The sequence below is a fragment of the Pinus tabuliformis genome, chromosome 6 (genome assembly GCF_031772625.1).
Source record: "Pinus tabuliformis cultivar Carrire ecotype Pingquan chromosome 6, CPIR1, whole genome shotgun sequence".
NCBI lineage: Eukaryota > Viridiplantae > Streptophyta > Pinopsida > Pinales > Pinaceae > Pinus > Pinus tabuliformis.
The window spans coordinates 2,036,431,196-2,036,503,284 of NC_142292.1; positions in this window are offsets into that span (position 1 = coordinate 2,036,431,196).

Here is a 72,089-nt window from a genome sequence, read left to right on the forward strand (position 1 = left end):
TGCCATATGACCCAACAGAGTCCTAAAAGGGACACAAAACAAACATTTCTTCAGATTGAACGTAATTTGGTACCTTTGACAAGTATCTAGCATTAAGTGCAAACTTGCCACATGGAATTTTACCAACCCAAACACAGTCCAGTCATCAAAGTATACCTCAAGAAACTTGTGAATGCAGTCTTTGAATGCAACAATGACTACGCGTGAAAAGATCGCAGGTGCATTCCTTAATCTGAAAGGCATTATGGTGTACTAAAAACATCCCCACTTAGTCACGAAGGTCATCTTTCTCCTATCTTCAGGTGCAATTTTGATCTGATGGTACCCAGAGAACTCATCAGTGAAGGAGTACATTTCCTGTCCACCTACATTATCCAATACCTCATTAGTGAACGAAGTCGCAAAGGATCATGCACGCAAGGGTCATTCAACTTCTTGAGATCTACGCATATCCTTATTTCATCCTTCTACTTATTTTCCAGTACCACCATTGGGCTCACCCAATTAGATTCTTCTATGGGCTCAATGATGCCTATCATGAGCATATTATTTAACTCTAAGTGGACCTTCTCCTTATACTTCGAATTGAGACGGTAAGGTCTTTTCTTAACCAGTTTCATGTCGGGTTTTAACATGATCTTCATAACACCCAAGTCTCCTATTATCCCTTTTAACTCTGTAAACATGTTAGGGAACAAATCCTAGTATTCATGGAACAATTCAACGACCTTATCTACCATTGCATCATCCCAGTAATCTCCAATCTTCACGAATTTGGGCTCTATCTCCATGCCAATATTTATCTGTTTAGTCTTCAGTGACGCGGTTATATGAGGACTCTCAATCGGTGGTCCCTCGACCTCGCGGTGACCCTTGGTTTTAGGGATGTTAATCTTGCGGGGGTCCTCATCTTCTTCTTCAACAGCCAAATTATAGCTTTCCATGGCATGGCTCAGCTGAGTAGTCCAATCGAGTTGAATCAAATCTAAAGGATCCTGCAATATCCTGAAGATCGCTGCTTTAACTTCTTGTAGCACTTCGTCAATACAATCAAACCTATCTTCTAAGCTAAATATCATTATGAACCCTTCACACAAATTATCCCATTCTCTTGTGCCATGGCAGAGATCTGTCTCCAAGTACCAGTTCATTGCAATGACATCCAAGGTGTGACAAAACAAGTGCACCCATTCAGGTTGGGGCTTCACTCCATAGGCCTTAGCCCATTTGGCCAAGTGTTCATACGGATCATCCTTCCCATCATATTTTTCCATCACTTGTACCTTCAACTTCCCAAAGTGTGTTCTTATCATCATCCTATACTCGCGCTAATCATCAAAACTACCTTTGTGAGTACCCCACCATCTCGCGGGCATAGTGCCTAGTGCCTAGTCCAAATCCTGGAAGCACTGCTTCTCTGGTACCTCCCTCTCAAGTGCATCCAAAAACACATCCACATCATTCAAGCCATCATAAGTTGGCAGATTTCTTACCTCTGACGACACACAGCACAACGACTGGGTCATCATGTTACAACTCAGCGTAGTTACTTCATGTAGTTGATTTTACCAGCACTCTAATTCTTCGTTTGAGTCTGAGGTGCAGGAACTCTTGTGATCCAATGTAATTCACCTATCCGCAATCGGATTCACCCAATCTTGGTTTCACTCTGTTATCTTATATATGTAGTCCAAATTGTCATCGCTTTCATAATCGGAGACTGGTTCAGTATAGCGCGATCCTTCTGCAGGATTGAGGGGTCTATTATGCGAAGTGATTTATTTTAAAATGTCATATTTCGCTTCTTTAGGCTGATTACCTCATTCATGTTAGTAGCCCAATCAATGCTAAGGAGCACAGGGTAGGGGTTGTTGTCATCCACTATTTCTATTACTTCAAAATTAGCCAATGCACTTACCCCTTCAATATCGACAGTTACTCGCTGTAACCGTCCCATGGGGATGATCTTCTACTGATTTTCATCCTTAACTGAATCAGAGACTACTGCAGTGCAGGTCTCCCCATTTGCTCCCAAGTCTGCTTTAACAAAACGTTCACGTCTGACCCTAGATCTAGAATAACCTGACCCATTTCATATTCTTTTATCTGTGCGGTGAGTCTCATCTCACATCCTATCCTTGCCTTATGCTTACCGATCTTCCATACCACGCATAGTTCACCTGGAGTGGTTCCGGTGCATCTATTTATAGGTTTGTGTAACCCCTTCATAGCCTTGCTATCGTGCTGCAACTTCATGTAGGTCTCTAAAAAGGTTGTAATATGTAAGGGTCTATTTCCTGAACATGTTTATCCCGGCTCCCTAAGGTAGAGGCCTCAGCGAAGCTTTTCTTTACTTCCATGAATGTTTTGTGTGTGTGCTCCAAGTCAAATTCAGCCTCCTTCTCTAGAGCTTTGCGAACCCACACGTTGTCTTCAAGTTGTTTTCCCTTATCGTCACCCGTTGCAATTCCACTTCAGAGCACTATATTCACATTCGGATCTTCTTTGTGAGGCTCAGCCCTCATCATTTGTAGGTTCTGAATCGGTTGCGGGGGTAGCACCCCTTTGTCGCGTATCATTGTTATCAGTGTAGGACAGTCCTCAGTCTCATGATCAAACTGAGTGCAACATTTGCACGACGGACACGTTGGGTTAGTGCATTCACAGGCATAGGGTCCTGGTCCTCCACAATTATAACAGATCAACAGTCCCCAACCTCTGCCAGGTCCTCCTCCACCTCCGCCTCATCCATGCCCCTGAAAGCCTATCCACACCATCCTAGTGCCTTGGTCAGGAGGCCGCGTTTATGCTTGAACTCTATAGGCAGGTGTTCTATCCATATCAATTCATAACTTCAAAAGTTGTGCTCATCATGCCCTACTGACCTACAGAAGTTGCAGAATAGTTGTTGTGGTGTTTGTACAAACTTCTACAACAAATGACAATTATCAGTCGTATGTTTCCCTTCTACCTGACATATAGCACACCACAATGCAGGCCCCACACTTAGCCCTACTTGGGCTTATGGCCTCAAAGGTATCGGTCCTCCTCCTACAATATAGTTTGCAAATACCAGGTAATGGTCTTTTTCAGGCCCCTGACCTTTACATTTTATGCACCATACCTCTTCACGTGCCTCTAGCTAAACTTCCATGTCCTACTTTAGACTTTGCATTTTGAGGAAAATATTTTGCAACTGTGCATGGATCTATTGAACTGCCATATTCGGATCTTACATCGGTATTTCATGTAGTCTTATTGCAATCTCCAAGGCCTCTTCCTGAGTCGTAATCTTATATTTTGACAACACAACCTTTAAGCGAGGTAGGAGCGAAGCCACGAACCACTCGCGCTGCTGCCCATCTGTTAAATTCATATTAGCTTCGCAGATTTTACACTTCAATCTCTGATCCAACTCCCAAGGGGTCTCACCTAGTTTCATCGTGATTTCCTTAAATCCCACAATAGACTACACCTCAGATTTAGGCCTACTGAACTCTTTATTCAACACAGTTTGGATTTCTACCAATGTAGCGCTTGGGTTATCATTAGAGTACTTGATGTACCAAGTTAGTGAGTGATCCTACAAATAACTAACCAACATTTCCTTCTTCATGTGATTGTCTATGTCACCCTGAGCTTCCCATACAACTTTTACGATGAACCAAAACTGGTTTGGGTCCTCATTTCCCAAGCCCTTAAGCAATGGAAGCTTCACTGAATTTTCCATGTTGAACTATGGTGGAGGTGGTGGTGGTGTGGGTGAAGTCACAGGTGATGGTGGTGAAGGTGGACATGGTGTTGGTGGAGGTGGTAGTCGCGAGAACCCTTGTTTTATTTACTAAACTATGCTTCGCAGAGAAGCCTGCGCTACTCCCTCTTCGTCACTCAAAGGAGGTGAAGTCAGTGGGCTATATTTAGGACCCTTTCTTCCTTCGTTCCTATAAGTCTTTCCACTTCACGTAGCTCCGAACATCAAGGTAGCTATATAACCTGTTTTTCACACAATAACATCTTAATCCAAGTATAAAGACTTCAAGTACTTACCTTGTAGGTCTTTGAAAAAGACGCCACTCCGCCTCACTATCACTGACTGAGGTATCGACCATGAATTCAGTCACAAATCCTCCTATGATTCGATCGAGCCAATGATCGACAGCGCGGTCAACCTTCTCCGTAGAGGCTTCTAGTCTCTGCACTAACTCTGGGGTCTAGATAATAGGACCGTCAAGCCTCCACCTTCCTTGGCTATCCACTAGCTTTGCAATCCACTCGTATAACTCAACGGGAAAGGAAAATAAAAATATCTCGTGGATTCCGATATATAGGTACCTTTCTAGCCATTATTCCTTTGTCTATCGCAGATTTCTATTCTCCTGTGCTGCCAATTCCTAGATCTTTCTATCCAACCTGTCTTCAATCTCTTTCTTAGTTGGATTCCAGTGATATGACATCACACATCTCTCATTCAGATTCCTATCCCAGTAACGGAACCATCTTTTGGCTTAGCAGGCCCTGACCCAGGTTCAGCGTTACTCAGCCAAACAAATCCCTACACTACTGGCCCTTCGGCATCAGCCCGCGAAGTGCGGATCGAAGTCTCACCCGAAGCAATATGTGGGGATGTTGGAACCAAGTTTCTACACCCTGAGATAGTCTTGATGTCGGTTTATACCTCCTTCTCTTGCCTTCACGCGGGTGGCTAAGCCTTAGGGCTTATCCTTCTACCTTTTATCCCGCCATTCAATACCTCCGCGAATGTGTACGGTTGACCTTCGCGCAGCCCTAACCAGTGAGTTAGGTACTTTCGTGCTACTATGACGATGTATCGTTAGGTTCCCTAGTTATCTCAACTATTCTACTTATTCTACCAATCAATGGCAGTTATCGTCGTGTAAATTGATATTCTTACTTGCATTCAATTAACAGATATAGTCACATATATTCGCGCATCAAATAAATATTGTAAAATAAACCTAGATCACAATATAATCAAATGCATTAACAGAGACTAAATACATGGTAATTGCAGAATACTTCTCTTTATTGATATCTTCCAGTTTATTACAGACTTTATCTGCGCCCCATATAGCTGCAGGGGTCTGCATACTTAGTTGCGGACTTCCACCCTAGGCCTCTGTGCACTCAACTGCAGAGCCTCTACCTATGCTAAGACCCAAGAACACTTAGAACTCGCTACCAAAAAATTCCAAAGCTTAATTAATTCTCACTTCCTAGAGCTTACTTACTTAGCTCCTTTTTATACAATCCCATGGTCTGCGAACCATGGGTAGGTATTTACAGTCGGCTTGACACTTTACAAAATAAGGGTGGACAACCCTTTATGAATCTTGACACCTTCACACTCTGTGACCACAAAATTTGGAGACTTTACAACTTTACTACAAAATTGTCCCAAAACGTGGGCTTTTAGCCCAAAAACAGCTCTTGGGGGAACCCATTCCCAACATGTCTCATGTAAACTCATCGCAATATGTAGGGCCTGTGCCTGGGTCCTAATCTTTTTCTATGATAAAGCAACCCTTAGATGAGGCAAGAGTGAAGCCACAAACCATTTGTGGTGCTCCCCATCCGTAAGATTCATGTTAGCTTCATGGATCTTGCATTTTAGTCTCTGATCCAACTCTGAGGGTGTCTCTCCTGGCTTCATCATGATCTCCTTGAATCCTATGATCGATTGAGCTTCAGACTTAGGCCTACTGAATTCCTTATTCAACATAGTCTGAATATCTGCCTACGCAGCTGTCGGGTTATCAGTGCATTACTTAATGTACCATGTTAGTGCGCGTTCCTGTAAAGCAATAGTTGTGGAGTACTAAAGAAGGTATGTTTTTGATGATTATTTTAGTATCTTTTCATTACAACTTGCAAATCTTTTGCATCATGAACTCAAAAAATGATAAAGAATTATAATAAAACATGTGAGATTAATATGCAAGACTAAAATGCTGACAATTGTCATTTCCTTATGTAAGGAGGAGGGAAGAAGAGAAGTTGTCGTTCCAAAGGAAAGGAAAAGGATGGGTTAACCGCTGCCCTTTGACGGGAGACCGAATGCAAACAAGGCAAAGCAAATCAAAGCGAATCAGCCCGGAAAAGGAGGCGGAGATATCAACTCGGCGCAGGAGAGAAAAGAAATGACTGAGGACTAACGGTTCGACGAATCCCTCAAGATCCTTGACCCTGAGGGATCACTATTTTATCTATTTTTGCACTTAGACATCTCCGCTGACCCTTATAAAAGGGGCAGCACTGTTAGCTTGGGAGGGAGTTAGACACGGTTATGCTTTTATGTAATTTCTTTTAAGATCAAAACTTTGATCATCGAGTCTCACTAAGAACTGGTTTATTGTAATTCTGCTTTATGCATTAATACAAGCTTGGTTATTACTTCATCTCTGAGTCTGGATTAACTTCAAGCGGTGTACCCCTGGAGGTTAAGGGCCCGACTCTGGAGGACACTTGCTCTTGTATCATTACGTTTGGTTTATGTGTGGTTTTCCTATCGACGTTATTTGGTAATCTGATGTGTTCTATAAGTTTACATCACATGCTCTGTTATGTTTAATTCATTAAGGTTTTTACAGATAGAACTATTGTATTGACTCTGCATCATATTACTGTTCTTTTAAGAGTTGATCTAATATTGCTAGTCTTGATAGAATACTATTACTATTCCATTACAGAGCTTTTGTGTTGTGCACCTGTTCATTAACGTTACAAAATTCATCTTGGGAGTTATGTTCTTTACGATTGTTGGATTTATGAACAATGTTGTTCTATTTTGAAACACAGTCATATTCCTTCTAACTGAGATTGATACTTGGATCAGATTACTATTTAAGTGTGTTGTGTGTGTATATGGCTTTCAAGCGCCGTTCCATAATTTATCAGTAACCAGTGTTGTTCCATTGGTGTGTGCTATTCGATTCGCCCTTAAGAGTGAAAGATTGTCGTTTGATTACGATTAATGCATTTGATCTGATAGATTAATATTGTTACTGCTTGTGAGATTTAGTTGTTGTTCTATCTCTTAGCCACTGCCCTATTTCAAAATTGTTGTTCCATTTCGGATTTGTTGTTCCATTGCAGACTTGCTGTTTGATTTCTTAATTGTTGTTCCATTTCTTATTTGCCGTTCCATTTCCTGTCATTTGTTATTTTGGTGTGAAGAATGATCTAAGGCTGTAGTGAGCATTGACATTTAATGTCTGGCTCCCAGATCCATGATCTATTCTCTGATTTCCTTTTCCATTAGTTTCCAAAGGGATGGGTTATTGCTACCAAACCCTTGACTAATAAGTTTCTTATTCTTTTGAATGTGTGATTTAATCTTTTGAAGAAGTTAAGTTGTAGACAAGCATTTACTCTTGTATTTCTGAACACTATACTACTAGCATTACTCTAGCAAATGATAGCCTCAAACTGAGACACTCTTTGAAACAACAAAACGTTCCCGGATTGACATATTAATGTGAGGTAATTAGAGGTGAAAGAGACCCTTTTTATAGCTCTACATTTTGGTGCCATTGCCGGGGAAAGAGTGTAGCCATTTGTTATTTTTTCAAAGTAGTGTACGAACCTGCTAGGGAATAATTGGATTTTAAAAACGGAAGGTAAGAACCTACGTGTGGAGCATGTAAAAGCCTTGCTCCTCTGTCCGCTTTCCTACAGATTTGTTGTTGTTTTGTTTGAATAGAATTTAGTAGTTAATTTGAGGGCATGACTAAGCAGAAAAAACCAGAAAAAAATACCAAACCTCTATCCAAGCCAGAAAAAGCTAAGGGGCCGGCGACCCTTGGCCGACCGACCTTCATAGACAAAATCTACAAGAGAGCAGAATCTCAACCCTCAGTAGGACCCAAGTGAGTCATTTCTAAACAACCTACTAGTTCCCTTCAGGCCACAGGATCACCATCTGTAGCCTTGGCTGAGGTGCATAGTCAAACTGAAGAGAAGGACTTTCAAGAAATTGAAAATTCTACTCCAGAACTATTGCAGGAAGGGAATTTCAGCAATCTTTGTGAAGGAGAAGGAGAGACAGGCAAAACTGAGGAACCAAGGTCTCCTATTGGAACAACTTAGTCATTAAATAGCCCAGACAAGGGAAGTGCTACAAAAATCATTGTTGAGGAAACTCAATCTCCTCAGACATCAGGCATTCTCATTATCCCAGATAGAGGAAGTGCTATTAAAAATATTCCTTTCAAAGCCATTCCCTCTCAACCTAGGAATACCTTCCTAGATATCCCAGATGGTTATTGGCATATATTCGATCCAATGGCTCAAAACCAGCCAAACACCCAAACCTCTACATTACAATACCCCATAGTGGATTCTGCAGCAAATGCGCCTATGAAAGCAATCCCTCTTCAACATATCCCCACATTCCACGATCTTACATCAGAAGATCCAGATGCATTTTTATTTGAATTTGATATGCTGTGTAGGGGATATGATTACACCACCGACCCCTAGAAACTAAAACTATTTCCCTCTACATTAAAAGGCACTGCTTTAAGATGGTTTATGGGATTAGATGGCGGGGTTATAAATAACTGGGATCAAATGAAAGAATCTTTTCTAAAAAAATATCAGGATTATTGTAGGTCTAGAGAACTAAAGGACAAAATATTCCAGATGATAGCTAGACCGAATGAAACATTAGAGGAGTATGTGGAACGTTTCCAGTATAATCTACAATGATCTCCTTATGCATCACTACCTTTACCTGATAATGTGTTAAAAACAACATCAATAAGGGGCATGAAGGAACAATGGATTGAAACATTAAACATTATGGGAAAATGGGATATTTATCAAGAAAATTTTGCTGACATTATTGATTTATGTATCAGGAGCTTGAGAGTCAACACAAAAGTAAAACCGGCAGAACATGATCAGTTTGTAAGAGATAATAAAATTTCGACAGAAGGAGTAACACGTGTAGAAATTGGAAATTTATTGGAAAATTTTAAAACTGATATACTATGGACACTGACTACACAACTTGATATTATGCAGGCCAAACAGAAGCAAATGGAGGCAAAACAGAATTTGGCGATCTTCTGTCCCCGATGCAGGAAAAATCATAGCCATAAGGAGTGTCCACTGGATACAGTCCAAATGTGCGCCATCTGTACAAAATATCACCTTATGGAGAGTTGTCCCTCACTTCCTGGATTGAAAGCGGTATATAAGGAAGCGAAAGAAGAGCTAGAATCGGTGTATTTGCTAAACCAGCATCATCAGTGGTAGCCGAGACAATCTAGTATGTTTCCAGACCCAAATTCTTCTTTTCAGTCTCCGCAGTATAATGCTCAACAATATAATATGTGGCAAATTCAATCCCAATCCCCGTTTCCAAACTGGTCACCACAGTCGTTTCCTTCTTCAAACCCGTGGCTGAATCAAGCAAGCCAATCTGGTTGGTCGAATTTTCCTTATACCCCACCATATTGGCAAAGTAACTCATATCCACTGTAATGGACTCCCCCTACCTCGCAAAGTTTAGTATGGCAGACAAATTGGAAGAGACTGATGCATCAGCCAATAGGAACCATTCCGCTCCCTCAACCTACACTGCCAGCCTTACAACAAAATCCCTAGTATAATCTGAGACCACAACTCCCAGCCCAACCCAACCCCAATCCAAATAACGGATCGGTTCAATCTGTCCAAATCATAGAAACACCTGAGATAGGAGCCGATCTGAGGGAGTGTAATGATCTTCAGTTAAGATTTGGGCGTATTATTGAAACCGTGGGAGATAAGACAGTTCAGATTGAAGATCAGTTACCCAGAGAACATCTGTCACAACGAGAGGATGTGAATAAACAACAAACTCATAATCAAGCAACCACATCCTCTCCTTCGTTCCCAGAACGATTAGTCATACCTCGACCTATACAATATCCTAATTTTGACATTCTGGGAGAATTACAAAATCTGTACATAAAAATTCCATTCCTCAAAGCCTTTCAAGACATCCTGATATATGCAAAAACTATCAAAGAATTGTGCATAAAGAAACCAAGGAGGAATATAACAAATAATCCAAGAGTCCAAGTAGTCGGCACTTTATCTGACTTGCTATCAGGGAAAGAAACACCCATTAAATATGAAGACCCAGGAAATCCAATTGTAACTATCCAAATTTATGGTCAAACCCTGTCCAATGCCTTAGTTGATCTAGGAGCTGCAATTAATATCTTAACAACCACTACTTGCCAAAAGCTAGGCATTACATCTGTAGAACCCACCTCTACCTTGCTAGAATTGACTGACCAATCTGTGGTTAGGCCGTAGGGTACTCTACATGATGTCATGGTCTCTGTTGATTCTTGGGAATATCCAACCGATTTTTTGATAATAAGTCCCAAAACCCGACTTGATGGACATCCATTGATTTTAGGTAGACCTTGGCTTGCCACTACCGATGCTTATATTGGCTACCAGCAAGGAAATATGACCATAACCAAAGGACCAAATATTAAGAATTTAGTTCTATATCCTCCAGCGCAGCCAAGTGTCACAATAATCAAAACTAATAAGCACCCTGTATCATACCTTACTGATAACATTAGATCTCCATTAACTATACAAGAGGCACTTGATTTCAAAGACCAAACAAAAGATGATGCCATTAATAATTTCATTAGTCAAACTGAATCCAGATCCTACACACAGTGTCACATGATAGAAGCAGCATTTGATAATGAATTAGAAGAAGATCCTCTGAAAGATACACATGATCAAACAATACCTATTAGTTCTGTTGCAAATAGTAAAATTGTGGAAATTGAACTGGGAAAAACCTTAAATATTAATGCCAACCTCACACCTGAACAAGAAATGAAACTCATCCATTTGTTAAGGAAATATAAAGAAGCATTTGCATGGGACTACCCTGATATGAAAGGAATTGACCCCCAACTATGTACACACCACATTTATATAGAAAAGGATGCGAGACTTGATCATCAACCTCAAAGGAGACTTAATCCTCATCTAAAAGATGTGGTAAAATATGAACTTCAAAAACTTTTAGATGTCAATTTTATCTATCCTATCTCTGATAGTAAATGGGTCTCTCCGCTTGTGGTGGTACCAAAAAAGAATGGGAAATGGAGGATCTGTGTGGACTACAGGGAGCTAAATAAAGCAACACAAAAAGACCACTTTCCTCTCCCATTCATCGACCAAGTATTAGACACTTTAGCAAGAAAGAAATTCTTTTCTTTCCTAGATGGCTTCAGTGGATATAATCAGATTCAAATTGCCCCTGAAGACCAAGACAAAACTACTTTTACTTGTCCTTGGGGAACATTTGCCTACCGAGTTCTACCTTTTGGCTTATGCAATGCTCCTGCCACATTCCAAAGGGCTATCCTTAATATTTTTGCAGATTTAATAAATGACAGACTTGAAGTATACATGGATGACTTTACACCATATGGAGATGATTTCGATCCAACATTGGATACCCTAGAAAAAGTCCTACAACACTGCATTGCTACCAAGCTTTGTTTAAGCCAAGAAAAATGTTATATGATGATGACTGAAGGAATTAACCTAGGACACTATATTTCAGCAGCTGGCATTCAGGTAGACCCAGCCAAAATCCAAATATTTTTTGCTTATTCCCACTCCTACCACTCAAATAGAGGTACGCAGTTTTCTTGGATTTTATGGTTATTATAGGTGATTTATAGAACATTATTCGCACATTGCTGCACCTCTATATGCACTAACTGGTAACATTAATTTTATTTGGATAGAGAAATGTGAACGTGCTTTCAAGGATCTGAAGAAGCTTGTATCCACAACCCCAGTCCTTCGAGGACCAAATTGGGATTTTCCATTCCAGATATCATCTGATGCCTCAGATACAGCCATTGGAGCAGTCCTTGGGCAGGAAGAGGATAAAAAACCATATGCAATTTATTACATTAGCAAAAATTTATCCCCCGCTTAATTAAACTACACTATTACTGAAAAAGAGTTTCTAGTTGTAATACATGCTATCAATAAGTTTAGACATTACATTACTGGATATCCTGTTATCTTGTACACAGAACATTCTGCCATAAAATATTTAGCAAACAAGCCTATCACAAATGGCAAAATAACTAGATGGCTGACTTTATTGCAGGAATTTGATATTACAATCAAGGATCGATCGGGCAAAGAAAATCCTGTAGCCGATTTTCTCTCAAGAATGCCAAAGCCAATCGATGCAGCAGCAGTTGAAGACCAATTTCCTGACGAGCATCTATTTTTTGTGGCTGTTCAAACACCCTAGTATGCTGATGTTGCCAATTACCTAGCAGTAGGTAAATTACCAAAGCATCTAACCCCTAATGAGCGGAAACAGATTGTTTAGCGGAGTGCTCGATTTTCGTGGATTGGGGGCTATTTGTTTCACACAGGGGCAAACATGCACATCAAGAGATGCATTTGAGAGAATGAAATCTGTGAAATTTTAAAAGCCTGCCATGACGGACCATGTGGTGGAGATTTCACTGATCGCAGAACTGGACATAAAGTGTTGCAGACAGGGTATTATTGGCCCACGATTTTCAAAGACACAAAGAAATTTGTCCAAGCCTGTGATAGTTTCCAGTGAGCAGGACGCCCTAGTCAGTCTAATGAGATGCCTCTGAAACCACAGCTAGTCATTGAACCATTCGAGCGATGGGCTCTTGATTTCATTGGACCAATTAACCCATCATCAAACCAGAAAATATATATTTTGGTGGCAACAGAATATGTCACCAAGTGGGTTGAAGCAAAGGCATTGCCTAGAGCTACAGAGGACTCTGTCATATAGTTCCTGTTCCATCTATTTGTACGTTATGGCCTTCCAAGAGAAATAATTACAAACGGTGGACCACAGTGTGCTGGGAACATAATAGCTGCAACACTCAACAACTATCATGTCCATCATAAAATCACTACGCCATACCACCCACAGGCAAATGGACAGGTAGAAAACAACAATAAAATAATAGAAGCAATCCTAACGAAAACCATTGCATCACATAGACGTGATTGGGCTGCCAGACTACCTGAAGCACTATGGGCTTACAGAACAACATGGAGAAGCACCAATGGTTACTCACCTTATCAATTAGTGTTTGGAAAATAACCCATTTTCCCCATAGAATTCAAAATCCAAACATTACGAACAACAAGGAAGTTGGCTTAGATCTAACCAAGGCACAGATTAATCGATTGCAGCAGATCAATGCGCTAGATGAAATTAGGCTCTTTGCACTTCAAAACACTACCCTGATCCAACAGCAACGAGCTAAATGGCATGATGCTCTCATTAAAAATAAAGCCTTCCACGAGGGAGACAGGGCTCTGTTGTACGACTCCAGGTTTCAGGACTTCCCCGAGAAACTCCAGACTCATTGGTTGGGACCATACGAAATCCAAAGGTACATGACAATGGGACCCTTACTCTAGTCACTATTGACGGTTCTGGATATGCCTTCAAGGCAAATGGCCACCGAGTTCGTCTCCATCGCAAACCACTCACTTGGGAGTCCTTCTACCAGCAACTACGTCGAGACTCTAATATGGAGATTTTGGGGGAGGAAGAGAAGTCTTCCTCACCTGTAATTCATTAAGGAATTCATTTCTTTCTACAGTTTGTACATAAGTTCTTTTCTTGAATCATTTTTGTACATATTTTTGTTGTTATTATTTTTTTTGTTCCTTTATTTTTTTCAAAAGAACAACATTTTCTTCTGGCTGTTCCTTTTTCAAAAGAGCAACCTCATTTGGATCAGCCGTCATCTTGTTGCAATTTGGTTCTTTTTCTTTATTTTTGTGTGTTTTTCTATTCCTTTTACAAAGGAACAACATTTTTTATTTCTGATGTTCCTTTTCCACAGGAACGGCATTTGCCTGTTTTGCTGTTCCTTTTCTAAAGGAACAACATTTCGATTTCTGCTATTCCTTTTTCAAAGGAACGACATATCTGCGTGTTTTGTTGTTCCTTCTCCAAAGGAACAACATTTTCTATTTCCACTGTTCCTTTTCCAAAGGAACGACATTTTGCATGTTTTTGTTGTTCCTTTTCCAAAGGAAAAACATTTTTTATTTCTGCTATTCCTTTTCCAAAGGAATGACATTTTTTGCATCTTTTGTTGTCCCATTTCCAAAGGAATAGCATTTTTGGTTTCTGTTGTTCCTTTTCCTAAGGAACAACATTTTTGTGTGAATGTTGTTCCTTTCCCAAAGGAACAACATTTTTTATTTCTGTTGTTCATTTTTCAAAGAAACGACATTGGAATGTTCTGTTGTTTCTTTTCCAAAGGAACGGCATCTATGTGTTCTGCTGTTCCTTTTTTTCAAAGGAACAACGTTTTCCATCTTTGTTGTTCCTTTTTCAAAGGAATGACATTTGTATTTTCTGCTATTTGTGGTCTTTTGTTGTTCCTTTTTCCAAAAGGAACACCACTTTCATGCTTTTGCTCTCCCTGTGAAACAACTTATTCCTTTTGTTGTTCTAAATTAAGGATGCTTATTGCTCCTGTTCTTTCAAGTCTTTTAGAATACAGCTATGCACTTATGCAATGGATACAAAATCACAACATACTGAAATCAGCCAATCATAAATCGCTATTTTTATAAGGCTCTGCATTGGTAAAAGGTCAGAAGGAAGGACACACTTATTTATCATCTTTTGCTGTCATTGTTCTACTAATTCTGCTATGATTGGTCATCTTTATCATGATGACCCCTTTTTAATCCTCTTTGATTATTATTTAGGAATAAGAGCAAAGGGTTTATATCTTCCTATTGAGATGTTAAGACTTCTTCCACCATTCCTACTCTTAAGGAGTGTTGAACCACCCCTTGTGTATAAGTAAGGGAAAGTACTTTATGAAAAAGAAAGAAAAAAATAAACATGACTTATAAGTTGTCAAATGCAGGATAGGAGGTCTCATCAAGAGCCATCCTACCATGATCATGAGGACGAAAGCAAAGTGGCATTCCCACTATGGCCACCACACCAGGGATATGGTCCAAAAGGTATATCAAATAAACAACCCTTGGAACAGGAGGTCTCCTCACGAGCTGGCCTACCCACTTTTTGCTCCTTCCTCATGAATGGCATTATGGTTAACTGGTCATCAAGCGAGCATAATGGCCTACATTTTGACATTGCACAACATTCCCTAAGTATACACAAAGGATCATGGTTCCATGGGTGAAATAAACAACTCTGCCAAGGTTATGGACACCTGTCGGCAGCAGAGCACTGTTAATGGTATTGAAGTCACATTATTTACACAAATAGGTGAGTTACTAACATCCTTCTATTTCTTATACCTTAGTAATTAATCATATATCATTTCCCGAATTATATAACGCATGTAAATTTATTATCACCAATCATGGTAGAGTAATTGACAATGACCGCATGAGATTTGGAATGTATGACAGATGTCCTATCCTCCCAACCTCTCATCATATCACAGCAGCCTCTTACGTAATAAGCGATCTAACTCTACGCCTTGATTTCGGTAATTCGCTATTTTTGTAAACATGGCATATTGCCATACATTGTTCCTTTATGACTCTGTTTCAGAGCGGGCGTTGTGCCTTTATTTGATGGCTGGGACAGCCTATCACATTGCGGGGGGGGAGGTTAACCTCATTATTCCCCGGATTACGTGTCAGCTCACTATTCAGGAAAGTTGTGTACTAGGGTATGGCACAGCTCAACGGCATACTATTTTTATTTTTTCTGCATGAATTGCTATTCAGAAGCCATTTCTATTGTATACTCTACGTCTATTAGCCTCTCTATGTTTCAATAGCATGAACAACTGCCATTCCATTGAGAGTTTACAGTGAAACCATGGGAGGAAGATCGATTCGGAGGGAACCGTAGTTGTTGACAGCCTCCGCTGCTGCCCGGGAAATCATGGCAAGAGCAGGTTGGCTGACTTATCTCAACCACTTGCAGGAGTCTAACGAGACGGTGGCAATTGAATTCCTGCAAAATTTGCAAGAGGATTACTCCATAGTGAGGGGGAGACACATAGCAGTCACCGATGACATAATCGCAGAAGTCTCGGGACTACCAGCCACCGGACCTGTATGGACGTTAAAAAAGGAGAGATTGCAGAAGATTATAGAAATCTTCCAGGACGAAGGCCAGAGCCTAGAAATTAGAGGAAAGGGAGTTCTGCCAGCAATGCTAGGAGAGCCCTGGGCAGAATTGGTAAGGACCATTCAAAGATACATCACCTGTGAAGGCAAAAAATACGTGGTAAGACAACGACATCTTAAACTCTTAACAGTACTAAAGCAGAAATGATCTGTCAATTTACCTACATTTTTGAATTCGTTACTTCATGATGTTGCATGCAGCATAAAAAAGGCACAGCATGTAGAGTCAGTTGTTAGTCATCATGGGTTGATTCGGTTAATTGTCAGCCATAGCCTCACCCAGCAGCAGATCAGCTGGGAAGAGCTAATTTCCATGATAAATGGGGGATTGACCGCACCATCCCCAAAACGTAAACATGCCACCAGTACACCAGAGCGTCCAGAAAAACGCAGGGAATTAGCAAAACGGAAACATGCCACCAGTACATCCGAGCGTCCAGAAAAACACAAGGAATTGGCAAAGCGTAAACATACCACCGGTACACCCGAACGGCCAGAAAAACGTAGAAAATCGGTTTGGCTAGCACAGCTACGAGGGAGGCTGGAGAAGCCCCAGGAAAACACCAGCCGGCCGGTAGAAATTGAAGATGAGCAACCCTCATGGCCAGAAGGGGAGGTCGAGCAATCTAAAGAAGAAGAAAAAGAAGAAGGGGTCGAGCAATCTGAAGAAGAAGAAGAAGAAGAAGAAGAAGAAGAGGCTGCGCAATCTGAAGAAGAAGAAGAAAATGAAGGAGGAGCCAAGCAATCTGAAGAAGAAGCCGAGCAATCCGAGCAGGAGGAGGAAATGGAACAGCAGGAATGGAGCCCATTGCAGGACCCAATGGGAGAAGATGATTTGGCTGAAGTCCTGGCCAATATGGGCGAATATGGCCAACCTTCCAGTCCATCAAAACTCCATGTCGAAAAGAAACCCCAGGAGGAAAATGCACCTGAAGAATCACATGCAAAGGAGGCAGAAGAAGAGAATCTGCCTGTTCATGATGAAGAGATGATAGGAGATACTGAATAGGAACAATCCGTTCCTAACCAGAAGAAATTTCAGAGGAAGCAGGGGCAGAAAGAGAAGTCGCCCAAGAAATGACAGAACCAGTTAGGGTTCCTGCCCCAGAACAGCCAGAGCAGAACAATGAAGAAACACCCCAGAAGGAAAATTTGGGAACTAGTCACAGTCCACGCGCAGTGAACAACCTACTGTTCCTTCTAAGGAAATTTTGGAAATTAAAGAATTGTGAAAGGAACAACAGAGATTATTGAATATAATAATCCAGCTCCACCAGCAAATTAGGATCCTGAAAGCAAGGCAAAGGATAAAAAGGACTTCAGGAAGGAAAAAGGTGACCACTCCAACAAAACCCCGCAAGGCAAAGGGGCGGAGGACCAGAATTCATCCTGTTGTTCAAAACCCTGTCGAGAACCAAGCTGCTGTTCCAAATGATGCTGAGAAATAGACTGTTGTTCCAATTGAAAAGGAACAGCAACAGACTGATATTCACGTTAAAATAGAAATGGATGAGATGATGACCTGTGATAAGGAAATTCAGATGGAGGCACCACTTTCAGGATTGATAAGGGTTATGAGCTCAAAGCAACGTAATAGGAAAGTTCAGGTAAAACTCCCAGCCTCCACTGCTGCATGGAGAAGAGATCCAAAAATAGTAACCCTGCGAAAGGGGTTGAAGCAAGCTCAGCAAGAAGTAGAAAATCTTAGAGAGAAAACGATCCCTCGCGAAAAGTATGAAGAGCTACAACAACAACTTAGGAATGTCAATCAATCCGAAAGCCAGGGTTTTGAAGGTTGGCGAAGGGAACAAGAGAAAGTCGCAAAGGTAACTCGTAGGCTAGATATCGTTATCTAGAAGATGGATACCTTGTGTTCTTTATACAATGACATCTTAACATGTAGAGCCCCTACCAAGAATTATGCCTTGTTTCTATTGGAATGGTATTTGCAACTAAAAATAAAGGCTGTTAAAACAGGTGCTCCCATACAAATCAACACTGTCAATGATTTTATAGACTGTTGTAAGCACTACGGGGTAAAAGTCCAGAGACTACTCTATGAGTTCTATTTACATAACCTTGTATTAGACCAGAAGACTGTGTTGAACCCTAGACCTTTTGTTAGAGACATCCAATTGTAGGCATTCATCTCATTTGGGGTTAATCAAATTAAATGGCTTAAAGCCTATAATACTTTCCAGAGGCAAGAAAACGGCTTAGATTTGTGGGTAAGGGCTGAGCCTAGGAACCCAGTACAGTTGTGGAAAGCACATAGAAATCTCATGAAGACTCCGGGTGTAATTAAAACATTAGGACCCATGCATGAGGCACTCATTCGACCGGGATTAGAATACTTTCTTTCTATCAAAGACCTTTCCATTGATGTAGCTAAATTTCGGTATCAAATCTCTAATCCGAATATCCAGCTCAGGGAACCGTTTAAGTATGAGAATTTTAAATTAGCTGCCAACCGCTTGCACCTCTATGGCGAAATCGTTTTGAGGGCAAGGCCATCCTGGTTAGGATATAGGTTTCGGAGTCCAATTCTTTGGCAACCTGCACCCGGATACCAAGCCCTGTATGAGATGCTCGAGGGTTAGACAGACCATTTATTTGACTACCTAGATACTCATCATGGTTGTAGGCCTCCACATGAGATTCCATCTCCAGCCTATTCTCTCACTGCCTTGCATGTCAACTACAATGTTTTCATGAGGGCATGAAACCGGGTAAGCAGGGGGGTTGTGGAGTACTAAAGAAGGTATGTTTTTGATGATTATTTCAGTATCTTTTCATTAGAACTTGCAAATCTTTTGCATCATGAACTCAGAAAATGATAACGAATTATAATAAAACTTGTGAGATTAATATGCAAGACTAAAACGCTAACAATTGTCATTTCCTTATGCAGGAAGGAGGGAAAATGAGAAGTTGTCGTTCCAAAGGAAAGGACAAGAACGGGTTAACCACTGCCCCTTTGATGGGAGACCAAATACAAACAAGGCAAAGCAAATCAAAGCGAATCAGCCCAGAAAAGGAGGTGGAGATATCAGCTCGGCGCAGGAGAGAAAAGAAATGACTGAGGAATAACGTTCGGCAAATCCCTCAGGATCCTTGATCCTGAGGGATCGCTGTTTTATATATTTTTGAACTTAGACATCTCCGCCGTCACCCTTATAAAAGGGGCAGCACTGTTAGCTTGGGAGGGAGTTAGACACGGTTATGCTTTTATGTAATTTCTTTTAAGATCAAAACTTTGATCGTCGAGTCTCGCTAAGAACTAGTTTATTGTAATTCTGCATTATGCATTAATACAAACTTGGTTATTACTTCATCTCTGAGTCTAGATTAACTTCAAGTGGTGTACCCCTGGAGGCTAAGGGCCCGGCCCTGGAGGAAACTTGCTCCTGTATCATTACATTTGGTTTATGCGTGGTTTTCCTATCGACGTTATTTGGTAATCTGATGTGTTCTATAAGTTTACATCACATGCTCTGTTATGTTTAATTCATTAAGGTTTTTACAGACATAACTATTGTATTGACTCTGCATCATATTACTGTTCTTTTAAGATTTGATCTAATATTGCTAGTCTTGACATAATAATGTTACTATTCCATTACAGAGCTTTTGTGTTGTGCACCTGTTCATTAACGTTATGGAATTCATCTTGGGAGTTATGTTCTTTACGATTGTTGGATTTATGAACAATGTTATTCTATTTTGAAACACAGTCGTATTCCTTCTAACTGAGATTGATACTTGGATCAGATTACTATTTAAGTGTGTTGTGTGTGTATATGGCTTTCAAGCGTTGTTCCATAATTTATCAGTAATCAATGTTGTTCCATTGGTGTGTGCTGTTCGATTCGCCCTTAAGAGTGAAAGATTGTCGTTTGATTACGATTAATGCATTTGATCTAATAGATTAATATTGTTACTGCTTGTGAGACTTAGTTGTTGTTCTATCTCTTAGCTGTTGCCCTATTTCAGAATTGTTGTTCCATTTCGGATTTGCTGTTCCATTTCGGATTTGTTGTTCCATTTCGGATTTGCTATTCCATTGTAGACTTGCTGTTCGATGTCTTAATTTTTGTTCCATTTCTTATCTGTCGTTCCATTTCCTGTCATTTTTTATTTTGGTGTGAAGAACAATCTAAGGCTGTAGTGAGCATTGACATTTACCATCTGGCTCCCAGATCCATGATCTGTTCTCTGATTTCCTTTTCCATCAGTTTCCAAAGGGATGGGTTATTGCTACCGAACCCTTGACTGATAAGTTTCTTAGTCTTTTGAATGTGTGATTTAATCTTTTGAGGAAGTTAAGCTCAAGAATTTACTCTTTTATTTCTGAACATTGTACTACTAGCATTACTCTGGCAAATGATAGCCTCAGACTGAGACACTTTTTGAAACAACAAAACGTTCCCGGATTGACATATTAATGAGGTAATTAGAGGTGAAAGAGACCCTTTTTATAGCTCTACAATAGCCAACTTCACCTTATTCATCTAATTTCTTTAATTTTCTTGACCTACCACACAACCCTCGCAATGAACCAAAACTAGTCCAGGTCCTCATTTCCCAAGCCCTTAAAAATGGGTAACTTCACTATATTCGCCATATTGAACGGTGGTGGAGGTGGTGGCAGTGTGGGTGAAGGTGTATGCAGTGGAGGTGAAGATGGAGGCGGTGTAGGCAGATGGGGTATCACAAGAACCCTCGTCTTATTAACTAGACAGCGCTCTGTGGAGAATCTTGTGCTGCTTCTTTGTCATCACTTAGAGGGGGCTCAATCAGTGGGTTGTATTCAGGTCGTTCTCCCCTTCTATCCCTGAATAAATTTCCACTTCATCTAGCTCCAAACATCAAGGTAATCACATAACTTGCTTTTCACACAAGATCATTTCAATCCAAGTATCCAACGATCTTAAATACTTACCTCGTGGTCCCTTGAAGAAGTTTCATTCTGCTTCATTGTGGTTGACTGATGTATCGACCACGAATTCTGTCACAAACCCTCTGAGGACACAATCAAGCTAGTGATCGACAACACGCGCGATCTTATCTTTAGAGGCTTCCAATCTCCACACTAGCTTCGGGGTCGACACTATTGCATCGTCAAGCCTCCATATTCCCTAGTCATCTGTCAATTTATTGATCCACTCATATAATTTCATCGGGACGGAACATAAGAAAATTTCATGGATCTTTATGTACAGGTACCTGTCCAACCACTGTTCTTTCGTTAGTTGCAGATATGTGTTTTCTTATGCTGCGAATTCATGGATATTCCTATCCAACCAATCTTCAATTCCTTTCTTAGTTAGATTCTAGTGATGCGACATCACACATCTCTTTATGCAAATCTCGGTCCCGGCAATGGAACCATTTTTTGGGTTATTGGGTCCTAACCCAGGTTCAGATTTAAGCTTTCCAAACAAATCCCTACACTACTGGTCCTTTCAACATCAATCCGTGGAGCGCAAACTGAAGTCTCACCCGAAGCAGTATGGTGGGATGCTAGAACCAAGTTTCCACACCCATAGATGGTTATGATGTCATTTTATGCCCTAAAATTTCCTTCACACATATCAATAAGCCTTTGAGGCTTATTGATATAACTTCCTCTTACTAGCCTCTAGACCTTCGTGAAGGTCTATGACTGTCTTTTGCGGACCTTAAACAGGTGAATCAACTAATTATGTGCCTCTGTAATCACTCCTAAGTCTGTTACTACCCATATTGGCTTAAGTTTTTGATAACTTTACCATGCATTAAGATATTCTTCGCATAAATAGATATTATTACTTGTGTTCATATAACAATGTAAACTATGCAGAATCATGCATCAATACATTATTAAATCATAAACCCAATATTCATCATAACATAAACGCATTCATTCATAATAGAAGTAAATGGATAAAACATAGGTATGTCCCACATAATCTCTTTATTGATACTTCATATTTGTATACAGACTCAAGACTACCCTACGCAGTCAGCTGTAGGGATCCACACACACAACTGCAGACTCTACTCTAGGCCTCTACGCACACAGCTGCAAATCATCTCTTCTACTCTAGGACTCTTTCCTCTTCACTTCTAATGACCCATTACATCAACTATGAACTTAACTAAACTGCCTTATGCTCTCTAAGACTCTCTTTTTATATAATCCCATGGTCCGCGGACCATGGGTAGATCTACTAAAGCCGACACAACTTATATAAAATAAGGGAAAATCCCTTTAGGACACTTACTATCTATGCACTCCATAGCCTCAACTTGCGGAGACTTTACACTTTTCATAACAAAAAATTAGGCTTTTTTCCCCAAAACTCGAGCTTTTGCCCCAAAATTGACCGCAGGGGACCCTGTCCCAACAGAAACTTATTAGGAAGGGGAGTTGTACTGAGAGACAAGAAAGAAATAATCCTTTAGCCAGAGTTAATTCTCTCCCTGAAAGTTTCATAACTATAGAGGATATTGAATTTGACTTACCTTATGAGAACAGTCTTTTCCAAACAAAGTTAGAAAGTTCTGTTCTGAGATAGTTTTTGATGAGAATGTTTTGAAACCATATATCTTAACACATCAACGTGACATTTCATATTGTAATGAAGATGTTATAAAATAGTTTAATAAACTTGAAGATCTGGTGACTAAATTAAATCTTTCTTCTCATAAATCATTTACTGATCAATCAATTGTTTCTTATTTTTCGACTCTTCACTAAACCCTCGAGTGGTTTCTCTTATTTCCACTGTCCCTATTTCATCTACCATCTTTACTACTTCTATTCCAACTCAGTAGATCATAATCCCACGTTCTTTACCACCCTTAACATCCACATCAATTGTACTTTCATCTTCCTCCCATTTACCAGTCATGGTAGCTCGATATGGCCCCCTTGTCTTGCCTAGACAACTTCATGCCATGCCACAGGATCATCAAAGCCGTATACCTCAATTTGATGGAATAAGGCCAATCATATCACAAAAAAACATAGACAAAATGAATGACTACTTATATTTGCAATAATTTGATGAAGATGATGTGAAAATGAGGCTTTTTGCACAAAGTTTGGCATGAGAAGTTAAGAAATGGTTCAGGGCATTTCCAGCAGCTAGTATTGCAGATCTATCACAATTTCATTGAAGTTTTATCACAAGGTGGGAAGTAAAGAAGAATCCTCTTCAAATCTTGTTGAATATGAGAGTATAAAGAGAGCTCTTGGTGAAACAGTTCAAAATTATTTCACTAGATTCAATAATGTTTACAATTCTACTCCGGCAGAAATACAACCTCCACCAGGGCTAGCGCCGTTCAAATTTCTAGATGGTTTTGATGCAGATATATCTTATCAACTGAGGGAGAGAAATCATGTTAACCTATAGGAAATGCAAAGGAATAATGTTAGTTTGGAATAAAATTTATTGGCTAAGAGAGAAAGGTTAAAGGCTAAGAGGATAGTCATGATAAAAGAAGAACCTTCTTCTTCTTCATCAGATGCAAAATTAGACACCTTAGTTAAAATCATGGAAAGAATGATGGAAAGGATAAGTTTAACTGACAGGGATCCACTAAGAGAAACTCAAGGGGTTCCTCAAACCAAAAATCCTAATTTTAGGAAGAATCCACCTCAAATTAAATGGAGGGAGAAAATATGCTCAGCTAATCAATAGAAAATTAGACCTCCATTTCAGGAGAATTATGTAGATGAAGACACTAAAATAGCTGAGGACCTTGAAGAAAATCTAATAAATTTATTTGGGGAAGGAGAAATAGAAAATATTTTCTTAACTAGGGAGGAACAATATCTATTCTTGTTATCACAGCCAAAAGTCATCCCTGTAGAGTTAGATGATTATAAAAAGGGATACCAAAATGCTATCATGGAGGTACACAAACAATAAAATTTGAGAAGTAATAAGACTACTGGAAATCCTCCCAAGAAAATTTAGAGTGACACCCCTTCCACCATCCAGGCAAAGGATGATTCTCAAAGGGATACTTCTCAAAAATAGGATGTAAGTATCAAGGAAGTTGATAAACCTCAAACATATTTCAATATTGAAAATGAATTATCCAAGGTCAAAATTTATATTCCTCTAATAGAAAATGATTAACAACAATGCATATAGATCTCAAGTCATGAAGGCACTAAAGATAGGGGAGGGAACAAACATAATCAAATTAATTGATAACCAACCTAAATTATTTTTTAGACCTGAAGTTGAAGGGAAGTCTCAGGATGGTAGTGTGCCACCCTTCTATGTCAGTTTGAACATCCATGACTACATTCTACACAATTCCATGATTGATTTTGGTGCTTCACATAATCTTATGCCTGGATTCATTATAGAAAAGCTAGGATTAGATATAACAAGACCCTACAAAGATATTTATTCTTTTGATTATAGAAAAGTAATATTCTTAGGCCTCATCAACAATTTATGTGTGACTCTAGCTCAAATCCCAGCAAAGAGTCTGGTAATGGACATTGTAGTGGCAGACATACCTCCCAAATATGGAATGTTGTTATCAAGATCATGGGGAGAAAATTTACAGGGTACCTTGCAGATGGACATGACATATGCTACAATTCCTATTTTTGGTCAACATAGAAGGTTGTACATAGAAGAATTAATGAAATATATGGTAAGAAGCAAAGGAAAACCAAATAATTATCCCCTGTGTTTTGTGCATTCAGATATGGATTACTTCATTCTATATAATGACATATGTGTGGAAGAGGAAGTTTCAGACTTGAAAATTGAATTCATCAAAATAGAGGAGATGAAATTAGATGTTGGGGAGGAAGATAAAGAGGCTGAATCCCTTTGGAACATGGATTTTGATGGGGTAATCAACTAGGAAGGAGCAGGGGCGGTTTTTGGGTTTTGAACTCATAAACATGTATATCAAAAGGGATTTTATTACAATATCAATTTCCAATGCACAAATAATATTGTTGAGTATGAAGCACTCATTTTAGGAATGAATCTTTTGAAAAGGTTGGGAGCTAAAATGATTTCTGTACATGGTGATTCTGAACTCATCATTAATCATATTAAAGGTGAGTAATTCGCTAAAAACCCTAGACTAAGGGCCTACATGAATGTTGTCTTATATTTTCTGCAGTGTTTACTAGAGTATCAGTTATCTCTGATTCCTTGGGGTCAAAATATCTTAGCTGATGCATTCATTACTTCTTCCAATGCTTGTAAGATGCCTTTTCATCCTAATAGAAATTTTGAGGTTTAAGTGAAGCATAGGCCAGTTGTCCTAGATAACGTTAGACATTGGCAAGATTTTTGTAGTGATAAGAAAGTAGATAATTTTTTACAGTTAAAAGAAGAATTTGAGAATGTACATATTGATTTTAATAACAATATAGATAGTGATATGAATGAAATAGTGTTGAACCAGACTGATGAAAATCCAGAAGAGCTTGAGGTCCTACAATTGAAAGACAATGTGTTGCCAAGGGGTTTGGTACCATTAGAAGAGTTGTTTGATTTTAATGATGTGGCTAAAAATCCAAAGATAGAACCTGTAGGAGTTGAGGTTGAAGACTGTAATATAGGTACTGAGGAAAATCCGAAGATTGTAAAGTTGTCCAAGTCCTCACCTCCCAATGAAAACAAAAGTACATTGATCTACTAAAATAATATTTTGATGTGTTTTCTTGGGGTTATTGTTGTGGGGAAAAGTATCCAATACGGAATGACCCTATCCCACTCTAAGGGTGATAGTACCTCAGCAACAGCTGAAAGCAAAGCTATCTAAGATTTCTTCTTTATGAAAGCAAATAGGGGAGGAAGAGATCTACCAACCGATGTCTTTCGCTAATGATTGATCCAGTCTTCTCTCCTTGCTGCTTGCTCCCAGCTCCTTGCTCTTTCACGGGCCCAGCTACACAAAGATCTTGCAAAAAGGCAAGAGAGGGAAACTACAAGAAGCATACATTCATAATTGATTCAAGGATTAGAATAAATCAAATACAAAAGTATAACAATACATCATTGAGACACATGCATATAGAAGAACCTCAAATGCTTTATTAATGGAAGAAGTAAAGTTCTGAGAGTGTTACAACCATAAAAGGCCCAATCCAGCAACACCTCCTAGCAGAAAGAAATCTCCTCTTCACCTCCTTCAAAGCAATCACCCAATAGCTCTAAACTCAAACCAACAGCACTTCCTTGCATTCACAAAATTCCAGCCTCCCTAGACCTCATGAGAGAGCTCTATATATAGGAGATTTGGAGAAAGGATGAGTCAGCTTGAGGCTGGCATGAAGCTGACTAATGTCCTCTCCCACTTCAGTTATACTTCAGTTCTTGAGTCCACTTGGAGTTTAAGAACCTCTTACTCATCACTGGGCAAATTCCCTGATCCAAGTGTCATTTTGGAAGCTTCCTGGGCATTGACACCTTGAAGAATGACTGTGCCACTTGGCCAATCTCGTCCAGCGCAGGTAGCCTTCATTAGAGTTGACATTCAGTGCAGGTACAGAGTGGAGCAGTTGACATTCAGCGCAGATGCTCAGTGGTGCAGTTGACATGATCCCGAAATTGCTTGTTTTTGAGTGTTTTCAGGTGGAGAACTGATTTGAAGTGCTGTGGTTTGCTGACCTTGTTCCTCTAGGGGTAAGAACAACATGTTTAGGGACTTTGGATCCCTTTGATTATGAAAATTTCATGCTTCATTCTGTAAGGCACAAAAATGTCTATAACAGTTGCCCCCTAAAGTATGAGGTCGTTTATCGGGTGAAATTCTTTATCCAGAGGATCCGAAGTTCATTCAATCGATGAGAGGTGACCTGTAATAAAATACAATACAATACATTATTTTTCATTCTGCTTTCATGATCTAGCTGAGGTGGGCATTCCCATGCTCAGCTTTATAAATACATTTTGGTACATAGAACAGACGATCGTCTGATGGTAGACTGATAATTCTCTGCTGAAATTATCATCCTTTGAATAGGATGATCATCTGCTGCAATGATGTACATGACAAATGCTTTTATATTTCCTGAATATATATCGCAGCCTCGATGGATGTAACTAGATCCGGGGTCTTCAAACTCATTCGATCTTCACTCTAAGTACAAGTCGATCCATGTGAGAATTGCGCTGAAGTCGAACATGGAAAGACATCGCTTGATTACCGGTCAATAATGAAAACCGTTAACAAGCGCGAGAGGAATCACCGATAATGATAATGACCCTCAAGGTACTGCAGTACAATTCACATGGCGTGAATAAAGGACTTGGCGTCGAACGCCACGCAAAATCTTCTGGTCGAAGGTCATTGATGTATACATGTCGCCGGAAGTGAGAAACTTGCCATTGAGGCATGCAAGCTTCAAAGTGCTGAAGGGGTTGTTCCTAGATCAACTTCTTGGATAATGAGCTAGAGTCGACAAGAAGCGATCCGTCAAAGGAGTGCCTTAATGAATCCCACATCAGTGACACGGAACGGAGCTAATGATTTTAGTGGAGGTGAAAACAAACTGTGACATATGATTCAGGGTGGCGATCATGGGCGGATGAAGGATAATGTATGGCAGTGGATGGGACACGGTTGACTCTTTCTGAACGACATCTCTTGAACATATAACGACACTGATGCGATGGATCGGTAGCATTACCCCAAATGGATGGTTTGGCGATGGTTTGGCGAGGACCATGGTGATGAGACCGGTGAATGAAACAACCCAACCCGATGTGGTACAGAAGAAAAGTGTCATGTTCAAGAGCGACTTGCTACCATTAAAGCTTTGAGGTTCTCCCAATTTTTCCCCAGTCATTTCTGACCAGTACCTCTTTATTTTTGTCAAGCTTGAGGAGGATAACATATGCTTGTTCTATAACCTGCCCTTCGGGCAAGCCCATCGCTATGTTTTAACGAGCCTAGTGATAGGGAAACTCGTTCTCGTCTAAAGACAAGTTTGTCGCTATTTAATCATTTTAACGAGTCTAACGACAAGGAAAACTCGGTCCTTTTCATTTTTAGAGAGTCGGAAAAGGTACAGAAAGTTAACTCCAAAATTCCTTTTTCGTCATCTAATCCCTTAAGTCCGAAAAAGTATAAAACAATACAGAAGGGATGAGTTTTCGGTACTTTTAACGAGCTGAACAAAACAAGTGCTCGATCTTTTTGTGCAATAATCCCTCAGGTCCAAAAAGATTAAAATCTAGAGGAGGGATAGCTCTTCCGGTCGTTTAACGAGCTGGAAGGCCAAAACTCGGCAAACTTTTCATATTTTACGAGTCAGATGAAAAGAGCTCAAAGAAGACTCGTCTTTTGAGGAACGAGTGATAAACCGGGATAGCAACAGATTCCAGGTACAGGTTGGAATTTCCAATCACGGCAGTGTCACAAGGATGGCTAGGTGAAATCACTCTTCGCAGCTGTTCTTCAAAAGAGGTAAACACTCAAATGGAGGTGAATGATCGGCCAAATGGAATGGAGGTGGCAGTACACAAACACGACCAAGGCTTTTATGGCTGATGGATTTACGATCTCAAATGGTTATTTACCGGTTCATTTTTTCTGGATGAGCTTTAACTCTGGAGGAAAGCTTGCTCGCAATCTTATGTTTATTTTTTAACGAGCATGAACTATGCGCTAAAACTGCTCGGATCTTGCGTTTATTTTTTAACGAGCATGAACTATATGCTAAAACTGCTCGATATACCAGTCATAGAATAAGAACGTCTCCTGAAAGATTCCATTTTTTATAGAGCTTGCGCCTTACCAAAGCTATGCTCCTACTCATCCTTTCTTTATGCAAGTTCGGAAACGGCTAATCCCAAAAACAGATAAATAACCGCTCTTAGCTTGCACTCCAAAAGGTTTGCATGCCCCCAGGTATAAATTACAATTTCAAGGCTGCCCCTACTTATCCGATAAAACATTTGTTTTAAAGGGTGAGGCTTACCTCTTTCTGGTTACCCAAAGATTGTTTCGTTAACACCATCAAACAAAAACATTCCCCGGCACTGTCTCCCATAGTAGACAATGGTGAATGACCTTTGTCAAACACGTGACCTTAACAAAAGAATCCTATTCTAGAACAACCCCTCTTCCATCCACGGATGGGGTACGGACTAGTCATATTCTCTCGCGGAAATTCTACCTTATACCCAGGGTTTCTTCTGCCCGAAGCAGACCAGGATGCATGCCCCCTGGGTTCCAGTCCCATCTTTCCGAATCACTCGCACTCATCGGGAAGGAGGACTGGGGGTGGAGACATTTCTTGAGTGAATAGACCATTTAGGGTTGGTATTTGACTATTTGCGATGCGTGATCCCGGAAATGAAAGTTGGTCTACGAGCTTGACCACTCTTCCTTCGTGTGGAAAACACATTACTCTAAAGAGTGAGGAGACTATCGCTCCCATGCAATATATATAGTCTCGTCCAAGGAGTAGGTTATAATCCAAGGGTACTTGAACGACCATCACGTTCATTTGAACGGTCTTCCCTTTCAATGTAACAGGCACATTGGGGAGGATCCCTAATGGTCAACTGGTTCCTTTATCAAAACCCGAGAGATTTCTTATCTCAGGTAAAAGTGCCGGGGAACCCAGTGCTTTCCAAGCAATAGAGGAAAGGATACTCACAGATGCCCCTTCATCAATGATAGTGCCAGCCATTATCATCCTGTAGATTTGGACAATGATTCTGAATGGTATACTGGCTGGCAACCGGGGTCTGCCTAGTTGATTCCAATCAAAGGATACAACCAGGTTGCTTGGTGGTGGGACCGAATACACGGCCGGATATGACCCTGACGATGTTCCTTCCTGCGATAAAGGAATGGGCGCATTGTCCTGATGCTCATCAGAGTCTGTGCTGATGAAAAGAATCTGGATGGTGTCATCCTTATTCTCTTCAGTGAGGGTGTCATTTGAAGACGAATCTTCAGTGACGGTGTCATTTGAAGATGAAACCTCTGAAGGGAGAACCGGGTGAACTGCCGTATCGACCTTTGGACTTTCGTCCGGTCTGGATTCAGTAGGTTCATTTTCAGTGACTAACGCTTCAGCCGACCACTTGAGCGGGCCAGCTGTATTTTCAACCAACGAAGGACTTGGCACGAGTTTTTGTATCCAGGAGGAAGCCTTAACGGTGAAACCGGACGATCTTCCAAAACTCTCTTCGCTTCATCTAAGAAGGGACAACGGTGGATGGCGTGATCGCCTTCACACAGTCTGCAGGGGGATCTTACTCCTCCTCTTTTTCTTGAACCTTCACTTTCGCTGGTTGACGGTAAGCATCCAACCTGGCTGTCAGAGGTTGATGCTCCCGAATTGTGCAAACGAGGGGACCAGTCCCTTAGTATTCGTGGAATACAGGGACAATCTCTATGGAAATGGTCTCCTCTACATATGACACATGGCGATTTAGGCCCGGTCTGTGCTGTGTGTGGATTTTTGTCAGATGTCTTTTGCTTACCCCCAGTCGCCTTAGGCTCCTTCTTCTTCTTCTCTCTCTTCTTCTTCTCCTTCTTCTCCATGGGAGCTTGGCTTTTGCCGGCTCTACCTTGCGAAGATGAAGGATTGGAGGAAGAGTTATTGGAAGTAGAAGGCTGGTGGGCAGCTCTAGACTGATCTAACTGTTGACTCGACTGCTCAGGAACCATGGTGTTCTGAACTACATTAGTTGAGAAAAGCCAAATTGGCAGGCCAATTGTCAACCCTGGAAGCGACAATGTGGCCATATGGGGCGCACCAACTTCTCCCCAAGAGGAGAAAGGACTAGGATTTCCATCATGTGGAATTCCTTGGTTGGGGCATTCCATGTTCTCAACCTACAGATCAACGCGGGAATAAGAGGTGATTATGTTCCATTTAAAATGAATTTTATAACGACGCTTTAGACACAACTTGCTTTTTCACTTTTTAAGAGTCGAGAAAAAGCTAAAGATGACTCTAGTCTCCTTCGATGTTTTAACGAGCCTGAAGTGACAAATGCTTGGTTGGACTTTTTCAATTATAGAGTTTGAAAAATGCCAAAAGAAACTGCTCTGGACATCTAGGCAGAGGGTGTGCCAAACCTTTCGCGAAACCACAGAATACATTTTACGGTACGGGTGGTCGATCTTCGTGAATGCTGTGTTCACTGCATCGCGATCAGTAGGGCGGCCGACACTGCTTCCTAAGGATAAAGGCTTTATTCCTATAGGGGTCTCCCAATATATACGCGACAGTACGTGGGAGCACAAGTCCGTATTGATACTTATCGCTTCACCGTGGAGGAATCACCCAACCACTCAACGCTAAGATATCACGTTTAACGACGTCGGAACACGTCTCTAGCTTAGACCTCTATGTGTTTGCGTTATGTTTCAATGTGTTGTTATGTAAATTCAATTCATTTTAAGTTGATCTTGCTTAGCAATTTGCCTTTAAGGATCACCACGAGATGTATATACAACTTCCTAAATGCAGTCTAAGATGATAAGCAAGCTTTTCAATCTTTCAACTTTGAAAATCTTAACTACTGAGGGAAAAGAAAGACATCATCTTTTCACACAGATCATAGAGCACACACTAATGCACTTTTCCCTAAATCAACATGCAAGCTGTCAAAATGCACATGCACAATGCAGGTATTTCTTTTCTCTTTCTTAATGTTGATGTATTACAAAAAGAAAGCTGTTGTATAACATTGAATTCAATTTCAAGTGAAAGCAAACAAGCTTGTCCAAAATCAAAAGACACCTTAAGATTTACTTGTTTCGACATTAGAAATATATAAATTCAAACCATATGACGAAAGCAAAGCTCAATCAGCTATGAACAACAAACAAACTAACTCTTAAGATCACTACGACACTTATCACAGTTCTGGATCTAAGAGGCCACAGCAAGACTAGTTCGCTTTTCGTTATGGGAAACTGTAAATGAAACAAGAAATACACAAAGAAAAATCACAGTTTCTTTATACAACCGAGGCAGAATAGTGGCAAGGAAAGTTGGTTTCAGATAGGTACATTGACTGGCAACAGGCAGCAAAAACAAGGGTGAAAACAGGGCAAGAAACAGCAGGAAACCCCAGTAGCACAAGGCAAGACTGGTTCAGCGCAGGCAATACACAGTCAGTTTGACATTCAGCACAGTTCCCGAAGGGGCTACCTGCGCTGAAATGCAGACTGCCTTCACACAGCCTGCACTGAAGAACGAAACTTTCGTTTCTCACAGTTTCCGGGTCACAGATTGCTCAAAAATTCACAGTTTTTGGCCAAATCAGAAGCTATCAGTCAAGTACACACTAAGGGATAATTAGGAGGATGAAAAGCTATCACTAAGAGCTGTTAAGAGTCCTTGTGGATCAGCTCTTCAAATCATAAACATGCCCAGAAACTGAGCTAGAGTAGCTGCCCTCTACTTTGCATTTGAGAGATCCAAATGCAGTTCGATTCGGTACTCCCTGTGTTTATGAAATGAATAGCAAAAAACACAAACAACCAACAAGATACACTCCCTGGCGGAGTCGCCAATTTGTTGTGGGGAAAAGTATCCAATACAGAATGACCCTATCCCACTCTAAGGGTGATAGTACCTCAGCAACAACTGAAAGCAAAGCTATCTAAGATTTCTTCTTTATGAAAGCAAATAGGGGAGGAAAAGATCTACCAACCGATGTCTTTCACTAATGATTGATCCAGACTTCTCTCCTTGCTGCTTGCTCCCAGCTCCTTGCTCTTTCACGGGCCCAGCTACACAAAGATCCTGCAAAAAGGCAAGAGAGGGAAACTACAAGAAGCATACATTCATAATTGATTCAAGGATTAGAATAAATCAAATACACAAGTATAACAATACATCATTGAGACACATGCATATAGAAGAACCTCAAATGCTTTATTAATGGAAGAAGTGAAGTTCTGAGAGTGTTACAACCATAAAAGGCCCAATCCAGCAACACCTCCCAACAGAAAGAAATCTCCTCTTCACCTCCTTCAAAGCAATCACCCAATAGCTCTAAACTCAAACCAACAGCACTTCCTTGCATTCACAAAATTCCAGCCTCCCTAGACCTCATGAGAGAGCTCTATATATAGGAGATTTGGAGAAAGGATGAGTCAGCTTGAGGCTGGCATGAAGCTGACTAATGTCCTCTCCCACTTCAGTTATACTTCAGTTCTTGAGTCCACTTGGAGATCCTTGCTTCCACTTGGAGTTTAAGAACCTCTTACTCATCACTGGGCGAATTCCCTGATCCAAGTGTCATTTTGGAAGCTTCCTGGGCATTGACACCTTGAAGAATGACTGTGCCACTTGGCCAATATCGCCCAGTGCAGGTAGCCTTCATTAGAGTTGACATTCAGTGCAGGTACAGAGTGGAGCAGTTGACATTCAGCGCAGATTCTCAGTGGAGCAGTTGACATGATCCCGAAATTGCTTGTTTTTGAGTGTTTTCAGGTGGAGAACTGATTTGAAGTGCTGTGGTTTGCTGACCTTGTTCCTCTAGGGGTAAGAACAACATGTTTAGGGACTTTGGATCCCTTTGATTATGGACATTTCATGCTTCATGCTGTAAGGCACAAAAATGTCTATAACAGTTATGAAGATCTAAAGGCATATGATACTAGTATTATACAACATAACGTTCCCATCAGAGAGGACCAAAAAACTTTCAAGCAGAAACTGAGGGTAAATCCAATTCCATTACCCTTAATAGAAAAAGTGGTTAAAAAAAATTTCATGATAAAATAATTGTACCTTTAATATTTTCAAAATGGGTCTCGAATCTATTTCCAACAAGGAAAAATATAGGAGAAATAAGACTATGCGTAGATTTCAGGAATCTGAACAAAGTGTCACTCAAAGATAGCTACCCTCTACCTAAAATGGACCATATTTTACATAAAGTAGTTGGTTCCAATAGAATTTTTGTGCTTGATGGTTTTTCAAGATATAACCAAATTTGGGTACATCCTGATGATCATCATAAAACAACTTTCACAATACCTTGGGGAACCTTTATGTATGTGAAGATTCCTTTTGGCCTTATGATGCAGGGGTCACTTTCCAGAGAGAAATGGATATTGCTTTCACAGATGAGAAAGATAGATTTATTGTGACTTATCTCGATGACATTATTGTACTTTCCAAAACAAATGAAGATCACTTGCTTTACTTAAGGATATTTTTTGAGAAATGTAGGAAATATGGTATTTCCTTGAACCCCAAAAAGACTTTTCTTGGTTTAGAGGAACAAAAGCTACTCGGTCACATTATTTCAAAGGATGGTATCAAAATAGACACCAGTAAAGTTGAATCCATAATGAAGATTGATCCTCCCTTGGACAAAAAATAAATTCAGTCTTTCATTGGCAAGATAAATATTCTGAGAATATTCATCCCAAACCTAGCTAAGATTTTGAGAGCAATCACAAACATGTTGAAGAAAGATACTGAAATAAAATGAAATAGTGAGGCTAAAAAATATTTCAGTGAAGTGGAAGTATCTTTGACATGTGCTCCTATTTTAGTTAGCCCTAATTTTACTAAATATTTCATGATTTTTTCTTTTGCATCATAACACACTATTGCAAGAGTTTTGTTGCAAAAAAACGAGGGACATGAACAACCTATAAAAATTTTCAGCAAAGCTCTAAGAGATTCCTCCTTGAAGTACAATATCATTGAAAAACAAGCTGTTTCTTTAGTAAAGGCTTTGAAGGACTTCAGAGTGCATATTCTACATTCCCACATAATTTCTTTCATTCTAATTGAAACAGTGAAAGATATCCTCACTCAGACTGATCCAGATGGGAAAAGAGGCAAATGGATTGCAGTAATATTAGAATCTGATATTGAAATAAATCCTACTAAACTCATCAAAGGTAAAGGACTAGCCAAACTGATGGTCGAGTCAAATTTTCATGCATTAGACATAAATTTTGTAGTTTCTCTAGATGAAAAACAACAGTTGGTGACTCCACATGTATCAGAATTTTTTCTTACTTCTCCCTGGTATGTCGATATTGTGTATGTTTTGCAAAATCTACAAATTCCTATCTGTTTGACCAAAACTAAGGCTAGATTTCTCAAACTAAAAGATATAAAGTTCTACACTTTGAATCAAGCTCTATATTGGAAGGATGTTGAAGGTATTTTACTGAATTGTTTATTGAAGGATGAAGCAGATAAATTCATGGATTAATTTCATCAAGGTGACTGTGGAGGACATTTATACTGGAAGGCCACTACCAACTAAATCCTAAGAGTTGGTTTTTACTGGCCTGCCTTGTTTGCAAATGTTCATAAAAAAGTTTCAACTTGTCATCAATGTCAAGTTTTTGAAGGCAAGAGAAAAATCCTACCTCTACTCCTCAAGAATATCTTAGTGGAGGTGCCTTTCCAGTAGTGGGGTTTGTATTTTATTGGAGAAATTCACCCAGGTTCTTCAACTCAGCACAAGTGGATCGTAACAACAACAAGATACTTCACAAAAAGGATAGAAGAAGTTCCAATCAGACAAGCTACAGATTATGTCATCATTTAGTTCATTGAAAACCATATTCTCTCTTGGTTTGGTTTTCCCCACAAAATTATTACAGATAATTCTACATCTTTTAAATAAAAAAGAATGTTTGATTTTTGTAACAAGTATCACATAGTTTAGGTCATTCTACTTCCCATTATCCCCAGGGAAAATGGGTTAGATGAATCTTCTGAGAAGTCATTAGTGAACATCATAAAGAAACTAATGCAAGTAAAAAAGAAATCCTGGCACAAGAAATTAATAAATTCCCTATGGGCTGATAGGATAAGCACAAAGAAATCAATTGGAATGTCACCTTTCCAATTGGTTTATGGAGTAGATGCAGTTTTTCCTATTTCCCTAGGAATTCCAATGCTGAAATTGTTGCAGGAAGAGGAAGAAAAACCAAATGATGCTCAGAGAAGGATCAATCAATTGATACATTTGCAGCAAACTAGAGAAGAGGTTTACAACAATACACATGTCATTCAAGATAAAATCAAGAGAATTCATGACAGGAGGATTGAAATGGATGATTTCCAGCTAGATGATATTGTTTTAAAGTGGGATGCCATGAATGAAGAGAAAGGAAACATGGGTGTTGGCTTGTAAGAGTCATCAGGGGGAAGACCTTGGTTTCGGGCATAGGAGGCCAACAATGGTCCTCTATAGTCTAGGACATCGCTAGAATTTTCACCTTACCCTAAAGGGCAAGGAGTCTCACCCGAGGCACGTTGCAACCAAAAGGGAGAACGGTTCAGCATGGAGTCATGGAAGTCTTAACCAAGTTGCATTTGATCAAATACATGGATACATTATTAAAACACAGAGGTGACAGCATACTCATGATATCACACGGACTACCGATTACATGCAATTTTTAAGACATTCAAAAAATAATTAAAGATCCATCATACACAGGGCCCTAATACATAATAAGTTGCAACTGATTCTAGCAAATCATTATATTAATAATAATAATTAACCATTACAATATCACTCGGCTTCCCCCGGATGCAGGTGATATATGAGATGGGACAGGCGTTGGGAGATGGCCACATGCCAGCCCGTGGCCATCACGTGGCAGCAGTAAAGAACATAGCCATCGACTGCAGCTGGTATAAGGTGGGATGGCAGAAGAGAGTTAATGATCCACGAGGTAATTTGGCTTAGGTGACGGAAACAGTTATGGCGGGGGAGTTTCAAAGTAGAGCCGGTGAAGTTATAAGGGAAATCACTGCTTGGGATCAGAGAATGTTTGGGGTTTTGCAGTTGCCTGGCCTCTCCGTCTCTGTCGGGATTTCTTATCCGTCTGTATGGTTCATCCCTCATTCGAACTACCCTGGGGGTCTGGTTGCAGGGGATTTGAACTACCCTGTGGTCATTTGGAATTTCGCTCCTCCGCATCCCACGAGAATGGTGAGACCTCGACAGCGCATGCTTAGCTGCCGAGGTACCTCCAGGGGGGGAACCACGCGCAGTCATGAAGCGGACAATGTTGTCCATTGTTGCCACTGTAACCTCGCTCGCTCTACTGACGCCAACCCCCTCCACTCCAGCCAATTCATGGATGCAGGGGCTTCGAGCTCGAATGCCCTGCCTGCCTTTGGTTCGGCTATATTCAATTTCAGCAGTGCCATGAACAATCCGCGGATTAGCACGCATGTCTCAGTCTTGTTCATAGAAAATGCCAGGGAAGATGAGGACGCCCTGGATGAACAGGGGTAGAGGACGAATTACAATCAGAAGCATGAAGCAGCGGCCTCTGAAGTGGACAAGGAGCAAAAGGTTAAGGATGCGGCCTCAGGCCCGGAAGACATAATGCAATGCAAGCAAGATAAGAAGCCGGAAACTTGCGAGGAGGAAGATAGCTTTCCCACTGCGGCTGAAAGACAAGCCTATGGCTAGTGCCGGGTCGAGGAGGTGCAAATGGACGACTGAGGACGCCCACACATAAGGTTTCTATGGCCTTCTGTATGGTCTCTTGCTGTTTTTTTTTACTTTGTTAAAGTAACAATGCGTCTGGTCTCTTTCGTGTCTAGGTCTATGTCCATGTTCTTGAATTTTGTTTCAATGATCTGGGTAAGGTCAGTGTCCCTTGCGTGGGATGAAATGGTTGGTGCCCCTGCGTGGGTGAGCTCCTATGGAAGTCTGGTTTCTGTGTCTGGCGCCCTTGTGTGGGCTAGTTTTGGGATGACTCAATCGCTCTCGGGTGACATGCCCAGAGCCTGACTCTCTCCTGTTTCACCATCATGTATTTTTGACTCCTGTACATAATAGAATAGTTTACTCTTTTACCGAGAAAAAAAAAATATCACTCGGCTTTCGCCGTAAACAACTACATGAAATACCCGACTCAGTTCCACAGGTTTTGTGCAGCTTCACGGACCATGTCTTCTCGGCTCTGACAAACTTCCCTCTGTCTGCCACAATAGGGATCCTTTTCACCTTCTCTTAACCTCACAAAATCTCACCCCACACCTTTCTTGGTCTTCTCCTTTTATATCCCTCTCTGTTACTTGGACTACCAGTTCTTCCCCTCGGCTACTCCTGCACCTTCCCGCTCCCTCGGCTACCTTTGCCTTCCGCTGCCACCTTGTCGCAACTCTTGTGCAACTGCTTGTTTTTCCAACCAACTATTGTTGCCACTCATTTCCTTCTTGTCCCTTGGTTAACTAAAATTTGTCAAAACCTTTTCAAAATTTAAATGAAGGCCCCAACCACAATTCCTTGACTTTTCCCCGAGTCAAGTCATTTCATCATCTTTCAGTCTTGTTGATCTTGCGGGTGGTGGTTGCGCTATTGCCTACGATGGTTTGGTTGTCTGTTTTGTAGGTGCTTAGTCTACTTCGATCATTTCTTGCAGGGTGGCATCTGCTTCTGTTGTGCCTTCTCACTCCTGTGATTACCCCATTCCAAATGAAGGCTCCAACTCTGGGACAGAGGTCATTGTCTGCTGCCTAAACACTATGTAATTTTGAACAGATTTGTCCCATCAGGAAAGAATTGCATTGGTGGCCTAAGTAAACATTTCGATCGAGTGCGACATTAGTTCAGTTGGTCGCTGGCTTTCAATGTCACTCCATTGTTGCCCACTGGAGTCGCACACCTCCTTCAAAAGCAACACCTGCATTTAGACTAGTGGTTGTAGATCCCTAATGATGTTCTTCATCCTCACGGACTCCTCCTCTATACAATCAACCTAAGCCTAGAGGGTGTCCATTTGATCATTGATTTAATGCAGCTGGGTGGGGTCTTTGCAGTCTTTCATGCTGGCAAACAGAGTCTGTATTTGCTCTTGGAGGGGGTAGACCAAATGGTTCTTCAGTGCCAGACTGTTAGACCAGTCATTGACCTTGTTCATCAGGGCATATCCATCGGCGAGGGCACCAGCTAAAGCTTACTTCTTGTCTTCTAGTTTCCTGACCTTCTACTTGACCATCCATGCATAAATTTCCACTGGATCTAGTAATGCAGATCTCACCATCTCCAAATTCCTCTTCATCTCGGCATTGCTCATTTTCAGGAGTGAGTATGCTGCCTGGATGTGGTCGCATCAGCTGACCAGTGTGTAGTTAGCCATGTCTTTTGGTACTTTGGCATCCACCTCGGTTATGGTCGGCCATAGTGATCTAAACAGATGTGTGACTTAGTCGACCTGGGCCTACAATCCATCATTTGCTTATCGCAGGTGATCGCGTTCTTCGATCACCATCTGTAACTGCTTCGTTTGTTGTTCATGCTCATACGTCAAGTCCTCATGGAGTGATTTGAGTTGACTCAACTCCCAGATTTAACCAAGAACTTTTACTTTAGTGATGTGATTAGAATTTCAATTAAAATAGCATAAAGGAACATAAATGCATACTCTCAAGAAGGCAGAACATGACAATCATCAGCAACATAAAACTCAAGACGTTGATAACAGAGTCCATCTAGGAGGGACTACGTCTCTGAGCCCCAGCGTCAAGATGGTGTAGGCCACTGCATTAAGTGTTGTCAAAAGTGATGATGTACATAAAAGGTGACATCACTGTCATACAAGGAAAATTCCCTCATGCAGGAGTGGCACCAAGAAATGTTCTGCTATAGGAACTCTCAGTCATAAAAAAGGACTCCTATCAGTATGACATAAACTCATGCATGATCATAATGAGCATCCCGCCAACATGGCATAAAAGGGATCTCAATGCAAACATACATGGCGAAACATGAGTATCCCATCAACATAACAACAAAGGGATCTCAAACAAAACATGACGAATCATGACAACAAGTACATCCCACAAATGATTCTGCATCACATCAAGCAGAAATCATGAAACAAGTAAGAAAATGATATCCCACATCAAACATCAAAACAGGGATCTGTACAACACAATGCATCTCATAGCAAAAAGAAGTACATGAACACACTGCATATACCTCACATCTTGTGGCCATCTAAAGAAGAGGATGTCAAACTGCTGAAGCTGGCCGTACCATCAATCTCGCGGCGTTGAATCTCATGGAAATGGTTGCTCGCACATGAATGCTGACACTTGCAATCCACTTTGAGAAGTGGCTAAAAATAGAATGGTCAAATGGAAAATTTGACTGCACCATCAGATTTGTGGTGTCGAAGAGTGCAAAATTGACTATCAAATTTCTGAATTCTGAGAAAATGGAAATCTGGGGCTTAAGGAATCTTTTAGATTCCCCCTAGATTCCTCAAAAATTCCCTCCTCCGAATCATCTAAAAATCTGTTGCTCAGATCAGGAAACTAACTATGCCCTCGAGTTCATGTCACTGAGAAGTGTAGGATCGATATAAAGTTTTTCCAATTTGGACACTGCAAAAATTTCACCCTCCTAAGAATTTTTCCCAATCATGGTTCCACCTACCTCTTCTCTGGGCTCATGGTTCCACCTACAGATAAATTAATTAAAAATTGCCTCGATTTCCATGCACGCTCTTGGATCCTCCATGTTGTTGGGCACACTGACAAATGAATTTATATAAAAATTTGTGGGTGGAGATTTCCAAAGAACACATTTGGCGTTGTGGTAAAAATCCTGAGTTGTAAGGAGATCGGGTGGTCAAACCCCAACCCCTCCATGTTAAAACATTTCTCGTTTAAAAAGAATAGCATATCTTTTTTTCTTGGGGTCGGGTTCACATTGGGTGACCCACTCCATAAACTCCACACATGTAGACGGTTGGACCTACTCAATTCATACCACCACATGCTTTGGCCTCTACCTTCAATTGGTCATTGTTTTCTCTTCTTAATATAGCATCCTCTGCACACCTAGATGGTGTTGTTGGTATTCGGTGTATTTAAATGGAGTGTTGGTATATGGAGTGTGGAATGGTTTTTGTTTTGGAGTGTGCATTAAATCGTTTGTTTAACCATGGGGACATCGCATGGGCAGGGCCGGCCCTCCCTCCAACCGTGGGTTCAACTCCCACCGACCTCGTTTCAAGCGGTGGCATATTTGTTAAGTGGGTTGGGGGTGTGGGCCGGGTCAACCAGAGGTGGCCCGCCCACCTGATATTTAAATGTTTAACATTTAATATGGTGCGGTGATGTGTGGGAGGGTTCGACAGGGTAATGGTCGCCGACCCAATTAAATTTTGTTCTTTTTTATATTTTAAAATGGTGCAGTTGGGAAGGGAGGTGACAGGGTTCATGGCCCGTCACCTCATATTATATTTTTATTTTTATTTTTATTGAAATAGACCATTTTTTTTTCTAACATAAGGGTTACTAGACAAATTAAAGATGCAATAATTTCGCTCGCTTTGGAGAGCTAGGTTTCATGCCTCGGGGTCAATAAAATTGTAGGACACTTAAACCTGGCCCACAACCCAATTTTGACCAAAACTTTGACTGGTTCATTCTCCTTCATACGAGCTTGGATTGATGAGCCATTTGCACCACTGAGATCAGGACGACAAGATCTACACTTTGGTCCTGGTTCGAAATCATTCTGATCACTTTGATTCTTGAGATTCCGTAAGCCCTCTTTGTCCTATGTGTGTCTTTGGAACCACTTGGATCATGGAGACTTTTGGCCCTGTGTGCTGCCTATTGAATGAATAAAAACAATTGGACTGATGGTGAGCACCAGTATTGTAGAAATAATGCTACAACTCCTGGGTTGCCTACTTTACTCTTATCAACCCGGTAGTTCGTAACAAACTTGGAAGCGACGGTGTTGTATGCACAAGTACTAGTTCTTATTGCACGCTGTCACTTGGTCAATTGGTACAAGATCACTAGGAGCTCAAGCCAACTTCTATGGATTCCAGAAGAAGCTCTATATGTGATGAAAGAAAGGAAATCTTACTCTACAGAGGCTACTCTACTTGCAGAAAGGAAAAGAAAACTGAAATGTGAAGTAAACCTAGCAAACCTTACTTAACCAACTAATCCTACTTTTTCAGAAAGAAAGATGGAAACCATGAAATGAATGCCATTACCTACTCAGGAGGTAAATAACATCTACTCAAGCTATTTCTAGAAGTAAATGAGCAAAAAACATCTTTTTGGATTTTTATGTGTTTTTATGTGAAATTGTCATACATGTAATTTATTTGTCTTTGAATGTGGCAGTGATTAGGTGGTGATGAAGGGTGGTTTTGGGACTTGAGAGGATGTATGAAGGTGTGGATGGGTCCTAGGAGGTCTCAGGTGTCCTTCTGGAGACTTTTCCTGCAATCGAACTTCAAAAGGAAGCCTACAGAAAAATCTACAAGAGGCTACAAGGGATCTACAGGAGGTTGCAGGAGGTCTACAAGATGATGCCAAGAGTAGTTTTGGAGGTTTTGAAGGTGTGAGAGTGTGTGGAAAGGGTAGATGGAAGCTGGGATGATGTGTTAGGGTGCCTATGGTTCACTAAGGATTTCTAGGAGAGGAAAAGATGGTCAGGAGAGAGGAAGAAATCCTATGGAAAGACACAAAAAACTAAGGAAGATTTGGGGTGAACTTTGCGCGACCTATAGGGCATAGATCAGGGAGAGAATGTGATGGATAGTAGGCTAACTTGTTTTGAGAAGAGATCTTCTACAAAAGAACTGAAAATCAAACAATGAGATCTAGCAAGCAAGGAGACTAAGTACATCAAAAACATAATTTTGCATCAAGCTAATCTAGATTATGATCTATGGAAAGAAATGTTGAAAAATGCTATAATGAGAAAAATCATGGAAGGAAACTTATTGCAAAGATAGAAATGATCATGGTGAAAGAGATCTAGAGCATAGAATTAACCTTCTAACAAACTGCAACAATAGAAATCCTATGGAGAAGGAAAATCTATGTTTTTGTGGTAGAAAGAGGGTCTTGGCCTCAGTCCAGGGTCCCAAAGGGAGGAAAGGAGGCCAAGGCTCTGTTGATTGCCTTTTGTATATTCTTTTTGTCACTGTTCAACCTACTATGGAAAACTCAAATGGAAACAACCTTCTAAATCATCAAAAGCAACCTATTCTTAACCAAGAAAGACATTTATCTAATAGCAACTAATCCATAAACTGAAACAAAGCATATAAATACAAACAAGAGGAGCTTGGCTACCTGGATTGGGCCCTAACCTAAGAGCTTTATCCCTCTAAGGTAATTGAGTGCTAGCTCAAAAATTATCTCATCTTTATTATCAAAATAATAATAGGATTACATGAAACTGTCAACAAAAGTAAGCTCGAAGTTGAGCAGAGCAAAGCTGCAACAAAAATTTGACCAACTCCCTAATGAGGTGCTAGGCCTTTCTACTTATACAATTGAAGCTCCCAATAGCTTCCTTAAAATCAGGGAGGCTTGGCTCCCAAAACTTGAGATAAATATATTTTATCCTCCACTAGCTCGGCTACCTCCTAGTGCATTGATTTGGTTGTTTGTGCTCCGAGCTGTATGAAGGAGAATTCGAAGTGGGGAGTCATAAATGAGGGGGATACCCTCCTATAAATCCTCTCCTTTCTTTATTTTGAATTATTGCTGCCAATTTTCCATTCAATCTTTGACTTTGTCTTTAAAATTCAACAAAAATCTACATTAACCACATATTAGATTCCATGGCATCATAACCAACCCAACTCACTCCATAAGCATAAATATGATCAAAAAACATGAAATAAGCTAAAAGAATGGTTGATTAAACTATATTAGGAGGAAAAATGAGCCTATATAATTACCCATTTATGGGGCTCATCATCACCCCCCTACTGAAGGTGTTTCTCATCCTTTGAGCAACTTAGTCCACCTCCTCATCTTTGATGGCCCTTGTGGCCTCCCTAACATCCCATGCTTCTGATGTGAGCTCCTCTTCTTTGTCATGGAATTGCCTTTCTGTCCACCTCTTCCCACTGTTATTGATCTTCTTCCTCTTTTCCACCTTCTAGCATGCCTAGCAGTAGTGGGGGACTCAATTTGAGGCCAATCCAATTGACCTTCAAATTCTGCATAGAGCACTTGTACAGTGGCACTCTCCTTAATGCTTCTTTCATCCTTGTTGGGTAGTGATACTCCCTGATCTACAAACTGTGTGGTAGGGTGTTCCATCTCCTCATACAAGCATGAATATAGTCATCCCCAAGTAATCTCTCCATATCCTCAAAATGTGCAATGGCTTGAGCTTGATCATTGATATCCTTAGGGGCAATTTGGGGTTTATTTGCAAGTAGCTGGTGTGTGCTGATGAGAGCCATGGGATCTGATGGCTCATCTCTGATCACCAAGGGCTCATTCTGCTACTTTATCATAAACTTCCTTATTTATGATACCCTTAATTCCTCACGATTCATCCATGATGCCATGGCCATTAGTTTCAGGTCCCCTAGCCTAACATTAGGGTCCCACACATTCATGTCTATGAGGGCCATGTTATGCAAATATAATTCTGCTATTTTTTCCTTGTCTTCTGATGAGCTTTAATCACATAGGTCCATAAACTGTCTGTAATCTTGAAAAGGCATTGTGCCTCTCTATGCCAAAGTCTTTATCTGAAACTGCAGCCATTGGTCCTTGAGGTATAATCCATATGATTTTGTTGGTGTTATGCATTGCAGTGCCTCCATGGACCAGCTAGCCATGCATGCCAATTGTGTCTCTTTTTCTTGCAGCTATCTTCTTAGAAACTCATTTTCTATTTCAAGGTGAGTTCTTGTGATTGATTCTCTATGTCTGACAACAATTAATTACCTGCCCATTTCTCTGAGTTGATTCTCCATATGGCCAATATCCTCAACTCCCTTGGATTTGGTGATTTGCATCCACCTATGGCTCCTTATTCTTTCTTTCTCCAACTCAAAGAAAAGTGAGATTGCAAATTTCTCTGGAATGATTCTTCCCCCCTCAAGAAGATTGTAGTAAGAGCCAAGGCTAGGCTGGGGGTAAAGTTATTATACCTTTTTTGCTTCCTCCTTCCCCTGTGGCTATCCTTCTATCCTTCTTTCAAGTTTTTCGGTCTCCTGTAGTCTTGACAGGGTCTCCTATAGAACAATCTGTGCCTCCTGTAGAACTGCTTTGGAGTCCTATAGTTCTAATTTTTCCTTCCATGTGGGAGATATAGGAGTCCCCCTTTCATAAGTGATAGGTGCCTTGGAAGGGGATTCCTTCCCTTGGGCAGAGGGCGAATATTCAATAGCAATGGGCACTTTAGAAGAAGGCTGAGTTTTCCCTTGTTTGATCCTTGTGGTCTTCCTAGCCCTGAAATACATTGAGGCCTGCCTCTTCCTCTTTTCTTTTGGTTTAATTGGGGTGCTGAGGGCAGTGAGAGTAGCTGTTGCCTCTCTTTCTAGGGTCTCAGGAGGCACCTCTGCCTTTTCTGCCCCTTTTTCTCCTCCTTCTGTCTTTTTCTCTGTCGGTGTTGGTTTTGTTTCCTCTTGGTTGGTTTTTGTTTCTTCCTCCTCTATTTTGGTTTCTTCCTTCTTCCCTTCTTGTTCCTCAGTTTCTTCCCCTTCTCCCCCTTGCTTCTCTTCCTCCTCACTATCAGAAGGATTGAGATCATATGTGAGGGCCTTTATGTCATCTTCTGCGGTCATGTTTCAGAAAATTTCCCATGATATGGGGATTGTGAAGGTATGAAGGGCTTCTTCCACTAACATTTTAATTAACCCATGGTCAGCCAGCTGATATGGACCTCCTGCCTTCAACTTAATGCTGGAGTCTATGAGGGAATGCAGGAGAAAATAGGGGATGTTGAGTTTCTGGGGTGTTGGAGTGTCCATGCCATATCTCAGCTCATGGAGAAGTCTAAAATGGTAGCCATAAGCTATGCTATACCTCCCTTCATAGGAAATATATTTGAGGATTTGGTAACTAACCTCATCCCAAGGGTAGGGTATGCTTGTCCTTCTAATGCCATTTTTGTCTTCTACAGGATGTTCATTGTTTTGGAAGACGTTTTTCTTGGCAGTCCAATTGCCTTTTCATATTTGCTCCAAGGTAATCCAAGAGGAAGGGTGGTAACCCTACTGATAAATTCTAGGGTGATTTCCATGGAGAGACCTCTAAAAGTAACAGTGGCATGGGTTCTTGAGTGAGGGACTAAAGAAATGGCAAATTCCTGAGCAACTTCTTCATCAAATCCTCGAAATTTCTCAAAAAATGGCATCCAATTTTCCTGGGTGAATATGGCCACTACTTGGTAATGCTCATGGAGCCTGATTGAATTGGTCAGCTCCTTCCTCATGAATCCTCTTATCATTGTGCTTATACCCCTTTTGAACACCCAATGTAGAGATGGAGACAAGAGTTTTGAAGAAAACAGGAAAACAAAGGAACACTGTGTTTTTTTAAGAAAATAGGAAGAAATTTTTTATGGAATTCCTCTTCTTTTATGGACTCAAATCCTCCTTAAAATTATATTGATAATCAAGGTGGGTTTGCATGGAACCTACCTCCTCAAGCCATAAATCGAGCAAAAAACCTGTGTTTTCTCCTTAAAAAATGCTTACTGCCCCTCCTGTAGAACTGCGTGTAGGTGCTCCTGTAGAACCTGTAAGTGCTCCTGTAGAACGCCGATAGCAGGAGGATGGATGAAAGTGATGGAGAATGATGGTTTTGAGGTTGTGGTGGTGACAAAGAGCTTGCTACAGCTAAGTGGACGAGCATAGAATGAGAGAAAAGGTGGTGAAGGAGTTTTGTGGAGGAGTACTTATTTCTTCTTTTAGATATTTACGGTGATGGGGTGAGCTGGAAAAAATGTACGTTGCCATATTTGGACCATTGGTCCCCACTTGCCTTGTCATCATGTTTTCTTCCTGCAATCACCTCCCATCATTGCATCGGAGTTTTCATACCCTCCACTACCTGTCCTTGGGATCTTTCTCTGAGTTTGACTACATGCACGTGTGGTGACACCTATGAATGAGTGAAGTCAACTGGATGAGGGTGGCCAGTTAACTAGTTGCATTTTCTCATTCAACCCTAACCATCTCATTCACCTATGCATATTTTTGAATTACACAGATGCAACAGAGGAGAGGGTTAGTCACTTACCTGTGAGTCGAATGTATGTGTTGTGAGGTATTTTGGTTCCTTTTGCTATTGCATGCTTGTATTTCTTTCGCTGCATGCCTGTATTTCCTTTGCTGCATGCTCTCTGCTTTCTGATGTGTGGTTTTTTGTCTTGTGCAGGTATCCTCTGCTATATCTAGCTTCAAATTTCTCCTTAAATCCCATGGTTTCACTTCTTTTACTATTGTGGCTTGATTTTAATGGGATCAGTTGCTACAGGAATTCCTACGGGAGCTCCTGTAGTTGCTTCTCCCTTTAAAATTTTAGCTGATTTTTGTGCTAGGAGCTGTGAGGATGATGTCAAAGATGCTGATGGAGATGGAGAGGTACTTGGTAAGCTTCAGGTGAGATTTGAGGTGCTGCACCCTTTATTTTTTTGTTTTTTTTTTCTAAAAATCGGTTTCTGTGTTTTTTCGACTGGAAGGAAAAAAAGGATGATGATGATGACGATGAGGTGATGCAAGTGTGGGATGGATGGAAGGAGGGTGGATAGCTATAGGAGAGTCTACATGCTCTTCATGAAACTTCCCAGCCCCTCAAATTTCTTTTTGGAACCATTTTTGGCTTTCTGTGATTTCTACAGGAGCCTCCTGTAGAAAACATAGGGCCTCCTGTAGAACACACAGTTTCGAGGAAAAAACACAGTGGAGGTGGAAGTGAAAAGGTTAAGAAATGATGGACTTCGAAGATGTGTGGATGAGGTGATCAGAATATTGGCATTTTTTGTAGTCCTATCATCAGAAGCAGTCATGCAGTGCCCAATCTACCTCTTGGAATTGCTTCTCCTTGATATTTTTGTCATGCCATATCTTCCTCTGAAGTTGAACTACCTCTGTGTGGAGAAGGGCCTATAATCTTTGTTCATCCAATCCATTGAGCTGGATTAGTCTTTCCTTTTGTGCATGGCTAATTTCTAGGTCTAGCTGAGCTACCATCCTTAGTGTATTGAATTCAAATTCTATTGATAGAAAAGCCTTCTTCCCATAGACCAGTTCATAGGTTGTGAACCCTGTGGTGGTCTTCCATGTTGTGTTGTAGGCTTAGGTGGCCTCAACTAATCTATCCGCCCAATCTTTTCTACAGTTGCTCACTACCTTGGTTATAATTCCTTTCATAGCTTTGTTAGTGACTTCCACTTGCCCATTGGCTTGTGGATGGTAAGGGGTGGAAGTCCTGTGCTTGATTTTATGTTGTGTGAGCAGGTCTTCAATCAAATTGGAAGTGAACTAACTGCCTTGATCAGTGACCAGTTCTCTTGGATACCCGAACTTATAGAATATGTTTTCTCTCAAAAACTCAGCTACTTTTTCATCTGTTGCTGCTTTGATTGCTTTTGTTCTTGCCCACTTTGTCAGATAATCAGTGCACACAATGATGTATTGCTTATGTTTTGAAGGAGGGTTGATAGGACCCAGAAATTCCATGCCCCACTTCTCAAATGGCTCAAAGGTCACTTGAGGTTGCATGGGCATCTCATCCTTTGGAGTAGGTTTCCCCATCCTTTGACACCGATCACATTGGCTGGTGTATCTCCTCACATCTTGACGAAGATTGGGCCAATAGTAGCCCGCTTGAAATATTTTGAAGGTAGTCCTCTTTGCTGCAAAATGGCCTCCACAAGGTGCGTCATGATAGGTCAAGAGAATGTCAAAAAATTCCTCCTCCCTGACACATCTTCTCAAGATCTGATCTAGGCCAAGTTTGAAGAGATTATTCCCAATCCAAGTGAAAGGAGCGCTTTTCCTCACGATCTTGCTCTTCTCCTTTGAGGACAGATGTGGTGGAAACTGTGTTGAAACCAAGTAGTTTGCTATATCAACAAACCATAGAGAGAGTACTGAGATAGCAAACAGGTGTTCATTTGGCACTTGATCATCCACCATTCCTTCTTCACCTGTAGGCAAATTTACTCTAGACAAAAAATCAGCAACAACATTTTCTTTATCAGGCTTATCAACAATGGTCAAATCAAACCACTGCAGTAAAAGCAACCATCTAATAATGCGAGCATTTACATCCAGTTTTTTCATTAAATATCTAATTGTAGCATGATCAATGTGCACAAAGGTTTGATAGCCTATGATATAATGTCTGAATTTGTTTAAGGAATGCACTACAGCTAGGAGTTCCTTCTCGGTTACCGTGTAGTTTAACTCTGCCTTTGAAAAAAAAATTCTTGTAAAGTATATGGCATAAGGTAACTTTTCATCAATTTGTCCTAAGGCTAATCCTATTTCGTTGTTCGAGGCATCTGTGTGAATGTGGAAAGGTAGGGCCTAGTTTAGGCCTCTCAAAATTGGGGCACTCACAAGTTTGCTTTTCAAGGTATCTAGGGCTTCTTGACAGTTTTCGGACCATATGATCTCGACATCTTTTCCTAAAAGACCAAACAATGGAGAGGCTAACTTACTAAAATATTTAATGAATCTTCTTTAATATCTAGCTAAGCCTAGGAAAATTCTGACATCTCTCACTTTTTGAGGAGGTGGGACCCTTTGGATGATGGCAATTTTGTTGGGGTCCACCTGCAATCCTTGTTAAGATATTGCATGACCTAGCACAGTCCCCTCAATCATCAAAAAATCACATTTTTCCGAGCTGAGGGACATGTTCATTTCAATACACTTGTCCAAAACTTTTCCTAGGTTAGATAAAGCTTCCTGAAAGTTAGAACCATAAGGAGTAAAATCATCCATATATATTTCCACTGCATCATGAACCAGTTCAGAAAATATACTCAATACTGCTCTCTGGAAAGTGGCTGGAGCATTACACAAACAAAAAGGAAGGACCCGATATGCAAAGGTACCCCAAGGACAAGTGAAAGTGGTCTTATCTTGGTCTTCTAGGCTGATTTGAATCTGATTGTACCCGCTAAACCCATCTAGGAAGGAGAAAAACTTTTTCCCCGCCAGACCATCTAACACTTGATCTATGAAAGGCAAAGGAAAATGGTCCTTTTTAGTGGCTTTGTTCAATTACCAATAGTCGACACAGATTCTCCACTTGCCATTTTTCTTTGGTACTAGCACCAAAGGAGAGACCCACACACTATCAGAGATGGGGTAGATGAATCCTGCATAAAGTAATTTTTTCAATTCTTCCTTAACAATGTCTTTAAGTATTGGATTCATCCTCCTTTGAGTTTTCCCGACTGGTTTGCAATCTTCCTTAATGTATATATGATGAGTACATACTGAAGGGTGCACTCCCTTCATCTCCTTAAAACTCCATGCGAAGGCATCTAAATGTTTTCTCAATAAGTTGCACAACTCCTTCTCCTGGGAAGTGGATAGGGATGGATTGATTTTCAAGGTTTTGTCTAGGCCGAACTCTATATTCTTAACACACGAAGAGGTTGGGTCAGCCACACAGAGATCAGTTAAGGGATTGTTTTGGGTTTCTTTTACTATATCTTCCAATGGCAAGGTACTAGGGGGTGGATTCTGAATTACATTTTCAATGATATCATCCTCATATTGCAGTTCCCCCCCCCCCCCATGGCAGTTTCCAATGCACAAAGTGGTGTAGAATAGACTTCATCCTCATCCTATTCCTCCAACTAGACAGGTAGATCATGTTCTAGCAAGGGTTGGACAGGAGGGTATAGGACTAACTGTTTGGACATATGCCTGCTCTTGATGGTCATGTTCCTAGCCCGACAGCTGATGTAGTCATCGACAGTAGCCAACCAGGGTCTTCCCAGGATGAGAGGACACCCAGTGAGATTTGCCTTCAGCTGGAGAACTAATAAATCAGTAGGGTACTCCCAAGTATCAATGGAGACTATCACATCTTCCACAATCCCTTCAGGGGTCACGGTGGAGTGGTCTGCTGGCTGCAGTACTGTCGTGGTCTTCCTCAAGGAGCCCTGGAGGTTAAGTTTGAGCATTGTGTCCTTTTTCATCACATTAATGGCAACTCCCAGATCAATCAAGGTGTGTGGGATCACTGTGCCATTGATGTGGACATCGACTACTAGGCTTCTAGGGTTGAGACATTTCAGACAGATTACTTGCCCCAACATCAGGTCAGACAGTTGTCCTATGACATTGATGGTTGGGGCATCTCTCTTGCACCTACCTGGATACCTAAATAACTTCTCTTTGATCAACCTATTGTATGTAGGAACATCTTTTATGTCTTGGATAAGTGGTATCTTCACACATAACTGTTTCAATTCTCCCAGAAGTTCAATTTCTTCTAGGGTAGGCTATGTTGTCCTGGATAGTCTCTCAGGAAAGGGTGGAATTACTTTAGGTTCACTTTCCTCTTTATCTTCCTCAACCTCCCTAGGTGGAGGCTGGTTAATTGGGAGAACCTTCCCAGATCACAGGTTAATCTCCTGAATCTCCACAGCATAATTTGGGCATGATGGTTCCCCACTATATACTTGTTGAGCCTGTTTGTTGTTTGGGTTCGGGTTCGGCTGGGCAGGCATTTGGGGTTGCCTTGGTGGATCAGGAGGCAATGGTTGTGGTTGAGCAGGTGGAGGAGGAAAAAGAGCAGGAGGAGAGTTGTACTGGGGCCTCCACCCCTAGTGAGATGCATTCCACTAAGGTTGTGGCTGAGCATAAGATTGAAATGAATGAGCGGCTGGTTGGGCATGATATTGAGATGGATAGGACCAAGGAGGAGGCATGGACCAGGAATCATGAGTATGAGGGCCCCAAGAAGGTATGGAAGTGACTTGGTTGGGGTTGTAGTATGCCTCAGATGTCCCTTGTATCCCCTGCTGGTATGGTCTAGGTCCATGCGGTATCCTTTGCTTCATGAAATAGAGTGGTTCAGTGGCTCCTTCAGCCCCCTCATATACAGCTTTAAGTCTGGGAAAGGAAGGGCACATATCTGTAGAATGATCTTCCCCACAGACTGAACAAACCTCAATAGAGTTCAATGGAAATTTGTTCTTAGGATGCCTCCTGGTGCACCTAGGACAAAAAATGGCCAAAGCCCTCTTTGCTTCCTCTTGTTTCCTTTTGATATGAAAGGTATCCATTTGCATGGCAAGAGTCTGCAACATCTCACTCTTAAAGTCTTCTAGCATTTTTCCAAGTTTACCTTTGATGGATGAATTGGATGAGGAGGTACTGGTGATGGGTTGACTCCCCCTACCTCTCTTTCTGGATGCTCTAGAATGGTTTCTAAAAACAATCTTTATGTACTCATAAGGTAGTTGGTAGATGTCTCCCCCGGCCAATAGATGGAGGGTGTCTAGAAGGTCTTTCAGAATTCCCTTGAGCAGGACTAACTTCAGAGATTTAGGGTCAAGTGTGCACCTGGCCCTTTTGTAACTGAGCTGGAACCTCTCTTCATAATCTTCCAAGGATTCATCACTTCCCATGGTCATTCAGAAGATTTCTTCCTTGGTATCTTTTGACCTACAATAGTCTCGATATTTGTTATTAAAGGCCTGCTACATCTGAGCCCAAGTTGTGATGCTATTGCCAAGTAACCCCATGAACTAGTACAATGCTGCATCCTTGAGAGTAGAAAGAAATAGTTTCAACTTTTGTTCATCTTCTACATAGTCATAGGTTCAACAAATGACAACAAACTCAAACAAGAAGGTGTCAGGATCTTCTGTGGTCAAACCATGGAAGTGAGGTAGGGTTGAAGGACTTATATTCTTCATTTTGGTGTCCCCATTGGTCTCCCGGATGGGAAAGGTACCCTCTATTCTTTCTCCATTCCCCCTAGCGTTTTTGTTTTCAGCCATTATCTCAGGAGGGATGTTTTCTTCTTCTTCTTCCCCTATAGGTTATTCAAATATCTCTGGTTGTTCACCTAAAGGTTCTTCTCTATCACTACCACTGAAGAAGAAAGAAGGTTGGCTATGTGGTGTAGTGGGGGTGTTGGGCAAGAATTTTCTTGAATTATCTATGTTCCTACAAGGCATGAAAGGGAATCTTTTGGTTGGTTTTTGTTTTTTTTTTAATGCTTGTACCTGCAAAACTGAAATTAAGTGAACAAACAAATTGCAACTAACTGAAATGACCTTGCTGAAATGAAATTGTAGAACTGAAAGCAAGGAAATGACTAATCTACTTTTGCTAGAATTGAAATTGTAGAATTGAAGAGGAAAGCAAGGAAATGTAGAACTAAAAGAAACAACTATTCTCCTTTTGCTTAAATGAAATTTGTAGAATTGAAAATGAAAGCAGGGAAATGCAGAAACTAAAAGAAACAACTACTCTAATTTTGTTGAAATAAACTACTTAGTAGAATGTTAGGATAGAAAATAGAAGAAAGCAGTAATCACAAAATACTCTGACGCTTCCCCGGAAACGGAGCCAAAAAGTGGTGAGCACCAGTATTGCAGCAATAATGTTCCAACTCCTGAGCTACCTACTTTACTCTTATCAACCTGGTAGTTCGTAACAAACTTGGAAGTGACGGTGTTGTATGCACAGGTACTAGTTCTTACTGCAAGTTGTCACTTGGTCAGCTGGCGCAAGATCACTAGGAGCTCAATCCAACTTCTATGGATTCCAGAAGAAGCTCTATATGTGATGAAAGAAAGGAAAGCTTACTCTACAGAGGCTAGTCTACTTGCAAAAAGGAAAAGAAGACTGAAATGTGAAGTAAACCTAGCAAACCCTACTTAACCAACTAATCCGACTTTTGCAGAAAGAAAGATCAAAACCATGAAATGAATGTCATTACCTACTCAAGAAGTAAACAACATCTACTCAAGCTATTTCTAGAAGTAAATGAGCAAAAAACATCTTTTTGGATTTTTATGTGTTTTTATGTGAAATTGCAATGCATGTAATTTATTTGTCTGTGAATGTGGCAGCAATTAGGTGGCAATGAAGGGTGGTTTCGGGACTTGAGAGGATGTAGGAAGGTGTGGATGGGTCCTAGGAGGTCTCAAGTGGCCCTCTGGAGGCTTTTCCCGCCATCAGACTTCAAAAGGAAGCCTACAGGAAAATCTACAGGAGGCTGCAGGGGATATACAAGAGGTCTATAGGAGGATGCCAAGAGCAGTTTTAGAGGTTTTGAAGGTGTGAGGGTGTGTGGAAAGGGTAGATGGAGGCTGGGATGATGTGTTAGGGTGCCTAGGGTTCACCAAGGATTGCTAGGAGAGGAAAAGATGGTCGAGAGAGAGGAAGAAATCCTATGGAAAGACACAGAAAACTAAGGCAGATTTGCAGTGAACTTTGGATGACCTGTAGAGCATAGATCAGGGAGAGAATGTGATGGCTGATGGGCTGGCTTGTTGTGAGAAGATATTTGCTTCAAAAGAACTAAAAATCAAACAATGAGATCTAGCAAGCAAGGAGACTAAGTACATCAAAAACATAATTTTGCATCAAGCTAATTTAGATTATGATCTATGGAAAGAAATGCTGAAAAATGCTATAATGAGAGAAAGCATGGAAGGAAGCTTATTGCAAAGATAGAAATGAGCATGGTGAAAGAGATATAAAGCAAAACGTTAACCTTCTAACAAACTACAACACTAGAAATCCTATGGAGAAGGAAAACCTATGTTTTTGTGGCAACAAGAGGGTCTTGGCCTCAGTCCAGGGTCCTAAAGGGAGGAAAGGAGGCGAAGGCTCTGTTTATTTCCTTTTGTATCTTATTTCTATCACTGTTCAACCTGCTATGGAAAACTCAAATGGAAACAACCTTCTAAATCACCAAAAGCAACCTATTCTTAACCAAGAAAGAGATTTATCTAACATCAACTAATCCATAAACTGAAATAAAGCATATAAATACAAACAAGAGGAGTTTGGCTACTTATATTGGGCCCTAACCCAAGAGTTTCAGCCCTCTGAGGTAACTCAGTGCTATCTCAAAAAGGATCTCATCTTTATTATCAAAATAATAATAGGATTATATGAAATTGTCAACAAAAGTAAGCTCGAAGTTGAGAAGAGCGAAGCTGCAACAAAAATTTGACCAACTCCCTAATGAGGCGCTAGGCCTTTCTACTTATACAACTGAAGCTCCCAATGACTTCCTTAAAATCAGGGAATCTTGGCTCCCAAAACTCGAGATAAACATAAGTTATCCTCCACTTGCTCGGCTGCCTCCTAGTGCATTGATTTCGTTGTTTGTGCTCCGAGCTATATGAAGGAGAATTTGAAGTGGGGAGTCATAAATGAGGGGGACACCCTCCCATAAATCCTATCCTTTGTCCACTTCGAATTATTGCTACCAATTGTCCATTAAATCTTTGACTTTGTCTTCAAAATTCAACAAAAATCTGCATTAACCACATATTAGATTCCATGGCATCATAACGAACCCAACTCACTCCATAAGCATAAATATAATCAAAAAACATGCAATAAGCTAAAAGAATGGTTGATTAAACTAAGCTAGGAGGCAAAATGAGCCCATATAATTACCTATTTATGGGGCTCATCAGTCGACGACCAGTGCTGGAGCGTCTCGGCCTGCATTGTGCTAGGGTATGGGAACTGATGTTGTAGGGGGTAGGCTGCTTGCAATGGATTTTTCAGAATGGGAGGCAAGCGAATGGGCTTTCTGTGATGGTGGGGGAACTGTGGAGTGGGTGGAATGATGTTGGTAATCAGGGAGACTATGAGACTTGTAGGGAAGGATGGCAAGTACGGCTCAACCCTTTCCCCCTGCAAAGTAGAATCTAAGTTTCCCCCTGACCCAAGCATTAGGAATGTGGTGAGTTCAGTAGGTTGTGTCCTATTGGTATGAGTGGTGCCCTCTGTCTGCTCGGCTAATTGGAATTCTGCTTACACAGTCGTCCCTCACCGGCCAAGCTGAAGGGTTTCAAATAAAGTCACGGAGGTTGATGCAGTGTGCAGGGACGACTCCTACAACCGGTGTAATGTGGTGGAGGTGGTGGTGGGGATCTCTTCAATGATGGTGTTTGCAGGGATTTATTGCTCAAACTCCATAATGAGGTCAATGATCATAGCTGGCGGAGTAACTTCTGGTTTCTTGATAGTTGGGGTTCGGGCAACTCGCTTTTTCTTAGGCTTGGGGACCATGGGATGAGAGGGGGCTCTTGCTACTCCTATTGGGAGCTTCATGGCCTATCGAATAGTGATGATAAGTGTAAACATGGTGGAGCCCTAAAATATGGTGGGGTAGTTTCTCTCACCTAACCCGAACCTAGCAATTGTTCGTCGGAGCTCGAACATCCTTTCCTCCATTTTGAGCACCATCAGCTCGATTTCATCCTCATCTGGCCGCTTTTTGCTACTCTCAGCCCCATCTTCCCCTTGCTCCTGTGGAGTCAGCGCTCCAAAGAGGTACTTGTGCTTGCCTTCTCTTATCTCGCAGACCACTCCTGGCCATGAGCCCACTTCTCTGTGTAGTTCTTCCTCAGTTAGGGCAAACCTCAGAGGTCTCATTTTAAACGTTTGAGGGTGGGTGCACCTTGGTCTCAGGTACGTATGTGCGTGGGAGGCACCGAACCATAGGTTTTCCGAGAATTTGCCTAACAAAGCATTGGGTATCCTCTCTGTTGACTTGATGGTGAGTAGCATCTGCTTGTACTAGTCCCTGAAGGCTATCGCGTTGATCTCCTTTGTGCTAGGGTCTCCTGATGCCTTCCATGGGTCATACTAGAGCGCAATTGGTTGTCCCTCAAGGATGGGTGCCATTTGCCTCTCCTTCGGTGGCCTCCATTTCCACATTGCCAGTGACATCAACAGATATCCAAACACGAACCCAGTACCCCTTCTGTACATGTCCTCACATGCCTCAAACAACTCATTGAGAACATAGGCTGACCAGTTGAGCACCTCACCTCAGCAACAATGTTCCGCAATCGAGATTGCGTCCAAGGTACATTAATTTTTTGTGAAGTGCCGCATTGTTTTGCCTTCAATGAGGTAACAAGAAAATTTAATGTCATCCTTGTTAATCATATCTAACTTTGCTCCTCTCCTGCCCCGCTCAGTCCCATATCTGGCATAAATTTTGTCTTCACTTTGCTTCTTAGCTCCTTCCTAGAAGGCGGTGCTAACTACATTTCCATCCTCGACTAGTCCTATGAGCCGAATGATATCTTCCACGTGGATAGGATACTCCTTATCCAACCACAGTGAACCTCCATGCATCTTGCTCACTAGCAGTTTGGTACATTGCATCGTAGAAAATTGAGTGTCGAACATAGGTAGGCTCCTAAAATGGATTATTGTTGGTATTTGTAATCCCTTGAATTCTTCCCTAACCCTGGAGGACTTACTACCATCCTCCTTCAGGAAATCCTCCATGTAAACTTCTCTCTTCATTGCCGAGAACTGGAAACAGTCTATGAAGTCATTGTCTATCAGATTTACCTTGTCATACTTTCTATATAAATTATCGACTGCTTTAATTCGTGCATCCAATACGTCCTGTGGAACTGATACAAGTCCTTTGGCCATATCCTTTCTCTTGTGATAAACTATCTGCACTGGAGGATTCCTACTTCTCTGTCTCTACACCTGTTCTTCAGAGTGAACTTGTAACTCTTTTGTTGTCTACAATTGGAATTCTGGAATTCCCTTCATTCTTTTGTGACTTAAGTCACTAGTCCTAACATGATGTTACCTGACTGATGAGGCCTTAATAACTAATTATTCCATCGATCTTCCCATGTGTTTTAGCTAGACCTTACCGCCGCCAGTTGACTTGGACGTGACAACCCTGACATGGACTCGAAGGTACTGAGTGGGCTGCATGGCATATTTATTTTTCTGTGATGGGTTTATTGATTAACTAACTCTATGCTTAATGGGAAAAGATATTGTGGCTCCTACTCTGACAGCTGCTTATTTAGTTACTTAATTAGGAAATGACTACTGGTACGACAGACGGGACGGGTATTTGTGTGGTCATAAATGTTGGAAAAAGTGCATGCCTATGTGTATTCTATTGATTAGGATTACGTATGTGGCGACTCTACTTACTTGGATTACATGTGTATCCACTAATGCTACCTCCCCACTGACTTTGCTAATAGGGACTACATGTGTGCCCACTGACGCTACTTCTCCTCCCTGACCACAAATGGTTTGTTGTAAGAGAAAACTTTACCGCAGCCTTATTGATATGTGCCAACCTTTCTGCTAGAGCATCTAATGCTTGACACTGATCGGTGTGATGTGTCATTGTGTGAAAAAATAACAGTAGGTGTTATTGGGGACATTAGAGTAATTTTGCAAAATGGGGCACATTCGTGGCAGGTATCCATATGCCCTATAGACTTCACAAAAGTATTGATTATTCCTCCCTGGGAAGGCCCCTTATGCTCCCATCGTCACAACTCCTGCAATTGGTTGGGCTCCTAATGACCTCGCAACCCCACCTATATGATTAATCCCTTGCAGCCTCACGAATTCTGTCACAACGTGTCCCTCCACCATGTAGTGGGTGCACCAAATGTTAGGTCTCACTAGACACACTAGCTGAAGATCCTTCAATTTCTCCTTCAACGTAGCGATCTAGTTCTGCAGACCTAAAATTGATGGATCCTGCAAGCTTGCTCCTCCCCTATACTCATGTGGGTATCCCACCATAGATCCTATGCATGATGCTTGTTGCATTGCATCCTAGAGGGTTCCTATCTTATGTTGTGTTAGTGGTGTTCTGGTCAAAGAAAATAGTGCCTTAATGAACCAGTCCCGCTTGTGGTTCGGATCCAGAGTGTAAATCAACTTGGCAATGGCATCCTTAAACCTTTGCATGAGGTCCCAAGTCGTCTGTCATTCCCTCTTCTTAATTTCCCAAAGTTCCGATAGCCCTTGCTGATCTGTTAGCGGTACCTTGAACTCCTACACAAATCCACTTTTGATATCATCTACTATGGGGTTCTGATTCTATTTTACCCACTTTATAAACCAGCGCAGAGCCCTTTCCCTCAGTGTGGTTTGGAATCCTACTACCCTTACATTATCTGGAGTCTGACAGGCCCTCCAAATAGCTTCGCATAGATACCAGCGTAGAAAATCTGATGTAGATTAACCTGATAATGCAATATAAATGAAAGTAGAATACTATACCCTACTACTATCAATTTGTGGAAGCTTAAATATCGAGCTGAAAAATATAACCAGAAGAAGAAGAATCAATGCACAATAAACATGAAAATACTTTGGGGAAAGCCTTAGCTAAAAACCCCACACTAACTATATTATCATACAAGGTTGAAATACATAGGAATTATACAAAGCCTTAGCTCCCACAGCTAGCCAGCTGCCAATACAATCCTCATAGATGCTCACAAGAAATCTCAACTTCTCTTCAGCCTTCCTCTCTTCCCTCCAAGCTCTATTTCCTTGCACTGTTCCTCTGGGATGATTCACCTTCAACCAAGTGGAACACTCTCTCACACACTGTGAAAACTGCACAATCCACAAGGAATGATTCCTTGACTGCATGCATGAGTTTTCTTTATAAGAAAACACATGCAACTGATAGTACACTGTCCTTGTCTTTAATCTCAATTGGGTCTTTCTCAAAATGGACATGCATGAATTTCTGATGAGGGAATCTTCAGTTCATTGGAGTACACAAGTTGAGTGCATGCATGCATCAACTGATTGTTAACTCACCATTAGTTCCTCAAATAGTTTGGAACTAATTTAACTGTACTTAACTTAGTAAACTAAGTTAACTAATTACAACTCAAATATAACTCAATCTTATCTCCTTAATTTAAGGCTTATCTCCTTAATTTAAGGGATAGCTCTTGCATGACTTCTGAAAGACTTCTAACTTGAATTTCTCCAACTAATTAATTCAAATTGAATTAATTAATTATTTCCAAGTATCTGTTAAGACTAAATTTTATTTTAATTCACAATTTAATTCAAGGACAAATTAAATTGGAATATTCTTGTTGCCACATTTCAACCCTCCCTCTCAACAAGAAAGGGATTATCTGCCACCCTGATCCTGTCTCTATGGAACTCGACTTTACACTTTGAAAATGCCTAGGTCAAAATGTTAGCATCTTGCTCCTCTATCGAAATATAATGTAGCAACATGATCTTCCTCGCTACACAGTCTCTGAGATGATGATACCGGATGTCGATGTGCTTGGACCTATCATGGAATATTGGATTCTCAGAGAGTTTAATACAACTCTGATTATCACAATAGATCATAGTTGGATCCATCCTCTAATCAAACAAACCAACTAGGATTTTCCACATCCAGATGGCCTCACATGATGCTTGACTTGAAGCCATGTATTCTGCCTCTGCTGAGCTGAGTGCAACCGACCTTTGTTTCCTGCTGTACCAAGAAATTTCCGCTGACCCAAGGTTGAAAATCCCTCCTGATGTGCTCTTCTGATCTGATGGACTCCCTGTCTAATCTGCATCAATGAAGCCCTGTAGCTTCACTCCCTCTCTCTATCTATACCATAATCCATACTGATATGTGCCTCTGAGGTATCTCAATACATGCTCTTTTGCCTTCCAAAACATCTTGGTAGGCTGAACCATTTCTTGACTCAGTTGGTTCACTGCATAGCACAAATCTAGTCATGTGTTCACTAAGTACATTAGTGAACCCACAAGCTACCTGTACCCAGTAGCCTCCACTACTTCTCCTAAAGTAGTATCGTCCTTCCTCTAGTTACCAGCTAGAGGACTCTGCATGGGCTTTCACTTCTCCATGTGGAATCTCTTGAGTGTCTCGTTAGCATACTTGCCCTGAGACACAAACAACTCCCCATCCTTCTGCCACACTTCCATGCTAAGGAAGTAATGCATGAGACCCATGTCTTTCATCTTGAATTCTCTTGCAAGGTCCTCCTTGCAAGACACAATCAACTGATCATCACCATTCAATATGAGATCATCAACATAAAGAACGATGATCAATAGCTTACCTTCCACCATGATATGGTACAGGTTCACATCCGCTTCACTCTTTATGAAGCCTAACCCAGTGAAGTAGTTGTCTATCCTGGTGTACCAAGCACGAGGTGCTTGCTTTAGCCCATACAACGCTCTCTTGAGTCGGCACACATGCGACTCACGATCGAAGGTCTCAAAACCTTCTGGCTGCTCTATGTACACCTCTTCCTCAATCTCGCCATTGAGGAATGCAGTCTTCACATCCATCTAATGGATCTTCCAACCCATCTGTGCTGATAGTGCTAACATAGATCTAATAGATGAGTACCTTGCAACAGGAGCAAAAGTCTCATAATAGTCAATCCCCTCGACTTGTGAAAAGCCATGAGAAACAAATCTTGCCTTATGCTTCTCCACACTACCATCTGTAGCTTTCTTTACCTTGTAAATCCAAGGGAACTCACAACTGACTTGTTCTCCAGTCTCGGAACCACATCCCAAACACTATTAAGAACTATGAAATCATACTCCTCCACCATATCATCAACCCAAATCAGCTACTGCATTGCTTCCTCAAAGGAATATGGCTCGGTCTCAACACATTCCCCAGCAAGGACCATGTATCTAGTGTACCTCGCAGGTGACCTCCTCTGTCTACACTCAGAATATGGTGCTCCCATTCTCTCTCACATCCTCCAACAATCTGTCAGCTTCTCTTGTGTGCTTCCATCCATCTCTGGAAGACTCTGCTTGAGTTGATGTCTCTACTCCTATAGCCTTTGCATGCGGCTGCTCCGCATCAGTCTGAGGCTCCTCCTCCTTAGGAACCAAAGGTTCCTCCACAGCTTGTAGTTGGAGCTCCCTCTCAAGGGAAACTTTCATGGCCTTCCGCTTATCAAACTTGAGATCTACGCGAACCACTGTCCTCCAACTGGTAGGTAAGAACACCCGATAGTTGTGAGGTGTATTAGTGTACCCCACAAATATCCCCAACTCTATTTTCTACTCAAGCTTCTTCCATGCATCCTTTGTCACATGGAAATATACCGATGAGCCAAAGATCCTGAAGTGACCCACATTTGGTCTCTTACCGGAGAAATCTTCCTCTGGTGTCTTCATCCAAAGTATGTGATGCGGGCTTCTATTCTGCAAATAGACCGTTGTGTTGCATGCCTTAACCCACAAGTGAAGTGGTAGGCCTTGGTCATGTAGCATTGCCCATGCTACCCCTACAATAGTTCTGTTCTTCCTCTCGGCCACCCCATTCTGCTATGGGTTATGAGGTGTCATCAACTCTCGTTTAATTCCTTCCGCTGCACAGAAGTCCTTAAACTCTTGAGAGACATATTCTCCACTAGTGTCGCTTATCAAGGCCTTGATATTCTTCCCTCACTCTTCCTCGACCAAAGCTTTTAACTCACAAAACTTTGTGAAGGTTTGGTCCTTCTTCTGCATGAAATAAATATAGCATTTACGAGAATAGTCATCAATGAAAATCACATAATACCTTTGATTCACTGTGGATTCCATCGATTATGGTCCACACACATCAATATGAACTCGCTCTAAGATAGCCTCTACTCGACTGTCTTGATCATGAAAGGAAGACTTGGTGTACTTTCCCAAGGTACAACCTTTGCATGTGTCAACTTGCTCAAGTTTACCTTTGGGAAGTCCTGTATATATCTGTTGCAATATCTTCAAAGTCCCATGATGCAAATGGCCCAACCACCTGTGCCACAACTCACCAATGTCTTGGCTTTACACCAATTCTTCTTTCATACTCAATGCTACACAATCATTTACCTCTAGTTTATAAATATTCTTCACCCAAATCCCTATCCTCCTGGTCTGACCCATGGCTATGTGTCTTAGGAATTCCTTTCCTTTACTAAAGACAACATCGTAGCCTTTGTCCTCGAACATCGCGACTGATACCAAGTTCTTCTTTAGTCCAGGCACATACATCACATCTGGCAAGGTGATAGGAGCTCCATGCTCCCTCTGAAAAGCAACTGTGCCCACTCCTGAAACACTATACCTTCCATCGTCACCCATCTCTATGCGCATATTGAGCTCTTTCTCCTCCAAGGCACTGAATAAAATTTTGTCACCGGTCATGTGGAATGAGGCTCCAGTGTCAAGATACCAGACACAACCCATCATCAATGACACCATGCATGCGATGAGGGTAAAGTCCATTTAAAACTAAGAGGCTAATGCCTCACCTTCCGATCCTATCGAGGATCCCTTCTTGGACTTCTTTGATGGGAAATCAGTCGCATAATGTACCATCTCATGACAATTAAAGAATCTTACTTTAGACATGTCACTCTTCTTCCCTCCATGAGAAGAATTCAATTTGAAATGGGAAGCCTTCCCCTTCCCTTTCCTTGCCTTACTTGCTAAGGCCATATTTTCTTCATCATCATCCTTGGATGAAGAGCCATCTCGTGTGCTCCTCCTGATCTCCTCCTCCATGAGATCTAACCACAGTCATTCCCAATCCGGTAGTTTCTCCCTTCCACTCACAGAGTCCTGGTAGCTATTCCAACTCTTTGGAAGGCCAAGGAGAGTCAGGTTCACCATATATTCATCAGTAGTAGTTATTCCCACACTGGCAAGCTCATTTATGTAGGTGGTGAGCTTGTTCAAATATGTGGAAATAGTATCTCCCTTCTCCATCTTGATTCTTCCCATGGAAGAATCACCAATTTCCTCTGGTCGCTATTGTTCTAGTAGAGATCCTTCAATGTCTTCCACATTGAAAATGGAGTATTCTTCCCATGGAGACTCAAGACAATATGGTCTCAAACTCACAGGCAATCTTGACTTCTCTTTAGCCTTCCTCGCTGCCCTCCAAGCTCTTATTTGATTGTGATATTCCTCTAGGATGATTCACTTCAACCAAGTGGAACACTCTCTCACACACTGTCAAAACTGCGCAATCCTCAAGGAATGATTCCTTGACTACATGCATGAGTTTTCTTTACAAGAAAACACATGTAACTGATAGTACACTATCCTTGTCTTTAATATAAAATGGTTCTTTCTCAGAATAGGCATGCATGAGTTTCTGATGAGGGAATCTTCAGTTAACTAGAGTACACTAGTTGAGTGCATGCATGCATCAACTAACTGTTAACTCACCATTAGTTCCTCAAATAGTTTGGAACTAATTTAACTGGACTTAACTCAGTAAACTGAGTTAACTAATTACAACTCAAATATAACTCAATCTTATCTCCTTAATTTAAGGCTTATCTCCTTAATTTAAGGGATAACTCTTGCATGACTTCAGAAAGACTTCTAGCTTGAATTTCTCCAACTAATTAATTCAAATCGAATTAATTAATTATTTCCAAGCAGCTGTTAAGACTAAATTCGATTTTAATTCAAGGACAAATTAAATTGGAATATTATTGTTGCCGCATTTCAACAACCAATGCTGCTCTACATCCTCTTTTCCTCTTCTCGCAAATTCGAGATATCTAGTAAAATATCCCACCATACTTATCTCGGTAGGAGCTATCAGCAAGAACCCTTTGCTCCCCAGTTGCTAGGACCCCTATAATCCTAAGTTACTAATATTACTAGTTCTTGTGCCACTCCCAATGTTGAACATGACTCAGTATTTCTCCCGCGCACTATATACACACACTGCCTTAGCTAAGTTAATAATAAATTCCTCTGGATTGTGATAAAGTACCAGGGAAGATCAGGGGGAATGCTACCTATATCTTGGGAGTATTACTGCTAACTCTTAACAGATGCTTCCTCTTCACTAAATAATCTCCTCATCACCTCACCCATATCCTCTTTGCTTCCTTCTTCATGCCCATGTGGCCTCCTCTCTGGTGATCTATCTGTCGCAACCTCCACTTGCGATACGCCTTCCACAACCTGCAGGGAAGGTCTGCCCTCATTTCCCCGACTCCTCCATCTTCCTTCACCGCTCTTGCTTTGTCGAGTACCTTCTTCTCCTTCCTCTTTGACTCGAGGTTTTCCCTTCACCACTCCTACTTGGTGGGGCCCCATCCTTTTCTTCCCTAGAGTCTGAATCACTCTCGCCTGCCACTTATCCACTAGAAATGCCCTTCTTTGCGCCCTAACATCTCTTGCTTTCTTCAGCTCTTCAACTTCCATCCCTTCAGCAGCATCTCTATCCCTCAACCGGTAGAATTCCCCTCTCTACATCTTCCCCCGGTACTAGGGATTTACGCTTCCATCCCCACAGCAGGCGAAGACAACAAACCATATTCCACCATAAGCATCTTCATCCATGTTGGGACTTCCCTCGTCAACTCACCTCTCAGTCTCGAGCCGAACACAACTTCTACTTTTGAGAAAGACTGATAACTCTCCATGGAAAATTCAACTACGTATCCCTCAATCGTAGTCCTTACCCAAAATTTGACTGCTCTGGTCAGATCATTATCCAATTGCCACAACAGGGTGACCTCCAACGGAGTCCAGCTTCAAAAAGTTGTCACCGATCCACCTAGATGAGTCTTTCCCTTCAGCCTTCTTAACCAATTGTACAGGTCCTCCAGGAACTTACACTAGAAAATTTTATACTGATCATTAGTGTCATGAGCATATAAAATTTCCTCACTTACCTTGCTAATTGGTTTACTTATACAAGTAGTCTACTCTGCTACAAACTGATCTATTCTATGGCTCCACCAATCCCTGATCTCTCTTTTAAATATCCTCAACACCATAGTCTGAACCAATTCTCGTACCTTCAGGTCCCTACAATGGAACCATTTGTTGGCTCGTAAGAGTCATCAGGGGGAAGACCCTGGGTTCAGGCACAGGAGGCTAACAATGGTCCGCTGTAGTCTAGAACAGCGTCGACATTTTCACCTTACCCCAAAGGGAAAGGAGTCTCACTCGAGGCGCACCGCAACCAAAAGGGAGAAGGGTTCATCATGGAGTCACGAAATTCTTAACCGGGTTTCATTCAATCAAATGCATGGATACATTATATAAAACACAGAGGTAACAGAATACTCATGATATCACATAGACTACCGAATACATGCAATTGTTAAGACATTCAAAACAAAATTAAAGATCCATCATACACAGGGCCCTGATACATAATAAGTCGCAATGGATTCTAGCATATCGTTATATTAATCATAGTAATTAACCATTACAATATCACTCAACTTCCGCCATAAACAACTACATGAAATACCTAGCTCGGTTCCATGGGTTTTGTGCAGCTTCGCGGACCATGTCTTCTTGGCTTCGGAAACCTGCCCTCCGTCTGCCATAATAGGGATCCTTTTCACCTTCTCTTAACTTCGCCAAATCCAACCCCACTCATTTCTTGGTCTTCTCCTTCTATATCCCTCTCTGTTACTTGGACTTCCAGTAGTTCCCCTTGGCTGCCTTTGCCTTCCACTACCACATTGCCTCAACTCTTGCGCAACTACTTGTTCCACCAACCAACCATTATTGCCACCCATTTCCTTCTTGTCCCTTGGTTAGCCAAAATTGGTAAAAACATTTTCAAAATTTAAACGAAGGCCCCAACAATGGGAAGTTTGATAGTTTGTGGAAAGGCCCTTATAGGATTTCCAGTTGTCCAAGGAACTCATGCATTTTTGTTGGAAGATCTCACTGGAGAATCACTAATGAGAGGACCTATCAATAGCAGACTACTCAAGCACTATTTCACTCAAGGATAGATAACTTTTCATACATGTCATTGTAAATATCTTTTATTGCAAGTGAGGGTGGTTGAAATCAGGGATTGAAGCCTGCAGAGAAGGCCCTATGCTTCTGATGAGTTTCTACCAATATTTATAATAAAAACAACTAATCAATTTAGTTACAGAACAAGAACAAAGGACCATTACCCAATGGAAAAAGGCTACTGATCTACGGTGTTCTTGGCACCTCACATGGAGGATTCCATCCCCATTGGAGCCACTGTTAGGGTCCTATAATTTATAGGATCAATTGATGATTATCTGTTGATTTTCTCCCATGAGATGTTGTAAATAATTATTACATTCTACAAATTATTTTCAAAAGTTCAAAGAAAGAAGAAAAATAAAAAAATATGATATAAAAAGAAAAGAGAAAGAAAAAAGAAAAAGAAATAAATAAGGGATAAAAAATATATATATATGTGAAAACAAAAGAAAAGAATAAAAAAAATTAGAAAATAAAAAATAAGCCCCTATAGCGAGTCAATCAAAATGTCGCTTTAAATTTAAAAATGTCAATTTCATACAGTATTTTTAAACTTTGGTTATAATGTAATATGTTATGAAATAATACGACAAGGTTCTTGTCGATTATGATTAAATGGTGCACTCAAACAGACAGCCCAAATTAGTCCCACCAAGATCTACAGCAGAGGGATAATTCCCCCCCCGCACTCCTGATGTTTAACACGAGGGGGGAGGCCGAAAAATAGTTTTCACCCAAACCACTTGGAGCGATGTGGTGGCTCTTGGATCATTTCAGTGTGTCCCCTCTCGAAACTACTTACCACTTGTACAACCCCCCAAAAACTACCACCATTTCCCATCAACTATCTGTTACATTGCCACTCCACTCCCATCGCTCATCCTCTCATCCACCACTCCACTCCCACCATTTGTCCTACCACATCACCACCTCCACATCGACTAGTCATTTAACGTTCAAATATTCAATGCCAAATCCAATGTTGAACGTTGTTACATTTAAAGTTCTTGATGTTTAGCCATTTTATCAATAAATTACCCCCACTCCATAACATTAAGTTTTTCATTATACAACCAATCAAACTGCTATAAAAACCCCTGGAAGCCTGCAATTCACTCCTTTCACCACACCATTGATTCTATAGGTTGAAGATCGAGCTGCCACCAACTATCAACATTCTACAACAGTTTTTCCTCTGCGAAGTCGACCAAATTTCACCCGGGTAACCTTGTTCTTTAGAATTATTTTTATCAAGCATTTTCTGATACTATTCTTTTGCCTTCCTATTATTCCATTTCCAAGATGTTGACACGCAAAGGAAAGGGGAAATTTCCATAGCAAAATCCCATGATTCCCCCTGTCCCTGATTTTGATAAATCCCCTCTAATCAACACCCAGTATAAAATTGTTGAGACCCAGTGTGAATTTGACCTTTACAAACTTCACAACTAGGCAAAACAAAAATTCCTTGACAAAAGTGATGATTTGAACATTTGGGAATCCCTTCTCCCTCATTTTACTTCCCCCAAACTCAATTTTTTTCGTGAATTCTCCACTTGGTGCCATCTTTGATACCTGTCAAGCCAAAAAGTTGTTATTTCCGAAAATAACAAAGTCATCTTCTCCATTTCCCCTAAAATTATTTGCCAGCCCCTATAAATTGAATACCAAGCCTCCCATCATCCTTTCTCAACCAAAGTATTGATGGAATTATACAAAAAGATAACTTTCCCTCAAAGAGCGCAAATCTTCAAATGTTTCCTTCCTGAAAATGTTGAATTACCCTGGACCAATCCCCCATACCCAGTCTTGATCTTCCCAGAAATTTCCAAACAAGTAAATTCTATGGTAACTCGATTGCTTGGGTATTATAATGATCAATGGGTAGATGAAATAGTTCTGGGATTTTTGTCAATTTTTGCAGTTGGCAAAAAGCCATCCATTCTTTTCAATTACAGTCAATTTATGTCCAATGCAATGCATGATCAATTTGTAAATTTCAAAGCCAAATGTGTTTTCAAATATCAGTCAGTATTGGTTTATCTTATGTTATTTCATCAGTCAGATAGGTTCAAATTTCCTTTACAGAAGACAGATAATGAGGAAAATCCTTTGTCAGTGATTCACTGGACTTATACATACCTCATTATGTTTTCTTTGTAGTGATGTGATCCCGAGGATTTCACTAGAGATAAAGAAGATATTGAACTTGTCAAAGAAATCAAAAGTTGGAGACTGGTATTTATACCAAAATTATACTAAAATTAGAAAATATGGCGCAAAGTTACCTCCTTACAGTTTACGAGTGTTTGTACCAGTCAGAATATTTTCATTAGAATACACTAGACAAATGTTGAGCATGGATGAGATGAACTTTGTATCCTACAAAAAGAAAGCATAGTTCAAGATAAAGGCTAATATAGGTCCTTATATTGTCAACATCAGAGCTACAGAAAAAGAGGTGGATGCTATTTTAAGTCAAATGAAATTTAAGCCTAGTTTCTCTTGGTCTTATGATCCTCTAGGAATCATTTCGAAACTTAGATTGGAACAGAAGAGTACTTCCTATGCACATTCACCAAGGCTCGAAATTGAACAGTATGTTAACCAAGAGGAATAGACAGAGGGAACTTTACAAGAAGCTAAAGAACAATTGTTTAGGAAGTCATCCATGCAGGCACCTATTCCCAAGGAAAAGGATACACAACAGCCACCCACAGTAGTTTCGACAGGAACTCCTGTCACTCCTTTTTCTCAAGAAGAAGAAAAAATTCAGTCACCTGCTGTAGAACCAAAATTTCAGTCTCCAGTATCTTCTTGTTCTCAAATTTGAACTCAGTAGAGTATATTTTCAAGGTACATGGAGATAAAGTTGAAAAATGAAGCTTTAAAGGCTTCAACTTACTTAGAATTTTGGAAGTAGAAAGTGAAAACACAACATAGATTACTATATGCATTCAACTCACAGAAAGGACAGTTCGAGATGGCCTTCATGGAACCTTTAGTTCCATCTCCTAGGAGTGTTGAAGATTACAAAGCCTCCATTTTCTCAATTAATACAAAGAAGATACATGAAATTGAGCAAATCAATTTACATAAGCAAAAAGGGGATCTGATCTTTTCAACAATTACCAATTCAACCATGACTATTTCCAAATTATAGTCATCCTTAAATAACATGCATTCTCACTTGAAGATTGAAAAGTTGTCCTCATTTTCTAAAGACAACATAATCAAATATCTAGAAGATTTGATAATAAAGCTAGGACTTGACTGTGCTAATATCAAGGCAACAGAAGAGCTTATAAAGAGAAAAGAGGCATATATTCAAGCATTAAGAAAGCAACTGAAGCTACCATCCATGGAACATCCTCAAGCTAAAGAAGTTGCTAGCATAGAAATGGAAAAGGAAAAATTATTTACAATAGTTATTGAGCAGAATGCACAAATACAGAAAATGGAGCAGGACATGGAAACACTGTTAAGAGAAAAAGAACAGTGGGAAGCAGCAGGGACATCTACATCAGGCACAGGTACAACAATAGAGACTTCAGCAAAGGCAACATCTTCAGATTCTACAAAAGAGCTTGTTGAAGCTTTGGAAGAATTATCATCAGTTAAGGCAGAGAAAGAGAAGTTATCAACAGTATTCATTCAAATGGAGGAGAATAAAATTAAGGTTGATAATGCCTATTTAACAGAAGTGCAGAAGAACTTCAAGCTCATTCAACAAACAAAGAAATATGAAGACCAGACTTTTATCCTCTAGATGTTGACAGAGGCAAAAAATATTATTTGGAATAATATAAATGTTAATATAAAAAATATGTGGCCATCAATTCAAATCAATTAAAATACTAAAGAAAATTTTGAGCACAGACCAGAAGAGGCACAAAGGATTATTAAGTTGTTAAACTCCAATACCAAGGATGAATTAGAGGACCTAAACATTCCAAACACGATAGCAACAGTAATGGAGGTTAAAATATTTCTAATGAAAAAGAATTTGATGATACAACTAGAGAACAAATGTAAATACCTCGAGTTGCAAGTCAGATGATTCAATAGAAATTTCACACTACTGCAGGAAAACGGTCTACCTACTCTGAGGAATTATAATGGAAAATTGATTCCATTAGAAAACTGCCAAGAAAATTTGTGTAACATAGTTGTTGATGCTTCTAAGTTTATAAATGCCAAAGGATCTATTAGTGGAGAAGAATTTATAGAAGGCCTACAGTTTGATTTAAATATTCAACATGAGATTCATCACCTTTTTGTCAATAAGACAAATTTTGACATTTACACCGAAGTGGATGAAAGATTTAGAAACATTGTAAACTTTTCTATACCAAATGAAGAAAGGTGGGACCAGTTGCAATAGTTCATCGAGTAAGTACAGCTGAAGCCCTAAAATTTTTCTAGCAGAGAAACAACACTTGTAGCAAAATAGCCACAGTCAGCACCAGATTCCTTCAAAGCCTCAACAATGCAGCAAATTTTACCAGATTTTCCTTATCTTCTTCTTCTATATCTAAAATATATGTGTCTTTAACAAATATTATTTTGTAAATATATTTTATTTTGAGGTCTGATTTGAGATGTAAAAAGTTTCTATAAATACTTAGTAAAAGGACTTAGAGAGGGTTGGAACTTGTATGAAGAAAGGAGCCATATTTTGATGTAAGTTGTGCATTGTAATGAAGTGGTCAATTTACAATAATACAAAGAGTTTTTGTTCCAATATGATCATGTCAAGCAATTGGTGATGTACTTTCTCATGTGAAATTGTTATTTTCTCAGTTTTCCATATCTTTTCTATCTTTATTGTTTCAAGAAGATTAAGGGTTGGATTTTCTTAAATTTACTATGCTCTAGCTTGTAAACAATATTAATGTTTTCACTATGATGTTAAGTATATAATTCATCTCATCATGTTCTATATTTAATTGAACTTAAATCATTTCATCCTAAATACTCCACAAATAATTTAAAGGATCCAAAAGTTTTCCTATCCTGCCCTATTGCAGCTACTCTGTTATTTTTGTGTTTGATGAACCAAAGACTATGACTCCATGACAAATGGACTTTCCCTATAATTTTCAACCAAAAATTTAAGAAAACCAATCTCATAACTCAATAACTAGCCTAATACCTTAAGACAGAATTTAAATAAGAATGAGAGATCTCTCTCTTAAGCTAGAAGGGTTGGATCCCAACTTCGCAAGAGGTTTTGTGGTCACCTTTGGGTTTCTCTCCACAACCTAGGGAAACTATGGAGTGATAACACAACCTTAATGTACCAAAATAACATTGTTTAAAATATGTCATCTAAGCAGTGTTCTAAGGTT